We start from the raw sequence: 68,620 nt of genomic DNA on the forward strand, positions 1-68,620 counted from the left end.
TCCCGCCTGACATCAGAGATCTCACTCCTGGGCCCACCCCCGTGAAGGGACCCTCGAGGCTTCCCTCAGGATGGCCCACTCAGCATGCCTCTCCCGGTCCGTGTACTGGGGACCTCTCTTCCCCCATCCGGTCCAGGGCAGGAGGGCTATGACCCTTGATTCCTGCACCACACCCCTCCCCCAGGCTCTGCTCAGTGGCCCACTCCTTTGTGATCACCTTTTGCAGGCATGGGCCGGTGGGGTCAGGCTAGGCGTTTCCCAGCAGGGTGCTTTGGGGAGAGGGAGATGCTGTGGATGCCCGAGATGTTCACCCTGCTTGGGGAGCCGAATGCAGGGACAGGGAGGGTGTCTCAGAGGGAACCTGCTGAGGTTGCCCGACAGAGTCCAGTTTGGTCAACAGCCTGACAGCTGAGCTCAGGGCTCGGCCTGCAGTGCACACCCCCAACAGTGAGGGGCGAGGGCCGCTTTGAGGGAGCCCTGAGCAAGAAGGCGGCCCCGTGCCCGCGGCAGCAGGGACGGACCGAGGGCACCATGCTGAGTGGAGTAAGTCAGACAGAGAAAGACAGGCACCACACGCTCTCACTCACATGGGGAACCCGAAAAAGCCGAGCCCATGTAACAGAGAGCAGGAGGATGGTTACAGGGCTGGGGGCGGGGTGGGGGAGGCTGTTTCGGGGCACACACCTGGAAACAAGTCCTAGAGCTCTAAGGCACAGCAGAGACATGGTACAACAACAGCGTATTGTGAAGTTCAAAGTGGCCGACAGACCACACCTTAACTGTTCTCATCGCAAGCAAGCGGCAGCGATGTGACCTGGTGAGGTGTTAGCTAACACGCTGCGGCGGCACTGGTATCGCAACACGCAAATGTAGCAGATAAACATGCTGCACACCGTACACGTACGCAGGGGGTATGCCAACTGCATCTCAGTGAAAACTAAAACATTAAACTCAGAAGAACCTTGGCCATGAGAAACTGTCAGCTGGGGAAGGAAGGGCCGTGGGCTCGGGAGTAGCTGGTTCTGTAGTGTCAGGAAGCAGCCTGCATCGGGGGAGGAAGAGGCGAGAAAGGTGGGAGGGGGTGGTCCTTTGAATGAGGGTACCAGACCCTGAACGAGAGTCCCGGTAGACAGAGCGGGGGATGATGCTTTCCGGAGGCTGGTGGGTGGAAGGGACGTCAGACCCGAGGGACGTTGTTGTTGAAGATGGGAAGTGACCTTTGGCATCGACTCACTCGGCGTGACCGCAGCCTCCTGTACAGCCCTGGGGGAGCAGTCCTCAGCCAGGAATAAGAGAATAGGTTAAAAGTCGGAAAACAGCAAAAAACATAGCCCTGTAGGTTTCTCTCTGGTGATGCAGTGCACCGGGCGTCCGCTGTGCCCCGTCGCAGTTAAACACAGAGGAGGTGTCCGCCTGCGGCTGTGGGCAGCCAGCCTTGTGGGGTCTCCGGGTTTTGCAGAAAGATCTGTCCCAAAGGAGAAACCCGCACCGCTACCCGTGGCCCTCGGAAACTGCGGGCTGTGAAGGTCCTCTCGTTCAGAGATGCTCAGGTAGGGACACGGCGTGTGGCCGGGATCCAAGTCGAGGCTGTTTGGGAGGACATCCAGGGAGGTGCTAATTTGTCAGTTTAAATTCAGAGGTGGTCACAGTCCAGTATTTTCGAGGACAAGCGTACTCAGTGTAGACCAGTGGCCAGGACGGTTAGGGAGGGATGCAACCTGTCATTACATGTGGTCACGATGTCCCCAGAAACCCTGCTACAGAAAAAGTGAAGAAGGGCTCCTCGTGGGGGGCTCCTCCAGCAGGACACTGGGGCAGGTACGAGAGGAGACAGAGTCACCATTACTCTGAAAAAACGGTTTCTTTGGCGAAAGAGAATGGAATACATCAGGGCAGCATCGTGCCTGGCCACTTTATCAGAGGTGACATGAAGGTGAGTGGCCTCGTGGATATAATTTGTAGAGACTTTCAAGCCCAGCTTGTCTCGTCAGTGGCTGCTGTGAAATACTGACTTCCCGGGAAGCGGGTGAGGACACGAAGGCGCGAAGAGGGAACTGGTCGAGGGGCTGACCAGCACCACACACGTGCCCCGTGGAGTCGCGCCACGCGGTGGCCCAGAGACGGTGAACCCTCCAGGGTCGCTAAAATCGCTAAACCCTCTGGTACTACATCATCAGGTCAGTGGAGCGAGGTTCTAGGAATGGCATTGGGGAAGGGTCCGTAAGTAACATAGAAACACTGGTTGGTGTCCACGAGCAACAAGGACACTGTTAACATTCAGGCCTCCTTAGCATCCACCCCGCGTCGGACCCTGCTTCGGGTGTCTTGGCATCTGTCATCTGAACCGTGACAGGAGCCCTGCAGGGCCGCACAGCGATTTCCAAGCTGCAGGAAATCGGGTGCTTGGAGAGGCCTGCAGGGCCCCGTCCTTTGGACAGTATATTAAATGGCTAGGGCTCCACGCAGAAAACCTCAGACGGGGCAGCTTAAACGACATACGTGTATTTCCTCACAGCTCTGGGGGCCAGAAGTCCAAGGTCAAGGTGCCATCAGATTTGATGTCTTCTGAGGCCTCTCACCTTGGCTTGTAGATAATGGTCCCTCTTCTCGCTGGGTCCTCAGGTGGCCTTCCCTTTACATGCACACGTCCCTGGTGCCTCTGTGTGTCCACATTTCCTCTTTTTAAAATTTATAGCACATTGATTTTTACTAAATGTATTGGGGTGACATCGGTTAGTAAGGTCCTATAGGTTGCAAGCGCGCATTCTGTGCTACGAGAGCCATACATCGCACTGCGTGCCCACCTCACAGAGTCAAACCTTCTCCCGCCACCGTGTATTAAGCCCCCCCACCCCCTCACAAGGGCATGAGTGGCCTCCTTTTAACCTACTGCTTCGAGGCCCTGTCTCCAAATACAGGCACATTCTGCCGCACTACAGATTCGGGGCTTCAGCATGTGAATTTGCAGGGGGCACAGGTCGCCCAAAGCTAGCTCGGTCATTGAGTCTAGAGAGACCTCCACTTGGGGAGGGGAAAGTGCATTTTCCCTGGGGGTGGGGGTGCAGTGGCTTCCATGGGAAGCTGTGAGGAGAGAGCACCTCTCTCACTCCTTCCAACCTGCCGTTCCTTCCACCCTCAATCGAGGTCCTTGCTCTATTCACTTCCTTCACCCCCGGGGTCCACCAAGCAGAACGTTGGAGAGAGACCCGCCCAGGCCGCCCAGGCCACCCCGCCCCCGGGGCCAACTCAGGGCTACGGAGCTGGGAACCCGGCATCATTCCGCAGCACGTAGCTGAGGTGGGGAGTGCGCAGTGGGCTGAGGCTGCTTGAATTCTTTTCGAGGCTCCCATGTCTGTGAGGCTGGGCACACAAAGGACTCTCTCTGCGTCCAATCTGCAGCAAAGTAAACAATTCGCAGCAACTACACAGGGGTCATTGTGTCTGGGCTCCAGGGACTAGGCTTCAAAGAGGCCTTTTGTTCTAAAGGCTATTTTAAAATTCTTCATTAGCTATAAAAAGTTATGTTAAAAACTCCTTCCCAAACACCCAAATACCTCCCTTATAAAAAAAAAGCCCACAAAATTTATGAATAACAAGGAATGTTCATCTGTGGCTCTGACTTCTGGTCTAATCCAGCCAGCCAGGTTTACAGAACATTCTGGATTCCCAGTCCTGTGTGCGTCTCAGAGGGAGATGAGCTTCTGGCAGAGAGGGAAAAAGGGTAAGGGTGAGAGGACCCTCCGGGTCACGCCCTACTAGCTGGGGAGGATCTGAAGGAGGAGGCAGAGCCCCTGCTTCACACAAATCCAGGGGGCGCCCTTCACCCCGGCAAAGCTGAGCCATTCGTCCAAATGCAGTGGGAATGGTGGCCCTGAAGGGAGTGGAACTGAGGGACCCCTGTCTCAGGGACCTCCCGAGGGACACGGGAGAAGCCCCAGCTCGTGTACTATAAAATCACTGACATGACCCCCAAATGCCCCCCTGGGGGCCATAAAATGACAGCGATACCTTGTCTCGGGGGCCCCCGAAGACCCCACAGTCGGCCCTTCTGGTGGCTGTAGCAGGCTGTCCCACCAGTAGGCGCACTGTTGCTTGGGGTGGAAGAAGCTGGCCAGGGGTGGGATTCTGCCTCTCCATACACACCCAGGTGACAACTCGGGGCTCGTGAGAAGGACCCCTGCCCACCTGCCCATGGGCTGGTCAGGGTCAGAGGGACACGTGTGCTGCTGCCACGCTCCCTGCTCAGCCAGAGGAGGGGACTGAGACCCAGAAGAGGAGGGCGACGCCCAAGGCCCCACAAGAAGTGACAGGGAGAGGTGGGTGGGGGGATGTCCCCCCTCCTCCAAGGCGGCATTGGCCAGGCCCTGAGCCCCCTGCCTCCTGCTGCTCTGAGCCAAGTCCTCAGCCTCTGCAGTGAGAACTTGACCCCTAACCTGAAGGCACTTCCTCTCACGATAGTGTGAGCACAGACACACTGGGGCCTGTGGCCGGGGCAAGAGGCGCTGTGCCCACCCTTTCCTTGGAGCCGATTCGGCGGGAAGAAGGGAAGACCCTAAGCTGCTCCTGGCAGTGGGCAGGGGGTGGGGGCCAGCAGGAAGAGGGGCAAGAAGCAGCAGGGGGCAGAGAGGAGCCCAAGGCAAGCTTGCGCACTTCACAACAGTGCCTCCAGCTGGCCAGGCTGGGGCGCTCTGAGTGGCTTTGATATTACCCAGAAGACTTGAGACGCTGCCCAAAGACGTCTCCAGATGCTCCGGAGCTGCGCTTCCAGCACCAATCTTGGCTCTCCGAGAGCCACAAGTAATCGATGACACCCCCTGCCTTTGCACATCCTATCCTTTCCAGCTCCTGGACCGATAGGTTTTCCAGTTAGTAGGCTCATTCATTCCAGACTTTGCTGCAATCGCAGATTTGACAAGCGCAAATGCAGTGTGGCCGCCCTCGGCCATGGCCACCTGGTCCTCATCAGGGCCGTCGGAGGGGGCCAGCGCCTGGCTTGGCCATTAGTGCCCCCCCTCCTCCCCCATGGGCCTGAATGCTCTCAGCTGCCTTTCGCTGTCTGCCTGGAGGCCTCAGCCCAACATTTTCCACATGACTGATTGCATTCAAAGCTCTGCCGTCCCAGGGGGCAAATTTCGTGACTGGCTTTGTTTCCCCTTGGTTCAGGTAGAATAATAAACCTTTTTTTTTCCTGCCAGGACCCTCCGTGTGTGGCTGGGATGTTGGCATTTGTCTATACGGATGCAGGGAGGCTGATTGGTAAGTGCCTGGGTGCACCAACAGCCGGAAAGGTGGCTTCCATATTTCTTGTGCTGAGCAAGGCGGTGATGCGGCCCACGGGAGGGGGGAGCCCAGAGCAGGGGCCTGGCCGGGAGCCGCTCGCAGCAGGCCGTGGTGGGCAGCCCTGCTCCGTGTTTTCTCCGACGCCACGTGGGGTCCTGGGCTGGGCTGGGGAGGGCCGGAGGATGCTCTGGAACTCTTGCATTTCGGCAGCTGTGAGCGCCGCTTGGCCTCTGCCAAAGCCTCTTGTCCCATTTTTCTTTTGCTCCACCGGGACATTTCCAGAACCAAATTATTCAACTCCTCAGCTTCAGGAGGTAATTGAATATCCAAATGTGGGTCTTTCCATCTTCCGGCGACCAGAACCAGCTGAAACACCCGGCACTGCAAAACATCAGGCGCCAGCCATTTCCCGAGTTATCTCTTCCAATTATCGCGTCTTCATGTTCTCTTCTCCTGAGAGGTGTCTGAGTCGCATGGATTCTGAGAATGCTTAGGATAAGTCCCATTCCTCACGCATCAGTCACCTGGCAAAGTCGCCGTCTCTCAGGGTCTTTTGTCCTGCTGTACTTTGACATGGGTCCCAGCGCCGGCATCTCGCCCAGAGGGCCATTGTTGTCATTGCTGTTTTGACGTGGACACAGGGCCCTGCCCCTGGCTCTGTGCCCGAAGACAAACTTGGTGCTCAGGGGCCTGCAGTCCGCACTCGCAGCTCACTTGGTGCTTAGGGGCCTGCAGTCCGCACTCGCAGCTCACTTGGTGCTCAGGGGCCTTCAGTCCGCACTCGCAGCTCATGCAGCCTTGTAGGCCGGTGAGACCGTTGCCAGGTTAAACAGAAACCTGGCGCGCCCTCCCTGAACCAGCACTTTGGGGCTCTTGTCAACCGGGCAGGAGAGCAAATCCTGGACGACGCTGTCCATGGAAAGCCTGTTTTTTATGTCCTTTGGCTCGGACGGTGGCCAGTGTTGGCGATGGGGCCTTGAGCTGCCCTGGGGTGCCTGGATGTTCCCTCATTTGGGCCTCGGGGGTCTTAACGCCGACTCAGCTGCATTCCTCAGGGAGCAGAGAGGAGGGCGGCCCGTGGTCCTCGTTCTTGGCCTCCGGAATTGCAAAGGCGCGTCCTGGTGAGGAAGAGGCCCATGCCTCAGGCCTCGGCCAGATGAGTGGAGGGGGAATCAGAGAGGTGGGCTTCGGAAGAACAAGGAGGGAAGGGAAGATGACAGAAAAAGAGAAGAAAAAAAGGCAGAAAGTATGTGCTTATTACTCTGGGCTAAAGGTGTATATGTCACCCAGAGTCACTGAGCACCTGAGAAGTTGTACCTCCAACCAGGTGTCCCCAGCCACGCAACAGCATCCACTCTGTGGCGTACATGCTGCTGACCGGACCCCCGACTCTGTCAGCGTGGCGACGTTCCAGCTTCATCCAGGGGTGCTCACAGACCTACTGAGCTCTCCCCTGGCCCTGCAGGTCCCTGTCCTGGGTGGCGGCCCTCCACGGTTCTTCCTATAGAGGCCACCTCTTCATCCCTCCCTGCTGGCTTCCCTTAAAGCTTCCCACGTCCCTGGCTCTGCCCCCTGCTCAGAGAGACACAGAGAAGAAGGGGAAACCCACCTTCTCAGGGAGTTCCCTCTTTTGATCTCACTTTGGTTGTTTTGTTTTTGTTTTTGTTTGTTTGTTTCTTTGTTGCTACAAAAAGCTTTGTTGTTTCCATTTGGGCCTCGGTGGTGGGGAGGCCCCAGGTGGATAAAAGGCAGCCTGGTGGCTACAGGGAGGGGCTCAGGCAGGAGCCAGGCCCCAGGGGACACAGAGGGGCCCCTGGAAGGCCTCTGGGCCCCACCAGCTCCTAGTCGTGCTTGAGGGGAGCCTTTTAAGGAGACACTCATGCAGCCTGGGGGCCGCCAGCCTGCAGAGGTGAGCCAGGGGTCACCCATCTTCTCTGTGAGCTTCACCTGCTCTCCCAGGAAGCGGCTCTGCAGGAAGTCCCGGAGCTGAGGGGCTGTGCAGGCGGAACCTGGGCCTGCAGGTCCAAAGGGCCTGGGTCATGTTCTCCTCCAGGACCAGGGGGGCCTCCATGGTGTCCAGAATGTCACCCACTCATCCTGGGACTGCCTGTGTGCGCCCCAGAAGAGGGCGTGGCCAGGGCACTGGTTTTGCATCACCAAGAGCCGCTTGGAGCCCTGGTGGGGACAGAGCCCAGAGGGAGGTAGGACTGGGAGGCCCGCAGACGCTGACTGACCAGGTGGTTGGCGAGGCCTCCACCCCCGGGAGATAATTCTGACGAATCAGGGAGCTCGGGTTGGTTGGCAGTCAGGAGGAAGGTCAGAAAACGGGGTTGGCGGCTCTCGGAGGCCGAGGGTGGCTGAGGTGATTCCAAAGGTGGGGGCTGGACCAGAGGTTGGTGGGTGGTCAGAGGCTGAGAAGGGGCATCCTGGGTCTGTGCCGTGAAAACCTGCTGAAGCAGGAGACGGGTCCCGGGGACCGCCAAGGGCACTGCCCTCTCTTCCATCTTAACCTGCAGCAGCCCCTGTTCCAGCTGGCTGACACTGTTTCCAGGGGGCCCGCCTCCAGGGACTTTTCCATAGCATTGGAAAGCAAGCCCAGGGGTGACAGAGAAGGTGCTTCTGAGAATCCCCACGTCCACAGTGACTGGGACGGAATGGGGGACATACGCAAAGAGTGGGTGCAAGGAGAGGGGAAGGGAGGGGGGATAGGTAGGGGGAGCCGAGTCACCATCTTGTCTTAGGAGGACCTCAGCTGGGTCCTGGGAACCGCCATCCTGCGTTGTCATGGAAACAACAGGGCTAGCATGCAGGGCTGTTTTCCTCTGCAGGGGACCACGGCAGGCTGATGGAGAAAATGTTCACCATCTTCAGTTCCAGCTCCCTGAGAGCCAAAGAGGCTCGGCCCACAGGAGCCAGTTCAGCTCGCTCCCAACTTGTGCTCCATGCCCACTACCCACTCCTCTCTGCTTTTCAGTGTCAAGCACAGTTCCAGGCTCCAAATGAAGGCATAAGAAGTGGCCGCTGCTCTGAGGGACCTGGGTGTGAGAGGCAGAGCCAAAAAACCGGGCAACTGGGTGCTGGGTCTGGGCCGGGCATGTCTTTAGATGCTGGGCTGACAGTGCACAGACAAGGGAGAACCGTTGGAAAGGCATTCGAACATGTTTCTTTGTCAATTCTAACATAATGGTATTCCTTTTCACTAGGGAAACAGTGCAAAGATGTAGCAAAGAGAATGTCTCTCCTTTCATACCTCCTCATTCTCATCTTGGTAAGCAATTTTCTCTATTTTAGAATTCCAAGATTTCAGGGGTGTGACTTTTAAAAAACTATCTTCTCTGGGGTTTGGGCCTTTCGAACTATAGTCTTCCTTCTTGGGAGGTCATGGCCATTTTCTTCTGTTTCTTGGTTAAATATTACTTTCTCTCTCTCTCTCTCTCTCTCTCTCTCTCTCTCTCTCTCCTGGAACTTCTATTATTTAAATGTCCCGTCTCTTATTCCATTCTCTGAGTCTCTCATGTCCTCCTGGTTTCCATCCATTTGTGTTTTTGTGTTTTCTTTGTGAAACACAAAAACACAAAATATCGTGAGCTGTTTCTGTCACTTGATCTTCTAGACCTGAAATTCACCGCTCAGCAATTCTCATCCTCTTTTCACTTTATTTTCCAAGTTTTTAAAATAAGAAAATAGTTTTCTTCTAGTTCCAGGAAGTCCTTTCTTCAGACTCTAATTATGTCCTCTTGAGCATTCCCATTTCTTGTTTGTTCCAGCGTTTTCCATCAGTCCTGCTCCAGGGGGAGTCTCTCGGGCTGCAGGCTCGCTGTGTCCTTCCTCTTCAGAGAGCCCCTAGCTGCTCCCACCCTCCCTGACCTTGTGGTCTGCTGGCAGGCGGGTCAGGACGAGAACGGGGCAAAGCCAGCAGGCTGCAGAAGGCTGGCGTTTTCCTCTCTCAGGAGCCAGCAATACACCAGCTGGTCAAGCGCATCTTTGTGGCCGCGAGCAGGCATCCTCTCCGAGCTTTTGGGATCAAGGCCTGGATCTGGGGAAAGGTGGAGCAGTGGGAACTAGGAGCACTGGTGGGAGAACTAGCTTCAAGGACGAGGGGAATGTGCCTTCCTCTGAGCTGCAAGCCTGGCAGGGGGGAGCTACAAATAGAGACCCTGTGCAGTCACCAGTTTGCGGGCAGCAATAGGCAGAGTTCACGGCCAATGACAGAGATGGCCTTGGAGTGGCCCTTTGAGTGTTTCCTCTAGTTCAAAAAGCAACAACCACCGAACTGTCGCCTTCAGCCTCCCAAGGCGCTTGTCTGTCACGGTCCACTCGAGCAGCTGATGACCGGAGCACCTTGTCTTTGTCTAACGCTGCGTCGGGTGCTGTCAGACGCACAAGAGTCTCAGACGGCAGAGTTCCCACCGGAGAAGCGTCCCCTTCCGAGCACTGATTTCACCACGGCCACCTCCTGAGTCCTCCCACCTCCGAGCCACCAGGATGCTGTCGCTCCACCTGCCTCCTCGGGTCTGTGGAAGGGCACGGCCGCTGCCCAGGGTCCCCACCCAGGCAAACGTGGTGGGGGGCGGGTGGGTTGACAGGAAAGCCCCTCGACTTTGGCTTTCGGGAGCTGTCCTGGGTTTCCCTGTGGTACCACTAAGACCCAGGAGAAGCTAAAGGTCTGGCTAGGGGCAAGCTGGGGTCCTGTGAGGAAGGCCCAGGGGATGTCACAGACAGACCTCCCAGGGGAGGCCGAGTCTCCAGGAGCAGCTGGCCGCTGAGGGAACCAAGGGAGAGGACTGACCACAGGTCCACAGCCCTCGGCCACTGTTTCCGGCCTGGGGCAGCCTGACCAATAAAGAGGGACGCGGCCCAGGAGTCCAGAGGAGGCAGAAGTCACCACAGCAAGGACGCTGGGATGTGCCCTCTGCCTCGAGGTGACAAAGCCACCAGCACCCCATACTCTCGGGGGCCACGGCCACTTTGGGAAGAAGAATCTCGGAGACTTGGACTTGGGTTTTGGGGGTTTTTTTCCCTAGAAAGACTGAGAGGAACTGGGATGGCTGTTTAAACATCAGGATCTAAGTTATAAAGCAGATCAGATTAAAAAATGATTTTTCCTACTACCCAGCAGTAAAGGCCCAGAAGGAGACAAGGAAGACAAATAAGTTTTAGACAAAACAAAGGAGCTAGTTCTATTGCTGTATGTTCAGTTGTGGGGGAACTTTTCACACACACACACACACACACTCTCTCTCTCTCTCTTTCTCTCTGATGCCTTTTGATTCTTTTTCCTGACCCCTTCGGTTAGAAAATGACCTGAAATTCACAGGAGAAACCACAAAAAGACAAACAACCCAATTAAAAAATGACCAAAGGACTTGACTAGATATTTTTCCAAGAAGAGACTTAAAGGGCCAAGAAGCACAGGCAAAGATCTCAATGTCATCGGTTGTCATGGAAGCGCAACTCACACCCACCAGGCTGGCCAGAGGTAAACGGGGAGGGGGCAACAAGTGGCGATGGGGTGGGGGGTGGGGGACCTGAGAGCCTTCACACGGTGTCGAACGGGCCGCACAATGCGGGGCCGCTGGGGGAAACACTGGGGTGATTTCTCCTCCGTAAGTCAAACACAGAATTCCCCTCTGACCCAACCATCCCACTCCCAGGTGTAGGCCCCTTCCCCCAAAGTGAAAACAGGTGTTTGAACAAAAACACATTCGCGGATGTCCACGCACCTTTCCCACAGCAGCCGAAGGTCAAAGGAACCGAGATGTCCCTCCGCAGACGACCGGAACAACAGCGTGTGGCCTCTTTATACAAGGAAGGTTATTTAGCCATAAAAACAGGTTGAGATACTGGCAGATGCTGCACCATGGATGACCCTTGAACACGTTATGCCGCCGAGTGAAAAGCCGGACCGGAAGACCACATATTGCATGATTCTATTTGTAGAAAAGGTCCGGCATAGGCCAATCCATAGAGACAGAAAGCAGACTCGAGGCTGGCAGGGGCCGGTGGGGAGGGACAAGTCAGGATGCGGGGCTTCCACCTGGGGTGACCGGAAGTGCTGGGCCAGGCCGTGGTGACGGCTGTACCGTGTGAAGAAGACTGTGCACTTCAATCTTCTATGTGATGTGTAGTCCGCCGCAATTTTTAAAACCCACGGGAGGGCTGTTCTAGCTGAAATGCCCATCCCATCTCAATAACAGTGTCCCCCCACCCCAGCCCCCGTCAGCCCCAGGCACACACTCCCTGCCGGGTGTTTTGCATGGACTCTCTCCTTTGGTCCTCACAGCAACCCTAGCAGGTGGTGTCGTTATTCCTGTTTTGCTGATGAGGACGCAGACTAGGAGAGCTTAAGTGACAACCCAAATCCCAGCCAGAGTGACTCAAGAGCCCACGTAGCCAGGATGGAGGAGGGGAGGGGCTGCTGGGGTAGTCCTCCTTTTGGGATAGCAGCTCAGCACACAGCGCCCGTCTCTCCTGTCAGAGGAAGCTAACCCCCACCCCGCCGCCCTGCAGCTGAGCAGCAGCAGGTACCACTACCATTACTTCTAGCTTGTTTGGAAAAACAGGGATGGGAACGGGAATCTAGAAGGAGACCCCCTTCCCAAGCCCATTGGAAGAAGCCCAAGGTCGCAAGGACCAGCATGCGTGAAGGAATGGTTGGCGGAACTTGGAGTGTGGACAAAGGGCCTTCTTCATGGACAAGGCGGACCTGACCCCAGGAGAGGCCACCTCTCCAGTGTTTCCCAGACCCGGAGGCTGGAGCCTCCTGCACGAGCAGGACACCTCAGTTTCCTATGAGAAAGAGCCCAAGCTGAGAAGGGGCGGTGGAGGGACAGAGGGACGGCAGGGACGCACACTGTGGATGGGGCAGCTGTCTCCTGGAAAGGACCTAGTGGTGGCGGCCAGCTCTGGCCCAGCTATAGCAGACCGGTGGCAAAAACTGCAGTTGAAGGACAAGCTTCAGGGTGGGTGTGAGGAGCAGAGAGGACATGCCCTTGACATTGGCTGTCCCAGGCCTGGGCCACTGTGCCTGGGTCTCCAGCCAAGTCACATCCAGTGCTCCCCTCTCCGAGGACTGTCAGCTGAGCCTGTGACTCTCTGTCCGGGCAATGGGTGCCACCCAAGCCCCAGTCCTGCAGGAGGACATCACCAGACACCTTCGGATGAGACTGTACCTCTGGCCTGTCCCCAGTCACTACAGTAGAAATGGCAAGTACTTCAGAGCCCTTTCCCCTATTGATCTGCAGTGGCCCCCAGGGCCCGAGTGCTGAGAAGGACCTTGGCCCATGTTCTAAGGCTCCGGGAAGGGACAACCATGGTGGGAGGCGTCTGCAGTGCAGAAGGGGCCACAGACTCTGTGTGGTGCTGCCTGAGCTGTGGGTTGAGGCGAGCACACCCATGGCCACGGGTGTGCGTGTGAAGTTCTGCAAGGACACGCGTGCCCTGGAGAACGGCAGACGCGGTGACCGCTACCTTCCACCCCAGAAACAAGGGCCCACCTCGCACTCCCAGGAGGACCCCTGTCCTCGCCACCGTCCCGTGCTCCAGAGGAGAGCAGCAGTGAGGGCCATTCCCTCCTCTTCCTCTGGGGACACAGCTGGTTGCTGGCCACAGGGGCCTCTCTCCTCCAGGCTGTCCTGGAGCCCTGTCTGCGGCAGCTGCAGCCACACCGTTTGTTTCTCGTCATGGAAATCTGACGCTTCTTGGAGCCCTAGCTAAGTACTGGCTGCGGCAGAATATCCAGATATTTCTTTTCACGAGCCCCTGGAGAATCGAAACCCAGAAGCCAGCAGGCCCACCTGCCAATTATTACAGCTAATTCTGCGCGGCCCTGACTCTGGGCCCAAGACAGAGCGTTCTGTTTGCGGCTGGGGGCGCACAGGGTGGCAGGAGGGCTTGCGGCCGCGGGCCGTGAATGCCCCTGTGTGTGCCCGGGCCGTCCTGGCAGCCATGGCGCCCTCCCTGCTCCGTGGGTCTGACATCCAAGTGTGACTTCAGTGGTGCCTCCCGCTCCTGAGTCCGCCCCCGAGATCATAGGTGTTGACCATCGGGGGCTTTCTCCCTCCCACCAGGGCCGCAGCCGTCCGCTTCCCCCATAAGGACTCAGCGAAGAACCCTCGTGTTTGTTTTTTCCAAAGAAAAAGAGAAAAGAACATTCAGCTGAAAACTGGGTTTTTTCTGTTGCCTTTCCTCCTCTGACCCGTTGCTTTGTGAGATCCTGTTGATTTGGGCAGGAACAGTCACCCTTTGTTCCCCGGAGTCACCTTCTGCAGCGGGCTGGGGTCGAGTCCCTGCCCGGTCTCGCCTCACTCAAGGCTGCCTTGACTCCGGCCACCCCAGGCCCTCTCCTCGGTTCCTCCAGGCCTCCTGCGGTTGGGTGATGAGTTCCTCCACTCCTGAGTTCATTCGTTCCTATTCAGCCAGGCGACTAAACAGGGCTTGGAAGGGAGGGGGGAGAAGATGTGCTTCCCGCTCTTCGGAGTCAAGCAGGAAAGGGGACACTACGCAAGTAACCAAGGGAGGACCGCGGGCTGTCATGGCGAATGCTCAGAGCAGGTGCCCAGGAGGCCACCGCCAGAAGCCCCGGCGTGACACCCAGCTCTGCCCCTCCCTGCGGCGTGAGTTCAGAGCAGACACTACGGCAGTCCCTGGTTTATGGGGCAAACATGTGAAGGGACCTTAACCTGCACTGGGGGAGGTGCTGTCGGAGGCGTCCCTCACGTCCTTGGCATTTAACCAAGAGTGCCCTCTGCCCTTGCTCTTGCCCTTTGGCCCCTGGACATTGTCTTCCCAGGTCCCCAGCCATTCGCCAACGTGACCGTCCACACTGGACATGACGCTGGGGCTGAGGACGGAATAAAGATGACGAGACACAGAAGCTGACTCCACTAGCTCCCCTAGGGGGCAGGTGGACTTTGAGATGAGTGGCTCCTACACCCAGAGGAGGGAGCCAGGGCCTCTGCCAGGCGGAGGAGGGTTGCAGAATGTTCGGGGGGCAAGCGACACCGAGCTGAGTCTTGATGAAGGCGTCTCGTGCAGCCCGGGCTCCAGAGGCAGGAAGGGCAGCAAGTGCACGAGCACGTGTGGAGAGCGTGCTGTTGGGCGGGATGTCTCCTGGCTCTAGACCATTCAAAATCATTCCTGACCCAGGAGGGTGGCTGATTAGAACCACACGTGGGAACAAGTCTCCTGGGTGGGGTGGGCAGGGGGCACTTCACTCCAAACACTGTGCTGGGGAAGGAGCTGTCTGGGAGGGGACGGTGCCCGGCGGGCCCCCGCTTAGGGGGAAAGTCTGTCCTCTGTGACTGACAGACACAGCGGGGGCCGGGCTGTGACTTTTGTGGCTCCCCTGAGCATCTTCGATGTGCTCAATGGGGGGATTCCTGGGCCAGAAAACCAGTCTGAACCTTCACACCTGCTCAGGGTGCCAGCAGAGCCTGTGCCCTGCCCTCCCCTCCAGCCTCAGCAAAGGTCTCCTCATGGTGGCCCAGCCCGAGGTGGCCACCTTAATCACACGATGGAAGTGTCTATTTCAGTCACACAAACAGAGTTGTCTGCGTTTGGGTCCGGGGCTGGCTGCAGGAACTCACAGACAGCACGGTGAACGGTCTCACAGACGGCTGCTGGGACACCCGCTCCCATTGCCGGCTGCCCAGTTGTCCCTTTCACAGAGAGGCCGGCGGGGAAAGACACAGGATGCATTTGGGAACAGAGCGCGGTCTCTTGGGCAAATCCCTCTCTCCAGTCCTGCAGCCTCCACTTTCACCTCCGAGCCTTGGAGGTCCAGTGTGCAATTAACAGTGCTCCCAAATCATGGTCCTGTCCTAAATGCTCGCTCCTCATAAGTATCAACCTCACGGAAGACAAATTTGGGCAGATTTTATTCCCCAGCGGAGGGGCCGGCAACAAGGAGTTTTGAAGTTTAAAGCAGTTTCTGAAAACTCTCGGCCACCGCTGTCCCTATCGGAGCCAAGACTCCGTGGGATATCGTGAGGTCCCCTCTGCTGCTTTCCCTGCATAGCTTTCTTTAGCTTCCAGCAGGGGCTTGCCAGCTCCTAGACTACAGACAGGTGTAGGCTTGGGGTGGACGGAGGGTATTCACTCTCTTCTCTCACTCAATAACCATTCCCGAAGCGCCTATTTGCATTAGATGCTGGGTTCAGCACTGGGGGCTTTAAAGGATGCGTAACAAGTTGTCAGCCTCAAAACACCTCAGAGGAAGGAACACGAAGAATCACTTAGAGGGACTGGGGATGGCAGAGGGAGCGGATTTCTGTATAATATATGAATGAATGACTGAATGGATAAATGGATGGCTGGTCGGTCTGTGGTTGGGAAGGAAGCCTGCTACAGTGGTGGAAGTTGAACCGCAATCTTAAATGTATTGCAAGTTAACTTTTACTCAACTTAAAGCTAAAAGAAGTTACAAACTGTCCCGCTTGGCCTGGGATTAAGGAGGTTCCGAGGTAGCAGGATGGGAAAAATTTCCCAGGCAGACTAGTACATCAGGCACCCTAGTTGGAGTTTCAAAGAAAAGACCCTCAAAAGAACTAGGAAGAGCGAAAGTTTCTATGCAGGGATACCCAGAGTAGGGAAGTGAGAGGCCATGGGGACATGAAGCAAATGTAAAGGACTTGTCTTTCTGCTTGCACGGCCTGGCAGGGGGGAACGAAGCAGCAGAAGACCATTCCTCCTCGTGCAAGGGAACGGGAAAATTAGTAGGGTCTGAGGCACTGGGCACTGACAAGCAAAATAAGTAGGCTTTTGTTCCTGAAATAGTCTCCAACAAACTCAACAGTAAACAAAGCCACAGTCCGTTTTGACAGAGGACTGCCGAGGACGTCACGGCTTTGCATCCCCCGCAAGGCTGCGGGGGTCCCAAACAGTGACCGGTTTCTCAGGCGCATTTATAGATGGAAAAGTCAAAGTTAGAATAAGGAGCGGTTTAAAACAATTGATCTTTAGTGAAAAGGTTCTCCACTCTACCTAGATACTGTATTTCTTTACTTTTCGCTGGAAAGTGTAACTGTCTTAGAAATATAAGCAGATGTTAAAATTTGGTGATTTGATTTTTAAGAAAGCAAGGATGTCTGCTGTTTTAATAAAGAGCTCAGCGTCCCAGAAATGTTATACAGCTGAGCTGGAAGCATGCATCCAGTGTGAAAAGCCCAGCTGGTCCTGTGGAAAAGCTCAGCTTTGGCGCCACCTGGTGTCTTCTACCCAAGTTTCGGGTATAAAACCCAGAAAGAGAGGTGCCTTGCCCCTGGAAGCTCAGAAAATGACAGGAAAGGCCATTTTCATCACCAAAGACAGTAGTGTATGCATTTTGTACCATGAGCAGTTGTGCAAAAATAAAACCACCCAGAGCCGGCTCTTCTACTCTGAAACTTTTGAGTCTGAGATGACGACTTTGAGGAGTCGCAGTTTCCTCATCCGGGGGCTCGCTGTGCTGACCTTGCTGGGTGGCGTGAACACCGGAGGCATGGTGCATGAAGCGCCTCCCACATGGCCCCGCACATGGGTGGCGCCGCACCCATGGGAGTAGCTGAGCTCGTCGCTGTGCTGTTCACGTTACTGACGGGGTGGGAGCAGGGCGAGCCCAGGAAAGCTGGCTGTAACTTTGTAACTTCAGACTGTACTTGAACTATGGTGCCGTTAGTCCTTTCCCGAGAGAGACCATGCGGCGGTCAACTGGGAGCCCTGCGGGAACCCGAAAGGGCAGCTGGAGCCTGGCTTCTTCAAGGGCGGCAAAGCTCAAGGTCACACTTCCTGGGCAAGACTTTCTCCCAGGACTGAACAAGGCTCTTAGGTTCTGCCCAACCATGGACAAGTGTCCAGAGGCGTCCTGGAGAGGGCTCTGCTCTGCTGAGAGGGAAGGTAGGGTAATAACATGAACTGGAGGGCTGGAGACACAGTCCAGTCCCTCCTCGGCACCGTGGTCCCCTCCCCCTGCCCCGTGCAGACCAGTGGGCTGGGCCGCAGGTTGTTCTAATGCTCCAGAGTCCTGGGGTTCGGGACCGCGGGCACCAGACACAAAGCCGTGCCGGGGGCAGCATGGAGAAGCTGGAATGTTCACTCATGGCTGGTCGGGATGGAAGCGGGTGCGGCACTTTGGAAACGAACCTGGCAGCTTCTTAAAACACTAGACCTGCATCTTCCACGTGACCTAGCAATTGCTCACTTGAGCGTTTGTCCCGGAAAACAGAAATGTATGTTCACACCAGAACCCATGTGGGCATGTTCCTAGCAGCTCCACGCGCCATAGCAAATACCTGAGCACAGCTCCGGCGCCCTTGACCTTCAGTGTCCTTGGCAGGCAGTGCCACTGAGCAATAGAAAGAAACTAGCTGTTGACCCAGAAACCTGGGTGGACCTCACAGGCGGTGTGCCGAGTGGGAAAAAGCCAGTCCCAAAAGGTTGTATACTGTATTGTCCAGTCTATAGAACATTCCCACAGTGACAGGTGTCTAGAGAAGGTGACGGGGGCCAGGGGTAGGAGAGAGGGGTGCACTGAGAAGGGGGCTACGCGGGGCTTCCCTAGTGCTGGGCGAGGGGCAGTTCTGTGGAGTGAGAGTAATGGTGGGGGTTCCACCAACGTCTACGTCCGATGAAATTGTGTCAGACCACACACAAACACACACACACACACACACACCCAGTGCAGGTACAACAAACCTGAGTAAGTTCCCTGACCAACTTGACAGCCTGGTGTCCCAAACAGCGTCCTGGTTTGGGTGTTATACCGTCGTTCAGTAAGGTGTCACTGTGGAGGGAAGCTGGGTGAAGGGCACAAGGGACCGGACACTTTTGCAGCTTTTTTGAAATGATCTCAAAATAAAAATAATAACAAAAAAGAAATGTATAGAATAGCTGTATCCATCAATTTCTAAAATACCAACTGGAAAAGAAATAAGCCCGAAGCCTCACCCAGGCCTGGTGGCCGTGAGGGCAGCTTGTGCCCAGAGCCCTGGAGGCCCTCGTCACCCTGGACCCTCTGCCCTCGGTGGCTCTGAGAGCCACGCACATTGACAGCTCTGTGGGGACACAGGGTGGCTGGTTCTTTGAACACCACAGCCTCCGGCCTGGATTTTCTTTCTCTGGCTGTAGCGGATGGGAACCTCTTACAAACACCTGCCTGGCCAGGCTTGAAAGGCCAGGAACTCCAAAGCGGTCATCTGTTCTTCTGTTCTTCAGAGGCGGCCAGCAGGTGCCTGGCCATCCATTTTCTGGACACTCAGAAGGCTGTGCTGGCCCCTGGGGGCCACTCCAGGTGGAAGGCTCTTTTGTGTGTGCAGCATGGCATTGCCGAGCAGGGACGCGATGCCACAGGCAGATCCCTGAGGGACAGTTCATGTCCCAGGACTGGAGTCCCCGCTGATCAGAAAGGCCTGCTTCCCCTCCCCCGCTCCCAGCAGCCCCCAGGCGAGCTCCAGTTCTCTGACTTCCACACTTTTACACAACTCACGTCCCTGGGTGGCGCAGGCTCGTCTTCCTGCGACTGGCTGACTTCACTCCGCGTGGTGTCCTTGAGTTTCGTCCATGACCCCCCACGTCACAGGACGCCCCTCTCTCTAAAGGCCGCGCAGTGTTCCGTTGTAGAGTGGGGCCCAGCTTTCTTTATCCATTCCCCGCGGTGGACCCTCAGGCTCTTTCCTCCTTGGCTGCAGGGAACGGTGCTGCCGTGGCCAGGGCAGCTTGTGACTCTCCGAGACGCTGGTTCTGGTCCCCGTGGGGAAGTGCCCAGGACCCAGACGGCTGCCTGGCAGGGCCGTCCCACCTTCGTCTAGGCTTCGAGGAGCCTCCTCACTGTTGTCCACAGTGACTCCGCTCCCCGTCCCCACCTGCGGAGAGGAGAGCACATTCCCAGTCCCCCACACCCTCCCCGCAGCGGTGGGCTTTGCTCGCCCTTGATCTTTCCTTCGCTCCTTCTTTCTTTCTCTCTCCCTTTCACGTTTTATTTTTCTTTTTGAGAATAGTCATCCTGACAGGTGTGAAGCGAAGCGAATTCTTCGGGCTGCCACAACTTTGGGACCCGGGGCAGGCCTGGGGGGAGTTTTCTCCCAGACCAGGAAAGCAACCGTGGGTTGGTTCTAAATTTTCAAGAAGAGAATCCAAGACATGATTTTTTTAAGGGAGCAGGTGCTTGGGGCTGGCAGATATCCCCTGAGGGGGCCCCCGCCTGAGGGTGTCAGGGGGTAGGGAGGCGGGGAGGCTGAGGTGATGGGGTGGGGATACTTCTGCTCGGGGAGTGTGGGGGGCTCGTCCTGCCCTGGGCACTCCCCACCGCAGCTGCTGCCTGAGTCAGACACAGGAGGTGCAGGGAGAGCCCACCCAATGGTGGGCCCAGATCCAGGGCTCGGAATGAGGAGACATCTGGCCAAGGATGTTCTGGGAAGTTTTGTGGGAAGCGTGGACAGGAACCTGGGGTCTCAGCCTAGACCGCAAGGCAGGTCTCATTTTTGACGAAACTGGAAAGCAGACCAAGTTTGCTCTCGAGTCCCCCCCTCCTTTGTTCCTCTGTCAGGTGGATGTGCCTTTCCCGACAAGGGCCCCGGGCCTCCCTCCCACAGCCCCTGGGGGAACGAAGCCGGGCTGTCCCTCCAGGCCCCCCGCAACTTCCCACCCACTTGTGACCCCGCACTGCTGTGGCCAGCACACCTGTTTGATTCTATTCGCTTCCTAGGGTAGCCGGAAGGTATTACTGACTCCAGAATAACGCCCAGGGGAGAAATGCTCCTGGGGACTCTGGTTTGACATGGGACACTTGCGAACTCCTTGTGGCTTTCTTCATCTACTGACGGAAATTAAAGACAGTACCTGCCCTCGGGCCCACGGCCCCTGACGTCGTGGGCGTGGGGCCTCACGGAGGAGAACGGAACCCAGTGGAGCCCAGCTGTCCCCAGCTTTATGTGGTGGCACCTCAGACCCACTGCCTCTCAGTGAAGAGACTCTGAGCCCCAAGGCAGGAAGCCGGCCACGCTAGGAGCACGAGGAGCGAGGGCTCCTTTGAAGAGGAACAACTTCAACAAAGCCTGGTTTGCTCGGCCACTAAAGCAGCATCTCCAACGTGCCCACAGGTCGCTTCTTCAGTCGCCAAACCAAAGCAGCTCCCCCCGCCCCCGTATTGTGGCGAGTTCGTGGTGAAGCCACATGGAACGGGAAAGGTCGAGCTCGTGGCTCAGAGAAGACAATGGCATCCACTCCGAGACCCTTGTTATCTGGTCGGACACGGCACAGCTGGGTGCAGAGAAAGTATCAAGAGAACTGAACACACTTTTCTCAATTATCTCGGATGAATACCTAGAAGTGGGGTGGTTGGGGCCCTACAGTCACTTTCTGGGACACTGAGAAACGGTTTCCGAGTGGCTGCACCACTTCTATTCCCACCGGCAGCGCGGGCAATTCCCAGGCACCCCACACCCTCACCAGCACTTGGTGTGGTCGGGCTTTTAAACATATACTGATTCTTGTAGGTGTGCAGTGGTATTTCGTGGTTACAAGGTGCATTCCCCAAAGGAATAAAGACGTTGAGCCATTGAGGGGGTTTAGGAAGAGGTTCAAAGACAGCTAAGCAAACATGAAAAGAAGAAATTAGTATTAACTCCATGAAACAGCAAAACTTGAACAGGGGAGCTGTCACCAAGGAACAGTATTTCTGCCCTCACCACAGGGCGGACTCTGGGGTAGGACGCAAGCCTGAGCTGGAATGCAGTTATGCTGGGAGGCTGCGGAGGGGGAAGGAGGGTGTGGAGCGACCTCGGGGACCAGGAGGTCAGTAGACGAAGCCCATGCGGGGTGTCTCCCAGCAGGGCTGGCTGAGGCAGAGAAGCGGTAACCAACTGGGAGATGTCCAAAGACAGCCAGCCCCTGGCGGCAGCTCCCACTGCCCGCCCAGAGCAGGTGCGTCTGGCTGAAGGAGTTTTGTTGGTGAGCTGGTGCGTATCCTCAGTGGGGCCTCAGGGTTGGAGCACCAACAACCTGAAAGGCCGACTCAGGGCTCAGTGGCCTCCCCAGCTCTGCCCTGTGGGGGAACCTGGGGGGTTGCGAGTGCTGGACATCAGACCGAATAACGTCCCATCTCACCTCCAGGCGCAGACGCTGCCCCTGGGTCCTGAAAGCGTACCCGTGTGCGGGCAGAGGAGCTCTGTGAAGACGTGGGCTGCAACTTCGCTCTCAAAGAGCACACTCGCTTCTGTGGCCCTTGCTTTCTGGGCAGGAGCCATTCCACTCTCCAGCTGGGGACAATGCGGAGTGACGCTTGGAGAGCCTTCTGCAGAGGCCCAGAGCGCCGATGCCCGGAGGTAGGTGGACAGAAAACAGCACTGTCCCCTTCTGCATGCTTCCCCAGCCTGTCACTGGGACGTGGGTCCCTCGCTCCCGTGCCCGCCCCATTCCGGTCGTGTGGCGTGAGCCAGGGCAGGGGGCAGAGCTCTCTAAAGATAAGCCCTGAGTTGGGTCGTGGGCACACAATTTGATACACAGGTGACAGATCATAAAACAGTACCCCCGAAACCTATATAATCTTATTAACCAGTGTCAGCCCAATACATTTAATTTAAAAAAGGATAAAAATGGGAGTGGGGTGGAGGGATGGGGAGAAAAGGCATATAACTGCAACTGAATAACAGTAAAAATTTTTTTAAAAAAGGATAAAAATGGAAAAAATAAAAATAAGCCACGAAGGAGCTCCTCTTCCCCAGGTGCTAGAACGTTCTTTTCCTTGGGGAGGTCTAGTCCAGCTGCCCCGTCTCTCACCGCCACGTCGTCTTGCTTACTTCTCTTTAAAATGACAGCCACCGCTGATACGCAGTGGCTAACTAACTCTCTTGCTAAGTGCCAGGTCCTGTACTCAGGGCTTTATATCCATTATCTCATTTAACCTCCAGAACGACGCAGGGAGGTGGGAGCTTACATTCTCTCCCTCCGACGGAGGAAGTGTCCAAAGATCAGGAACGCTGAGTGACCGGCTCGTCTGGTTTGCCAGCCTCCAAAGCCACACTCCCTGCCTCCAGGACGTAGGGCCTTGCAGTCCTGCCTCTACTCGCCCAAGTGCACCCTGGCACGCTGTTTGGATTCTCTTCACCGTGGCGAGGGGAGAATTCTACAACCAACAGCCAGGGCGGCTTGCGGGGCGAGGCTGGGCGCTGTTCCCCGTTGCCACCAGCAGGTGGCACCACCTCCCCGGAGATTCCCGGGAGACCTGCCTCCCTTGCAGCCCCTCAGCCTCAGGCCGTTCCGCTCCCGCTGGGTGGGCCTCGCCTGCTCGGGGGAGGTCGCCTTCCAGCACCAGCAGCACCGTGAGAAGCGGGTGCAGTTACGGAGACCCTCGTGTTCGTTCGGATGGCGCGCAGTACCTGAACTACTGCAACCTGTAGACAGTTTTAAACCTTGACAGTCTTCCTCCTGCCCCGCCCCTCCCCCAGGGTCAAGGTCAAACCTAATCCTTCAAAGCCCCGTTTAAGGAGAAAATCCTGTTGTTAAACCAGGTTCCCTTCGTCCAGTTGGCGCCACAGGGCCATGCCCTCCCCCGGCCCCCGCGGGTGGTTTGGCTGTCGCGCGCGCTCAGGATTAGCTTCCAGTCCTGGCTCTTCGTCCAGTGCCCCGACCGGCCTGCGGCCCCTCTGTGCGCGGCCAGGGCGACGGGACCCGGGCGCAGCGGTGGCCTTGAGAAGACCACGCCGGGCCGGCAGGGCGCGCGCTCTCACCCAGCCCTCTCCGCCCACCACAGGGGCTCCCCCCAGGGCGCAGCAGGACCCCCTGGTAAAGGGAGTTCGCCCCGCTCTTCCGAGGCCTTCACCTGCTCCGCGGGGCTTGCTCCCATCTCCGCCACCCGCCGCCCCTCGGGCGGCCACTGCTGTTTTATAAGACGGCGCGAAGCCTTTGGAAGTTGTCTCCGGGAGGCGTATTTCTACAGCGTCTGGCTCACGGGGAGCTCGAATTGAGTCACACTGGCCCTCTCCTCGACCCACCCGGCCGCCCCCCACCACCCAGGTGGCCCGTCCAGGACGCCGCCGCAGCGCACAGGTTCCGTCGGGGCTCGGCACTGCCCTTTCAGTCTCGGGGCCAGGGCCAGGGCCAGGGACGCCCGCTGCGCCAGACACTGTCCTGGCTGGAGCTGGCGTCACGGCCGGAGAGGGAGCTCGTTGCCTTGTTCCTGGTGCCAGACTCCAAGCAGGCACACCCGCGGGGGCCCCAGGCGCGCTCCCACATCTGGGCAGTATTTAACTCTCCACGTGACAGGAGAGTAAACATCAGGCTTCATAAGAGCGGAGCGAGTGCCGCCAGGGCTGCGGCTGCAGGCGGCGGGGGCCGCGGTTTCCAGGCTGTGCGCAGGCTGGGGCTTCCGCCCCTCCTTCCGCGATTGCCCACCGGGCAGCAACGGCTGAACCTGGCCTGTAGCAGGGTTTCAGACGCTGCACAGGTGAGTCAGCTCCCACTGCAAATTCTTTATTGTTATGTCTCTGAGGACTTAAGTAACAAAGGTGTTTCCTTTGCCAGAAAATTATAAAAGGAATGATATTTAAAAATAATAATTCCTGGCTCTCTCTCTCCCCTGCCTCTCCTCCTCCTGCTCTTTTTGGTAATGTTTTCCTCATTTCTTCAGTAATTGCCCTTGGATGAACACTTTGGAAGTTTTTCCTGGGAGTTTCACCATAAATGTAGATAATTGTATCTTTTTCTATTCTTTGCATACAAATGAAAGACTTTGTTGCCTTTTGTAGACCCAGGAGATGCTAACGATCCCCCATCTTTCCAAAAAGGAGAACTTCGGGTTTGGGGAGCAAGTGGGTGTCCCTTTCCTCAAGGGGTCAGATCGCCCTGGTGCTGAATTGCGCCCACTTGTGACAGGCGCAGCTATGAACAGAAGGAGGTGTGTGTCCAGCAGACAGGGATAGCTCAGCAACACACAGGAGCACTTGCCTCGGTCTTGGACTCCGTTCTTTGGCCCGTTGGCGCTGACCAGCCCCAGGTGACGAGAACGGAGGTTGTGAGACTGTGCGGCTTCTGCTTGGACGGGGTGGGTGCCAGCCACTCGCCTGGCTGGCTGGGTGTCTTGTGCTGGCACAGTGGCCAGCGTGCAAGCCCGGTGACCTTGGACATGTAGGCTAGAGTTGTTCCACCTGCCATACGAGCAGGGCGGCCTCAACAATTCCTCAGGGCCCACCTGCTTTTAAAGCAAGAACTATTTATTTTAAAGCACCATTTATTGAAAATATCTGACCTATATAGGCCACATGTATTGATACTACTTTGAACCACGTGAAATTGCCAATATTCGGCCACTGCACCTAGGTAAACGGCAGTTTCACCTGGTTTTAACAGAACATAAACAGTGGCGGCCTTCGCATCACTAAACACCTTTGCGCGCTTCTTCTCAGACAAGGGATGAGCGAGCGTGTGTTCCAAATACAGTCAGCGCCTCCCCGGGAAGGTTCTTCTAGGTGTCAGAACCGGGCTAAGTCTATTCGAATGTGTTCGCACGTCCATCGATGGGACTGCTTTCGTGCGCTGTGGTTTGGGTATTTCCTGGGGTCATGGGCCGGACCGCCAACCGCGCAGCCACGTCTCAGGCAACAGTGTTCAAAAAGGGAATCCACCTTGGGCTTGACTTTTTCAGCCTGCCCAGGGGTCAACGCTGGGGCCCTTTTCACTCTGTGATTAAGTCTTATCAGAAAGCACCTCCTGCTCTGCTCAGCAGCGGCCTTGGTCCCTGTTAGAGAGCTGAACAAATAACAGGCAATATCAGCTCCAGCCGGCCGTCGAATGTGCCATGTCCCCACCTGAAACAAACCCCGCCGGCTCCTGAGGCATTTGGCACCAAAGGCATTTCACTGCAGAGATTCTCGGATGGGCTGGGGGGGGGGGGGGGGCGGGAGCCCCTGAAACTGATCGGAGAGCTTCATATGTGCATCCATACACTTTTCAGGAAAAAATAAATAAAATGAACTCTTAAACAAAAATTCAAGGGATCTGGAAACCCTACCCTTCCCTTCCCCTCCGTGGCCAGTAAGTTAAAAACCACTGTTCCAGTCATTGCCAGTTGAATTCCGCGGCACACGGGAGAGGAATGGTCGTTCACTCACCAAGCATGTGGTAAAGGGCCAGGATCAAAGACGAAGACAGCAAACCCTGCCCCCCAGCCGCTCAAGCTGTCCCGTCGTCACGGGCCCAGTGACGGACGCGCTCTCTACCTCGGTTTCCTTGTTTGTACGCCGGAGGTCGTAATCCCCGACACAGAGTGAGCGCGCAGTAAACAAGTCACCAAACAAACGGAGAGGTTCGCAGAAGCAGCCCTGAGAAGGGACTTCCAGCCCAGCCCAGCCTTGGAGGCTGGGAAAAGCTAGGGGACGAAGTGTCCCCAGCCAGCCACTCTGAGGTGACAGGAACAAACTGCCATCTGTTCGGTGAGTCAGGAGACACTTGGCTCCTTTATCCTGTAGCAGCTGTAGGTCTCGTCCGCAGGCAGCTCAGGGAAAGTCACTAGAAGACCAGGGCGACCTCAGGGGTCTGTCCTCTCTCCTGGGCCCTCCCTCTCCCCCCAAAGTCCACCGAAAGCGCCCCATCCCGTCCCAGCTGTGGAAAGGGAGGCTTCCCCTGCGCCCGCTGTCCTGGGGACCTCGCGCAGCAGCGTCACGGCGGCATGTCCTCTGTTCGCAGGTCTCTCAGGGCCCCGCAGGGACAGGCGCCTGACAGCTGAGCACTCACTGCCACAGGTGGCGGGAAGCAAATGGGTTGTTTTGGTGAGAACATTCACAGGATGGGGGTGGCAGTGAGGGCAGCCTGTCCTGTTGCCCTTTCCTGTGACACTGGGACCTTGACATCTGTCCTCCCCTCGAGGAACTCCTCCACTGATGGGCCCCAGCAGGAGACCTCTGGGAGGCTCAGTGCGCACAGGAGCCCCAATCACTCAGGAATTCGCAAAGCTGCCTGCTCTCTGGGGGACCAGGGACCAGACGCAAGGCGGGGCCTCGCGTGGTCCCGCACTCGCTGCCGTTGCTTCAGAGATGCGCTGTCCAATATGCAAAAATACCCGGAATGATTCCAGCCTCCACAGCCCCTCGGCAAGGACACCCAGGAGACCGAATTCTCCCCTCCTCAGTCCCTCTGGTCCCCAGTTGCTCAGTCTGGATCCCCCGCATTCACTATCACCCCCGGGGGGGTCTTCTTACTCCACCAGCAGCCCTGTGGTTTGTAAACGCAGGGCGCTTTCCCAGTGGTCTCCACCCACAGCCCATTGTTCAGCCTGGCTCCGGAAAAAGGAACGGAATTCTGTCCAGCAGGAGCAGCAGGGGACTCTGTGTGCTCCCGGAGGTCGGCTTTCTTTACTGGAGGAGCTGTGGGGAAGGGCTGGGACAGAGGGACGGAGAGACAGAGGGCAAGGACACGGGAGGGGACGGCATCCCGCCTCACCTTCAGGAGACAGGCCTGGCCTGGCGGGGGTGGGGGGGTGGGGCGGGGTCTTTGGAAGGTGAAACTGGCGCGAGTCCCCCCAGATGGGCAGATCTTGTCTCTTCGAGGGCGAAGGAGCCAGTGGAGGGTCTTGAGCTGGACGAAAGCCACCTGGCTGCAGTTTGTCACGGTGAAGTGTGCTATTTTAGGGGGACGGGCGTGTCTGTTACACGGCTCGGGGAGCAGGCTTGGCGCGTGCTCTGGGGCAAACGTATCTGTTTGTGAGGTTTCTTTTCAACCTGCCTGGCTTTGTGGGGGGCGGGGGGGAGGGCGGGGGAGGAGAGAGACCTGAGAGCTCCGTGAGTGATGGAACCTAGAACGTTGCAGTGAGGAATGAGTCGTCTTAGCTGCGGTACTTCTCCGTGAGGGAGCTGTTGGGAAGGCATGTTCATGGGAGAGTCCTGCAAGTGGTTCTGAGCCCCTTTCTGGGGTGGGCGGAGACCTGAGGCACCCCTTTCCATGGGAGGAAAGGGAAGGTACACGCTGGGAGAGGAGATGCTGCTTCCCCAGGGCCCAGGCAACCCCCCCATGCAGTCAGTCGTTGGGGCTTTTCCCGACGGGGAGGACCTGCAGGACCTGCAGGCTCCTTCGTGCCCACCCCTCCAGTTCTCTTTCCACCTGCCGGCTCTGGCTCAGTCTGTGTGCCTCACCCGGCCCGTTCTCTGAGCTCCAGGTAGCGCTGTTCCCACCTGTCACCACCGTGCGCACCCTGGGTCGTGGTGGTCTGGCGTGTGCCGCCATGCTGAGCACGCACACACAGAGCCCCCGCATCTGTCCCTACTGCCCGGCCAGTGCCCTGGCGATGGGGGCCGGGCACATTCATCCGCTCGTTGGGCATCCACTGTGGGCCTAAGGCCGGCCAGGCTCTGTGCCAGCCCCTCGCGAGACCACAGGCAATGCGAGCCCTGCCCCTTGGAGAGGACGGGCGAGTGGGGAAGACAAGACCACAGAGCGACGGTCACACATGATGACCACAAGCCGCGAAGAGTGCTTCCAGGAGAAGTAAGAAGATGCTTGGAGAAAAGACGGGGGTGAGGGGGGACTGACTGAGAGCAGGGCCGGGTGACAGCTGTGCTGGGACTGGGACTGAGCGGTGAGGTGGCAGGGCCAGAGCAGGGCCCGGGAGGTCCAGCTTGAAGGAACAGAATGCACCAACGTCACGCAGCAGGAGAACGACACTGATAGACAGGACGGGGAGCAAGGCCGGGGTGACCGGACAGACGGCTGTGAGCGTGGAGGACCCGGGGAGGAGCCCCGGGAACCCAAAGGAGCCAGGGTTTGGAGAACAACAGGAAGGTGCTGGGTTGCTTTTAAAGTCAAGGGAATGATGTGGTGTTGTTTCCCTCTTTGAAAGAGCACACGGCCTGCTGTGCAGGGCAGGGGCCAGGTGACCTGCGGAGGGGTTCTGAGGAGCCCAGTGTGGCATCGCGCGGTGTCACCCGTGAGAGACGCTGGCGGCTGGGCAGGGACCGGGAGGGCGGCGAGGAGAGCGGCTGGGAGAAACATGGTGAGGTCTCAGGTCGTTTCCCTGTGTCTCTCACCTGAAACATGTCTTCCAGACACGGGCGCACACACCTGTCTCTCAGCGTGCGTGGAAAAAGCCCGCCTCAGCATGGAGTGAACCAAGCCCCAAAGGCTGCCCATGTCCCTTTGCAAGCTTCCCCCCCACAGTTCTCTAAAACCATGGGATGTGCACAGGCTGTTGCTCTAGTCAGGGGGGCGGGCTGAACGCCTGTTGTGAACAAGGCATTCTGCTAACTACCGTGAGGTCACAGATCGCTTTGAAAACAGTCATGCCAGATTGTCAAAGAAAACTTGAAACATGGGACAGGTATAAAAAAGAAAAAAGTTCTTGAAGCATGCCACCCACCGTGAACATTCTGACCTCTACTTCCGGTCTTCTTTCCGCTTCCGCATGCCCGTGCACATCTATTTACATCCATAAACTGGGATCGCGCTGTTACGGTTTTCTGTCCTTCACCAAACTTCGGGCAGATATCATGCATGCAAAAATGCACATGGAAAGGTTTTTTTTTTCAGAGATTTTATTTATTTTTAGAGAGAGGGTAGGAGAAAGAGAGGGAGAGAAACATCAACGTGTGGTTGCCTCTTGCACGCCCCCTGCTGGGGACCTGGCCTGAAACCCAGGCAAGTGCCCTGACTGGGAAGCCAACCTGTGATCCTTTGGTTCGCAGGCTGGTGCTCAATCCACTGAGCCTCACAGCCGGGGCTGAAAATTTTAAATAACAAAGTACGCACTCCATCAATCACCAGCCAGGCTGAGAAGAAACGCTCTTACTTTCCCTCTCGCATGCCCCTCCCTCTTCCCTTAACTTAGGCACCTGTGGAAAGGACCCCTCCTTTTTTTTTAATATATTTATTGATTATGCTATTACAGTTGTCCCTTTCCCCCCTCACTCCACTCCATCCTGCCCACCCCCTCCCTCCTGCATTCCCCCCTATAGTTCATGTCCATGGGTCATACTTATAAGTTCTTTGGCTTCTACATTTCCTACACTATTCTTACCCTCCTCCTGTCTATTTTCCACCTATCATCTATGCTACTTATTCTCTGTACCTTTCCCCGCCTCTCCGCCTCCCACTCCCCTATTGACAATCCTCCATGTGAGCTCCATTTCTGTGGTTCTGTTCCTGTTCTAGTTGTTGGCTTAGTTTGCTTTTGTTTTTGTTTTAGGTGTGTAATAACTGTGAGTTTGCTGTCATTTTTACTGTTCATACTTTTTATCTTCTTTTTCTTAGGTAACTCCCTTTAACATTTCATATATAAGGGCTTGGTGATGATGAACTTCTTTAACTTGACCTTATCTGAGAAGCACTTTATCTTCCCTTCCATTCTAAATGATAGCTTTGCTGGATACAGTAATCTTGGATGTAGGTCCTTGCCTTTCATGACTTGGAATACTTCTTTCCAGCCCCTTCTTGCCTGTAAGGTCTCTTTTGAGAATCAGCGGACAGTCTTATGGGAAGTCCTTTGTAGGTAACTGTCTCCTTTTCTCTTGCTGCTTCTAAGATTCTCTCCTTCTGTGTAATCTTGGGTAATGTAATTATGATGTGCCTTGGTGTGTTCCTCCTTGGATCCAGCTTCTTTGGGACTCTCTGAGCTTCCTGGACTTCCTGGAAGTCTATTTCCTTTTCCAGATTAGGGAAGTTCTCCTTCGTCATTTGTTCAAATAAGTTTTCAATTTTTTGTTCTTCCTCTTCTCCTTCTGGCACCCCTATAATTAGGATGTTGGAACGTTTCAAGATGTCCTGGAGGTTCCTAAGCCTCTCCTCATTTTTCCGAATTCTTGTTTCTTCACTCTTTTCTGGTTGGATGTTTCTTTCTTCCTTCTGGTCCACACCGTTGATCTGAGTCCCAGTTTCCTTCACATCACTATTGGTTCCCTGTACATTTTCCTTTGTTTCTCTTAGCATAGGCTTCCTTTTTACATCTGGTTTTCGAACAAATTCAACCATTTCTGTGAGCGTCTTGATAACCAGTGTTTTGAACTGTGCATCTGATAGATTGGCTATCTCTTCCTCGCTTAGTTGTATTTTTTCTGGAGCTTTGAAGTGTTCTGTCATTTGGGCCTTTTTTTTTTTTTTTTTTTTTTGGTCTTGGCGCGTCTGTTACTTAAAGGGGCGGCGCCTTAGGTGTTCCCGGGGTTGGGGTGGGGTAACGCTGGTCGCTGGGCTGTGACGCTGTGCGTGGGGGAGGGGCGGAGAGGGAGCAATGGCGCCCGCTCCACTCTCCACCGGATTTCAATCTTTCACTCCGCTACCCACAATCAAACTGGGCCCCTTTGGTGCTGGTTCCCGAGTGGGTGGGCTTGTGGACACCCTAGGACCCCTTTTTTAAAAATCGGGTTCACCTGTCTGACTCTTTACTCTGCGGCAGGAAGGGAGCATGGCTGCCGTGTCCAACCTGACTCAGACGCTGGAAGACGCCTTCAGGAGGATCTTCATCACTTACATGGACAGCTGGCGCAAGAATGTGACCACAGAGCAAAACGGCCTTCAAGCCAAAATGGAGGCGGAGAACTTCTACTACGTCATCCTGTACCTCGTGGTGATGATCGGCATGTTCTCTTTCATCGTCGTGGCCATCCTGGTGAGCACGGTCAAGTCCAGGCGGCAGGAGCACTCCAACGACCCCTACCACCAGTACATCGTGGACGACTGGCAGGCCAAGTACAAGAGCCAGATCCTGAGCCTGGAGGAATCCAGGGCCGCCGTGCACGAGAACCTCGGAGCAGTGGGGTTCCAGATGTCTCTGTGACAGGCGGGGAAGCTGACCTCTGACACCAGACGTGAAGACACGCCTGTGCCACGGAGCCAATCCAGACGGCCACTGTTCGGCAGGCACCGAGTTCCTTGCTCTCTGCTGGAACTTTTCCTACATGTCACGTGGTTTGTCACCTAAGACAGGCGACACCTCCACGTCAGGGACTGATGCTTGCTCTTTGGAGCGGGACTGGGGGCTGAAAACTTCTTTTCTGTGCCGTGGAATTGTCGTTTTAATTGATGTCAGTGGTGGAAATACAGCCCCACTGGAAGCAAAGCACCAGGGCCGTGGGGGTGGGGGACAGGGGGAGAGCGAAAGGAGAGAGCTACAAGGCCCCGAACCTCCTGCCTCACGAAACGCCGTTTTGCATGTGACTCACCCAATTTATAAGTAGGATGTATTACCCCGACACTGATGTTCAAAATCTGCCACGTGCTCACCGGGCTGATGTGGGAGCGTTCACTGATTAACTGGTCAGTGCGGAGTCTGACGTGAAAATGAACGGCGCCGTGGGCTACATCACGCGTGGCGTTCCCCGGCACTTGCCGTATGTGCACGTCTGAAGACAGAGCAAGCGTTTGACTGGCGCGCACCAGAGGAGAGCCTTTAAGAACAACCCAGGGCAGACACACTTTTAAATGAACATTTCAAGTTTTACAGAAAACTTTTAGAAATGAGAAAACAACTCTCATTTCTACGGGTAGATAATAAAAGGTGTGACATTGCTTTATAAACCACTTTTTTCCACCAATTTCATTTTCTCCTCTTTACAAGCTCTCATCTTTACTTGTGTTTGAAGAGACAGAAGGTGCGGAAAGTGCCCGAACTGCCCGTCTGATGCCACGCTAGACGGCCCCGGCTTCCCATTGCCCTCGGGGTTCACAGCGTCATAGGCTGCGAGGTGTGGAAGGCGCCTGGGAGGTCACTGTGTTTTTGTCAGACCATTTCACTTACAGATGAGTCCAGAGATCAGGTGACTTCATTCATTCATTCAAGAAGCAACATGGAGCATCGTCTACTTGGCTCACTGGCCTAGACCCCAGCAGCACAGAGAAAGTCAGCATAACGTGACAAGGTCACCCCACAGATCAACGCAAAGCAGGCGGGGCAGGGACAGGGGGCTGGCCAAACTCGGGTCTCAGTGGACTCTCTCAGAGGAGCTCGGAGTAGGAACTCAACAGCAAGACCGACGCCTGGGGCTGAAGCCTCGGGGGCCCTCTGGCTAGCCCTGTTCCCTCCCCCTTCTCCCCATCTGCTCGGCTCCACGGTGAGGAGGCCTCAAGTCTCGGGGTCTGAAGACAAAATTCAAAAGAGGAGTCTTTCTTCAAGGCACGCTCCAGGGTTTATGTGTTTAGAGCTGGACACCTGTCCCCTCGCTGCTCCCCTCCCAAATTCCTGGGGTAAGACATAGTCGAGACAAATAAAAATCGGCCTCAGCCGGAGTTGGCAGCCATGTTGACCTATGTGGAAGTTTCAAAGCTGCTCCTCTCGGGACCACCATGCCACCGTCCAGAGAGGAGGGACTGAGATGAACTGTGCTGACAGCCACCCTGACCCAGCGCCAGGGACCACGAGCCACCCCCTACCCGCCCTGTGCCCAGACCTAATAAAATCCTCCACCCAGCCCCGCCCCCCATGCGACTCACTCAGACTCTGCCCCCACTCTGCTCCTTCTGGAGTGTGTGCTGTCGCTTTAATAACCCACTGTGCTTCTCTGAGTCTGTCTCGTCCTTGAATACTTTCTTGCACGTTTACAAGAACCCAGGCACTGTCACTGGGGTGAGGCCTCCCGTGCCTCCCCGTGAGCGCTCCCGCATCACCGCCAGAAGCACTGCATAGAGTGTTAGGAAAAGCCATTCATATTCCAAGGGCAGATGTGGCCAGAGCGGCTTCCTGCCTCAGATCGGAAACCCAGGAATGCTGTGCACATAGAACACTCATCCCAGGGTGCCCAGGGCAGCGACTCAGGCTGCACGACCCGGGCCATGGGTCTGGACCCAGACAGGGAAGCAAGGTTCCCAGCAGGTGACGGACATGCCCTCCTTGGACAAACTCTGGCCAGGCTCCTCTGGGCCCTCCGTCACTGAGAGACTTGAACGAACACTAGCCGGGCGTCTGGCTGCTCAGTGGTGCATCCCTAAGAGGGCTGCAGCCTTTAAAGTGGCTGCGGGAGGAAGGCAACCTGCCAGGTTGGTTCAGCCAAAACCTGGTGATAGGCAAATCAGCCTGCCCCCACTTCCCCTTTAAAGAAGCTTGCTCTAGAAAGCTTGCAATTATAAATCCTTTGTCTTCACCTTTGAGATGTAAATTTCTCACTGCCCAGAACTGTCTTGTCTCTTGAAATGCCAGCAACATTCAAGGAGGGGGACTCTCCCTGCTGGTGGGTCACCTCCCTCTGACTTGGCATCACGGCCTCTCCTCATCAAGATAGAAGCGGCTCTTGCCTCTTAAGTTCTCCCAACTGGGGACCCTGGCCCGCAACACGGGGTCCCCACTTGGGAGAGCGTAAGAGGCAACCACACATTGATGCTTCTCTCCTTCTTTCTCCCTCCCTTCCCCTCTCTCTAAAAATAAGTAAAGAAAATCTTAAAAAAAAAAAAAAAGGAGCGGCTCTCCTCCAGATAACTGCCTATTAACAAACCCCAATTTTTGTAAATTTCCACTTCCTTAACCCTGCTCAAGTGCCCCCACTCCCTAAAACGCCCAGCTATCCCTGCCCAGTCAGCACTCAGTTTTTCATGCTGGGCCCTCCTCCCTACGGCAAGAGGTACGGAATAAAGTTCATCCTTAACACCTTCATGAGGGTCCAGCTTCGTTTATCTTTGATGCATGAAACAAAGCGGGGGGACCTACTTTAAAACAAAAATAAGTACATTTTATCACATAGAAAGTGTATGTTACCAACACAGAATAGACGGCTATCACCCGACTTTGGGGAAATGGGGGGAATGCGGAACCGTCACACGAATGCTGGGTATCCGGTTGGGGAACCCGCCTGCCCCGCTTTGCCCCTCCAGCCTCCATCCCCACCACGCCCAGGCTTGCCACTTTCAACCCGAAACTGAAAATGCCAGTTCACGCAACTTGCTTTTCTTTTCCACCCGGTTTGCTCTTAGAGTTCCCTCTGCTTGACCTGCAGGCTCCAGAAGACCCACGTCCCACTTACTTCGGAGAGGTCAGAAGCGATTTGATACGGAAGCTGGCTGCCCTGGCAGAGCTGGACCCTTGCTGGCTTTAAATCCTGGTCAAGTTACCTTAATCTCCCTGCGTCTACATTTTCTCCTCTGAGAAATGGTGGTAATTGTCGCATGTCCTTTGTACGCTTGTTATTAGACTTCCATTATTAGACACGAGCCTCAAAGTGCTTAGAACTGAGCAATTTTGTTACTTTCTCCAGGGAAACTTGGCTGGACAGAACTAAACTACCCGCCTCCCCCCCCCCCCCCCCCCCCCCCGCCCACCGTACCCCCCAGGCTGTCCTTTCTTGGGCACTCCTAACGTTTGCACTTTGTCACCGAAGTCCTAGTGGATCTGCAGTCAGACTGCCTGGGTTTCCATCAGTGTCAAACTCATTGTCACCGGGGGCCGCGTCAGCCTGGCAGTTGCCTTCAAAGGGCGGAATGTAATCTTAGGACTGTATAAATGTAACCACTCCTTAACTAGGGGTGTTATGGGACAAATGACTCAGATGAAGTTGTGGGGGCAGCGAAGTGGAGTTTATTCACTAACACGGACCCAGAGGAGGCAGTCTCCAAATTCCGGCCCGGCAAGACAAAAGCCTGCTGATATGAACAGGGGCTGACCGTTACTACTGGCCCGGAAATGGGGGGCGGAGCACAGGGCAAGGCGGGAAGCAGGCGCTTACAGAAACAGAACGCGGAAGTCAGTGTGGGGGCGTATGGCTCGGCAGGGGTCTCCCTCAAAGTAGGGTCTAGCTCTCCTGTCACAGGGGCAAGGAGCTGGGTGCTGCTGCGGAGTAGAGACAAGGGGCCGGGCGGATAAAACGAGGCAGAGGGCCTGGTGTTTGCCCCCTGTGCTCTAGAAGCAGCCACCGTGGCTCAAGGTGTAGGTGCCCCAGTCACTCGCCCCCTGTGTCAGTGTCCAGCCACCGAAGGATGAGCGGAGTTCGGGCCTTCCCTCTATCACACGGTGTCGCGCTGGGGGGCGCGCTCGCGTGGGCCGGGACTGGGTGTGCTCCAGCTCTGCACGCGAGAATCTGAGAACCAGCATGGGGGACACCCACCGCTGTCTCAAAAGGAAATTGAGTGCATTGCTGCTAAACTTGGGAACTTCCGGGAACCCCAGGGTCCTTCGTCGCCCACTGTAGCGAGAGGCATCCAGGAAATGCGACACCGCTGGGGGCGGAAGGGAACCGCGACGTCCCACCCTCCGGCCGCTGTCCCTAGGGTCAGTTAAATTTTGAAGAACAGGCCGCAAGCCAGCACCACAGAGCCTACACAGCGAGTGTACTGCGCCGGCGCGCGTAGCGTGGCGCCCACAGGAAGTCGGCCCGGGCCCACTGCGCCTGCGCACGGAGCGGTGCACTTCGGGACATGTAGTTTCCCTGCTGCGCTGCGGAACCCCTGGTTTGCGTCTCTGCTGGGCATAGGGCTTCCGCGGCTTGGAGCTGTAAGTGGGTGACGTCTGAGTCAGCGGGTTCTGTTCCCGAATCCCGAGGGCTCTGGGGGCGCTGAGGTGTCCGGCGGCCGACCCTGCGTTTGCGCATTTTCTAGGAGGCCCTCCAGTCGGCCCCCGGCTGCGCGGCGCCGGCTCCCCGGGTAGGGACTGGAGAGTGACGGCAGCCAAGGCCCCCAGCCTCATCCCTACCGGGCAAGGCCGTCCGGCGCTGCGAAGTCCGCCCACCAGGCCTGAGGGCGTGGTCTTTAGGTTGGCGCGCTGCTGGGGAGGGGCCCGTGGTGGGTGCTGGCCAGAGGCCATTGGTCTCGGAAGGGTTTGGGGGACGGGCGAATGTTCTGGGCGTCCTGTTCCGTGGAAGGGTGGGGGAAGCTGTGGCCGCCCTGGGTCCTCATCCTCGGGTATGAGCGGGGCAGGTGTTGCTCCCCGCGTGTCGGGCATGAGAGGGCCGTGGCTGGATTATAGAGCCTGCCAAGTTGTTTCAGCCAAAACCTGGCGATGGGCTCTCTGAGACCCAGCCCCCTGGCGCAGAGAACCCCGGCCAGCCCCGGAGTGGGGCTCCAAGGTCCACCGAGGGGTACCCAAGTGATCACCTGGAACCCCCTCCTCCCCGCACCCACTTCATGCGATTGGATGAAAGGTTGGGGTGAAAAGGGTAGAGTTGGGACCAAGAACAGCTTCGGAAAGCTCAGGCTAAGGGCACAGCCTGATTAATGCCTGGCAGGAGTTTAGACCCCAAGAGGGAGAGACACCCTTGAATTTGCCAGGTGCGCCAAGAAGGGAAAGTAGATTACGGACCATACGGGGTCCGTATTGCTTTATCAGCAAATAGCTTTTCTGTTTTTTGAGAAATCTGGCAAGGAAAAAAATCAGGATTTTTTGCAGTGAAGGAAATAGAACTGTATCTATCTAAGCCACTATTTTCTAGTATTAATCTAAGAGTGAATGGTTCCAGAGGCAGTTGAAAATTTCCTGCCCTTAGATTGATTTTAAGCCTCAGAACTGCCCCCTGTTCTTGGCCTCACGGTTCCCCCTCAGACACCAGCTGCCTCCCATTTCTGATTTCGCAGGAGGTGTGTCCAGGCAGGGGGCGGACACCCCGCTGCTATTTGTAGCTCTCTGGGCTCTCACCTGCTGCAACCCTGCAGACAGCTACGGAGATGGCAGAGCCAGAGCCTGTAATTGGGGGCAGTGGTGACAGGATGCTTTGCTGATCCGCCCTGCCCGCTGTTCTCCCACCTCAGCGGGCCCCTCCACTGCCTGCAGGTTGACTTTCAATGTCTCTCTCCCAGGGAGCTTGAATGTGGCCACTCCAGGGATGCAGGCCAGGCAGCTGCTCGTATATCGTTGCAGTCCGATTCTGGGATGCCCGAAAGGATGGCGACTTCTGAACTCCAGAGCTGCAGAAGCGTTCTGTAGAGTCTGATTTTAAAAATGAGAGCACTTGGGTGCAAAGAGGTTAATGACTTGCCCCAGGTCACACATCCTGCCCTAGGTGCCACCAAGACTCGGGCCCAGATGCCCATTCTGGTCCTCTGGCTCCCTGTACCCTGCCCATTGTCCTTGGTGGCTGCGTTTTGCCCTGGGTGCCACTTGTCACTTCTTCGGTTTGGCCATTAGTGGAAGGAAGGAGAGGCACCTGTCGTAACAGCAAGGGTTGCTCTTTATTTAGTCCTTCCCACGTGCTGAGTGTGGCGCTTAGTGTGCGCTGTCCAGTGTTGGGGGAGGCTTCACAGGTGAGGGAGCTGAGGTGTAAGAGAGGCCAAGGCCTTGTCCAAGGTCACACCACCGGTCGACGTAGTAGAACAGACCCTCCAATGAGGTCATTTTGTTTGTGTTGTCTCATTATAACACTGATGAGATGTTGTGGGAACGTAACTCCTTATATCAATGAGCCTCTTGTCAAATCGGTTTCATTGTATGTTGTTTCTCGCTTAAAGTCGCAGAACCAATAGACCATGTTACGAGAGGACTCACTGTACATGTTTGCCGGAGGGCCAGACCCCTGGGTGTTCTTTCCAATTTACTTCCTCCTGTGAGTTTGTGGACTTGTTTGTTGTCCTTGACCCTGGGAATCAAAGTCTTACATCAGTTCCTTAGGAATGTAGTGAGAAACAGCCAAACTCTCCTACTCTATTTGTACACAACTCGATTAAAGGGGTTGTGAAAATAAGCTTTACACGACCGTAAGCATTTTATTTTACTGCACACCGCGGCTAATCCCTGGCACTGTCAGAGGTTGCGCGACGTGGAAATGATAGCAGCAGGTCAGAACACGTTAGGGGCGGGTTTCTTCGGTGCGGGTCAGACTCTGCTGCCGCTTAGAGACGACGGGAAGGTGAGGAGCGCCCGCGTCTCCCATTGCACACGTTTGTGGCGTGAACTCCTACCATTAGCTTATCTGACCTTTAGAAAGTCATGGGGGAAACTTGACTATCTTGTGCCAGCTGCCAGCTTGTTTTCAAGATACCGTGACCTTGAACAGATGAAGTATGAACTTTTTCTATTCAGGTGCTTTTGTAAGTGAAAGTTAAGAAACGGTGTCCCTGCCGTCCTTCTTGCTAGCGCCATTCTAAAGGCCCGCGGAACTCCCTGCTGCTGCTCCTCACTGGAGTTGTGAGCGCGCTGAAAGAAAGCTCTGGGCTGCGTCGGGACAGGACCGGGCCCACGGGCGGAGTGGCGTCCCGGTCCCTCTGCGGGGCTCTGGCCCAGTTGGGCAGGCTCCCTGGGCCCGGTCTCTAAAGCTGAGGCTGAACCGTCCCCAGGGGCCTGGCGTGAAGACCGAACAAGTCGGTGCAGTGGCGGCTGCGTGTCAGCCTGGCTGGGCACGCCGAGGTGAAGCTCTGCTTCCTGTGCAGGAGTCTCCAAGCTTCAGGAAAAGTGGGGGCCCTGAGCCCCTGTAGTTGACACCCTACGTCTTTATTCGCAGATGGACCGAGGCCCTGAGAGGGAAGCCGCTTACGAGAGCGCGTAGTGTCTTCATCCAGAGCTCCAGCCTCCTGGGTCTCGCGGTATGTGTCACAGTCTAAAAACAGTGACAAGTGCCACCTCAGAGCAAGTCCTGTGCTCCAGCTATGTCCCTGCCTTGTCCCATCCTGCCCCACTGTCCCTGGGTGTCCCCCACTTTTAGAGGGAATTCTAGATCGGATGCAGAGCTTGCTGTTGGCTCTCGTGCCCTCTCTCCACCGGACAAGGCTTCCTAAGCTGGGGTGCTCTAGAAAGTCCGAACTGACCTGTCTGCTCTCTCCCTCCAGACCAGCGCGGCCTGCCCGTCCGGCCCCCCTCCCCATGTGCTCGTCCCCGGCTCTGCGTTGACCAGGCCCCGCGTTGACCAGGCCCCGAGCTGACCAGGAGCGACCTCACAGTTGGTCCGGCATGAACTGGAAGGTGACAGTAGATTTAGACACTGACGGCTTGGGTTGGTTCTTTCTCCTGATTGTAAAAATTCAGAATAAGAGAAAGTGGACGCAAGAGGGAATCATAACAATAGCTAATATTTTACTTTAAGTTAAAACATTCAAGTGTACACTTCTTACTCGCCAGACTTCTGCAGGGGGCTGGGCCTCCTGTTTGCAGATGCTCATGACGTCAGATCTGCCTCATTTTCCTTGCAAAACCCACGCCTTTAAAGTCACTCACAATTTCACATTTTGGTTTCTTTAAAGTGCATAGAGACCCTAGGAAACAACCGACATACGAAACCTTTCCAGGTCTTTACGCTCTTTTCCCTAATCTTCTGTGTGTGTGTTGCCCACAAGTGGCGTGTTTTTCCAACTCTAACTTGAAAATGCAGCGAGAGCATCCCCCTTGGGTTTCGTGGAAACTGTCTTCTTTACGTGGTCACACTTCCCGAGTGTCACATTTAGATAAATTACCTGCTGTCACATCGAGGACAACTTAACCTGGCTGGTCAGTGGACACAGCCGAGCCCTGTAAAAATTAGACTCGGCTGCTGGGAGCAGAAGATCAAGGGCAAGTGCAGAGGAGCCTGCTGGCCAGACGTCCTTGGGAGAGGAGGCTCACGTGTCACGTTAGATCCCTGAAGCAGGTGGGGGTGAGCTGGAGGGTGGGGACAGGACAGCCACTAAAATACGTATAATCATTGATACTTTCAAAGTAGAAAAATCAAGTAAAAACTACGCATCAAACCACGTCATATCATCCAGAGAGGTACTGTGAATAATTTTGGTGTATATATATGGAAGTCTGTGCGTGTGTGTGTTCACACTTAGGGTCTTGTATGTATTTTTTCAGTATAAACATTTCCTTGTTCAGAATGTTCCCTAGGTTTCTATTGCAAGAAGATCTCTGAAAGGGTCTGGAAGCAGGGTAGGGGAGCTGGGAAAGCACCAACCCCCGACGTCCCAGCTTCTTGGGGCACGGGGCGGGGGGCTACAGGAGGACCACGGGGACTGGTCTCTGGGCCAGTTGAGGCGGCAGAGTGGGGGTACGGGGAGGAGGCAAAAATGTGGGAGCATTTGTTAAGTGTGCTGGGTCCTAGAGCTCCCGGTGGAAAGGCTGTGGGGGGAGGAAGCAGAGAGTGGTGGGCGCTGAGACCCAGGGAAGCTCTTCACCAGTGTGGTGCTAGAGGCCAGCGGGTGACTGAGTGGGTGACAGAGCGCGGTGCTGAAGGCCCTGTCGCCAAGGGTCAGAGGGTCCCCTGCCGCCCTGAGGTGAGCAGTGGTGATCACACCGGAGAGGGATCCTGCCCCCAGAGTTCCTGCTTTCTAGGTCTGGGGTCCCTTGACCCACCAGGCAGATCCTGCTTGTGCCAAAGGGGGTCCTCCCTGGATCAGGAGCAGAACCTGCCCGAACCCCCCACCGCGAGCGGGCAGCGCCGGGGATACCTTGTGTCTCAAAGGGGGCTGTCCCATAGTATCCGGGAGGAATGGCCTGTCCGAACGCCCCGACCGCTCATGCCCAGGGCGTCTGTGGCCTTTCCTCAGTGGCTCAGCGAGCTGTGGCCATCAGTGGTGGCCTCGTCAGTAAGGAGCCAGCCATTCTCATGGCTTTGGTGTTGGCTCGGTTTCCAGTAGCGGGTGTGGCTGGGCCCACCCCGCAGTGTTTGACCCCTTCACCTCCTTGAGGGTTTGCACGTTCTGAGAGTTGATAGGAGCTTGTTAGAAGGAAATCAAAGGAAGAGATGACCCCAACTGAAGCTTAGTGCCTGAGAGGCGGGACACCTTCAGTGGACCCTTGTGGCGCCCTTGACCCCTACTCTGCTCTCTGGGTCCTGGGCCGCTGCCTCCTGCTGCCTCCACTCCAGAGCCTTTGAAAGGGAAGTAAACACAGAAACCACTCCCCGGGCCCCAGAGGGCGTGGTGTGGGGAGGCCGCAGTGGGACGACACAGGCTGGACTGCAGAAATTTTGGGAGTGAGGAGAGTGGTTTGTCCCATTGCCAGTCAGCGCTCAGTGAGCTGGCAAGTCCGGCGAAGGTAAAGGTGTGTGTGTGTGTGTCGGCAAACTGCCATGAGGGGCGTGTCCTCCAAGGAGGCACAAGAAGGGACCACTGAGCATTCTGTTCTTCTGTGGCTGGTTGTACACCTGGAGTCCAGGGGAGAACCTTCCAGAATAGATGAATCAGGGGAAGACGAGGGAGGTCAGCTGTAGGCCCGAGGGAGGGAGAACCTGGAAACCAAGTTCGTGTTCTGAGCTGCTTCTATTTGTATGGATAGAAAGCTTCATTTTGTCAGTTCCTGAGTCTTACACTCCTGCCAGAGTGAGCTTTCTGAGTGTGTGTGTCCATTCCTTACTGTGGACGTGACTCCGTGGTTGTGAGCTGCTGCCCAGTCACTTGGCGTGTGCCCGTATTCTTGCTGTGTGTTAGTTTCGGACAACTTAAACACTCAGCTCTCCTCGGATTTCCACGGTGCCCCTGTGGCATTACGTCACAGCCTCCTCGAGTGTCCCCGAGTGACCAGGGAGGCGACCTCACACAAGTGTCCCTGAGTGACCAGGGAGGCGACCTCACACTAAGCGACTCCGGTTGCCTTTGGCAGATTCAGCCGGCAAGCACGTGCTGCTTTGCACCATTTCGGTGTGAGCTCGGGGAGGGTCCGGGGGAGCGTCCTGTGTGTGACAGAAGTGTGGTATTGAAGACGGCAGGCTTCCGAGCAGTCAGGGTGCTGTAGAGCCCCTGCCCTTCCTGACTGGACGTGTCCTCGGCCATAGACTTGGGGACAGCCCCTCTGCCTCTGGGGACAGTGTGAGGATGAAAGGGAATGAGGCCTGTGAGCCCGGTGGTGCCCGCTCAGCACGTGGTAGGCTCTCTGTGGGTGGTCACTGATGCTTCATTTTCTAAACACACAATCTGCTTCTAGGTCTAGGTCATAAAACACTTTGAATAAAGTCATAGGACTGAATATATGCATAGTTTGTGATTTTGTGCAAATCCAGTCTCCCCGGACTTCCCTGCAGCCGGTGCCTCTCACTTCCCTCCCTTGGGAAGTGACGGCGGATCGGTATCCGATGCAGGTTTGAGTTCTGTCGCGTTATTTTTGCATTTGTTTCACCTTTGAGCGCCAGCGCCAGTGTGCGGCTGGAACCAGGAGGAAATGGGTGTGTGTAGTAAACTGCAGAGTCTAGAAGGCAGGTCGGTCCAGCCTCCCTTCGAAGGCGAAGAGGCAGAGCTGGGACCTGTCAGGTGATGCCGCAGGCTGCGCCCTTGGTCGGCGGCAGAGCAGAGCTGTCTCCCAGGTCTCCTGGCCGCGGCTCCTTCTGCTGGACTGTGCGCCACCTGGAAGCAGAGGGCCTGGGCGATCCGCCAAGCGCACGGTCCGGTTGTGAGAGACCAGGGTTGTTAGGTTTGCCGTCCACTGGTGGGTCCTCTGTGAAGCCTGAGGCCAGGGGGACGGGAGGGCGGAGCTAAAACTAGACTGTCAGCGACGTAGGGACAGGGGCCTCCTCTGTTCCAGCCTAGGGTGGGCTGCATAATGGGTATGTGGTAAGTGCTGGGTGACGAACATCCAGAACAGCTTCTTTCTTTAAGGTTTTGGAACACGTGCCCCTGCTGATGTACATTCTGGCAGCAAAGACACTGATTCTCTGCCTGGCATTTGCCGGAGCCAAGATGTACCAAAGGAGAAGGCTGGAAGCAAAACGGCAGCAACTGGAAGCTGAAAAGAAGAAGCAGTCGGAGAAGAAAGATAACTAAAGGGAAGCTGAAGGTACCAGACTGTGCAAGTGTGAGGTGCACCAGGGTTGGGGCGGCGGGTCAGAAAATCCCGTCCCTCCGGGCTGAGGCCAGGTGTGCAGATCCTGACCCCCATGCCCTGCCTGCCCACGAGCCCATCCTGTGGGGCTCTCCCTCATCGGGGGCAGCAGTGCTGAGCAGGAGCGGGATCCGAGGCCTGAGAGAGTTTCACGGACGTTGCAGCCCTTCTCCTCGGGGAAGCGCACCGACTAGAAGCACCTGTGGTTGTACCTGACGCTGCCGGGGCACAGGGGGTGTGTGAACCCTCTGCCACCTCTGTCTAGGGTAAAGACTGACTTCTAGGTAGGGCATAGAAGCCCCCTTCAGTGTGCCCTTGTCCCCGTCATGCTGTGCCCCTACAGCAGAGGTCCACGTCCCTTGTGCCATCTTTGCTTGTTGGTCCCCTGGCCAGAGGGTCCTTCCCAAGGACCTCCTGCCAGCGCCTGTCACAGCGCACACCAGCTGTGCCCAGGGTGCATTTGTTGAGTTGGGGCCCCAGGAGGTCATCCTTCAGCCGCCTTCAATCTCAGGTTGAACAGGTGACCGTGAGCTGGCCCAGTCCCTCAGTGACCGAGTTTAGGCCTGTGCTGCCGCAGCCGTGGGAGGGTGAGCTGGGGGCAGGGCCTCCCAGGAGGGGCTTCCCCAACACCGCTGTGGGGCAGAACTGCCAGCGGCTCCTGGCCCCCAGCCCGCCAGAGGCTCTGACAGGGCGGGTGCTGGTTCTTTCAAAAACCCATGCTCCTCTGCCACAGGTGGCCATGGAAACCCGGGGCCAGGGACCTCTGAAACCTGTCCACCCCGGGGTCCGGCGTCTGTAGACGTGGAGTCTCCGGTAGTGTTTTAGACTCGCTGGGGGGAAGTATTCTTATGAGGAACAATGATGGCGCAGACGGAGCCGCTAGTAGGCGCTAGCGCTTTGCTGCACGCCTCACACCCCCAGGGCAGTTCCTCCTCCTGCCACTGCTGCGCAGAAGGCCGTCCGTCCAGGTGCAGAGCAGAACAGAGCAGAGGGAACCCATGCCTGGGCTGGCCGCTTGGCGTGCCACTCGCCCAGGCCCCAGCCCAGGCAGAGAGCCCGGCTCCCATCACCCCTCACTGCGTTCTCACAGGCAGGCTGGCAGGTGCGGGTGGAGGGCGCGTGTCCCAGTCAGAGGGCCAGGGGAGGCCGCTCACATAGAATGTCGCTGAGTGGGTCGCGTGTGACTCCAGCACTGCTCCCTCCCATGAGGCCCAGAGGCACAGGACGGTGGCAGGGGACAGCTGGGGGTCGGTCCCCTCTGAGGCTGCCAGCTCATTGGAGCCTGGTTTTGAACAAATGAGACTTTTCAGTGGAAGGAAAATTGTGATAGTGGAAGTGCAGGAAAAAATAAAACCTTTCCTGGAAGGAAAAAAGTACACTGATTAACAGATGAGCTTTGGTGGTCTGTGTGGGGTCCCAGTGGCTGGGAGTCCGTGCCCTGCTGAGCAGCAGGCCCATGCTACTTCCCCAGACCAGACGCTCCCCACTCACCACGGGGTCTTCTTCCCTAGGCTCTGCACGCGACCCGTGGGCGCCTGGACTGCAGCCGAGGAGACGGAGAAGAAACTCTTCGTGGCGTAGCGATGTATCAGAGGACAATCTTCTGGCCTTTGGCTTAACTTAAAATGATATGAACTGTTACGTGCTTTTAAAAGAACCATATTTTCTTTAGTAAAATAAAATACCTTTGTAAAAAGGGTGTCTGTGCTGTTTGGGACAGGCCACAGTGGAGTGTCTGTCACACACAGATGTGCACACCTGGCGCTTTGTGAGCATGGAGTTCTGCACGCCCACACCCAGGGGACGGGCTGCAGAGTGGGCGATGGTGTGGGAACGGGGCCGCAGCTGCTCGTCCAGGCCCACCCTCCACCCCTGCACTTTCCTTCCCCTTCCTCCCGCCTGTGTGGAGGCCCTTCTGCCTGTTTTCACTGAGGGGGGGGGGCTGTGCACTGAGGTTGTGGGGGCTCTTGCAGGGCTGGTTCCTTGGCCACTTTAATCACAGAGTGACTGAGGAGGGAGCCGAGCCTGGGACAGTGGAGTGACGCCCGGCTTGGCTGGGCTTCTGACGACCCTGGGTCTGCACGTCGGCCCTGAATGCCACTTTGTGGGGGTGGGGGTGCCTTCTACTTTGCTTGAAACTCTGTGGTGGGGTCCCCGCTCCTCACAGCCTGGTGCCACTTGTCAAATGAGTTTCGTGCCCCCTGCCCTGCCTGTGTGCCAGGGGCTTGTCTGAACTGAGTGAGGTCAAGTGTGTAAAAGTGGTTTGGGTTTGTGAAGGGAGGCAATGACCGAGAGTACGCCTGGGTGGGCACCGGCCCGGCGTGGCTGCATTGACCCCGGTGCGCGTGGACCTTCTCAGGAGGGCAAGGCCACAGCTGGCGGCCTCCAGCCCCACTGACCCACGCACCTGTGGGCAGGCCAGGGCGGTGCCTGCCACCCCTGGGGTCATGCCAGCCCCTGGGACGGGAGTGGGGATGTGGTCGATGAGGTCACTGGTGATGCGAGGGCTAGAGAGGCTGGTCTTCCCTTGGCCAATCCGGGAAGGACAGACAGAGCCACCGAGGGTATGAGGCGTGTTCCAGGGGACCTGACCCATGTGTAGGGCTGCTGTCATCGCCGCCCACCGTTTATTCCACACAGCGCACAGCACTCGGCTGCCCCCAGGGAGGCCCTGGGCTGCACCCACCGGAGAGGCCGCGTAGCATCACACACCCACTCGCCCACTGCTGGGGCCTCAAAGGCCCCAGCCAAGTGTCCTCTGGTCAGAGCACCCGCAGGCAGGCCCCTCTCATGCCCGGTGATGGAGAGAAGGGCTCCCCTCAAGGGGTGAGATGGAAGTGAGGCCAACGATGCGAGGCCTGCGTGCAGACGCGCTCGCTGACCCTGGGCTGAACGTGCAGGGGTGCGTGCCCAACGTTTTAAAGCCCTCCACCCCAGTTTACGAGCGGTTTGTTGGGCCTCAGGGAAGCAAAGCAACTTGTCCGAAGTCTCGTAGTTAGTAAGCCAGGAACCTGAGTTCCCATCTCAGTCCCTCCAGTTCCCAGAGCCCAGCGCTTCCCTCCGGAAGCTTCTGTGCTGAGTACACAGCAGCATCTCTTAGCTGTGAACGCAACACTATGTAACCAAATCACACACCAAGGGTGTTCCTCTCGACCCTGCTCATGGGGAGATGCTGTTTCCCCTGCTTGCTTTCCCCACGATCGAATGAGGCCACAAAGGAACAGAACCCCAAGCTCGGGCTGCTAGATGGTTTTGGTTTTCAAATAAAACAGCTCTTGTTGGTCTATCTCGTTCAGCGGACAACCTGAAACCCTTTTTTTCCCCTTACTGCAAAATCACGCGTCTTTCAAAGGTGCCCTGCCTCCTGCCAGGTTTCGTGCCGAGGTTCATTTCTGGTGTGGTGTCCAGCTGAGGGCAGCCGCTCTGCCGGCCCTCTGGTGTGATGTCAGCAGAGATCCGAGCTCCGTGGCCGGGCAGCAAAGGGAAAGGGCTTTGGGAACACAGCCGAGCTCAGCGGCGAGGCCTGTGGGCTTTGGCATGTGCGTCAGTGACCTCCTGGTGTGTTTCCTCGTCTGTGAAATGGGAGAGAAACACCGGGTCGTCTTGAGGATTAAACGAGCCGTTCGTCAGTAGAGGCCGCGTGAACAGGGCTGTAAACACGGACCTGGATTTGAACCGCAGCTCCTCCACCCTGGAGCAAATTCCACACTCTTCCTGGACCTCAGTTTACCCCCTCTGACAAACGAAGACGATCGTAGCTCCCACGTCACACACTGTGGGATGATTGGATGGATGAATGAATGAAGCGGGAGTGGCTGTCAGCTTCTGACTGCGGAACCCGGGCAGGTGTGCAGTGTGGTGCAGGCGGTGCTGGGCGGGGCGCACGCCCGAACCCAGCCCTCGCCACGGGGTCCTGTGCAGTGCTGTGTGCCCAAGTCACCCAGGAGGCTGGAGTCTTACCGCCGCGCTGAAGGAACTTAAGTTCTAGAACATAGGAGGGGGACCCCCCAAAACGGAATTTACTTATAAAAATTGTGTGTTTATTCTTATGTTTAAACTTCAGTCACCTTCAGAGTACTCTCCATGTGATAGAATACACCTATTGAAACGTTTTTTTTCCCCCACGGCTCAAAACAGTGTTTGAACTCGTCGATTTGTCTGCCTTTTAGAGCTTCTGCTGTTTTTTGTTTCACCTCATCCACATCGGAAAACGTTTGCCTTTCAGGACTTTTTTCATCTGGGGAAACAAACAAAGTCGCCCAGGGTGAGGTCGGGTGAGCAGGGAGGGTGGGGCATGGGGGTCATGACGTTTTTGGTCAAAAACTGCTGAACACTCAGTGTGGTGTGGGCAGGTGCACTTGTGAATCCCCTCATGAAATGGGCAAATGTGTTGAGTCTTCAAAAAAAACTCACAGAAGCCAAATGCAGCCTCTCACAACAACGCCAGCTGGCCCACTGATACAGATGGCTTCCTAGAACCTTCACCTAGCGGGGGAAGCCTGTACTACAAGGGGCCTGCCTTCCAGAAGATAATTCCAGGTTTTTTGGGGGTGCCCCTCATTCATGAAATAGGTCATGAAAAAAACACAAATACACTCCAGCAGGTCCTGTTCACCAGGGTCATTGCCAGTGGGCCGTGCAGCTGTGGTCGGCCAAATAATGGTCCCCAAGGATCCTAATCCCCGGAGCCTGTGAATGTGACCTTATATGGACAAAGAACCTTTGCAGGTGTGATTAAGGATTTTGAGGTGATTCTGGGATATCGGGGTGTGGGTGGGGCTAAATGCAATCAACAAGTGTCCTCATAGGAGAGAGGCAGAGGCGGATTTGACACAGAGGAGGAGACAGTGATGTGGCCAAGGGGCCAGAGATTGGAGAGATGCTGTCATGAGCCAAGGAATGCGGCAGCCACCGGAAGCCAGCAGAGGGGAGGACCAGTTTCTCCCGGAAGCCTCCAGAGGGATTGGGGCCCTGCTGGCACCTCGATTTTGACTCAGTGGAGCTGACTTTGGACTTCAGGCCCCCAGAGCTGGGAGAGAGTAAGTCTGTCGTTCAGGCCACCGGGATTGCGGCACTTTGTTCCAGCGGCCGCAGGAAACTAACAGTGCTGCTGGCTGTCGGGTGGGATGGGCAGCCATGGGAAGCACCTGGCTCCCTGGTCTGAGGGGCTGGCTTTGCAGGTGCACTCCCGCCCCAGGTAAAATGCACAACGAAATGCTCTAGAAGTTCACCACTTCGTTGCCTAATGGCACTGAATATGCGTCTTCACCGGACACAGTGTTTCTTGATAATGCGGGGAGGATCCACAGGGAAGCAGGGCGGGAAGGCAGGCAAAGAAGCCGAGGCCCCTGTGCTTGGCTGGCAGGGGCTGGCCTCCTGATCTCGTGTGTGAGGAAGTCTGTTAGGGCTGGGGAGACGCTTTGGTAAGTCATGTTTGACACCCTGGTACAACGACTTCCATGGTAAAATTACTGCCCGGACATGTATAAATAAGAGTGAACTTTGTGTTTAATCGGAGGCAGGGCTTTCTCCGTAAAGGTGAAAAATACCACCACAATCCTCTCAACCTGCATGAGCAGCCGCCCCAAACTGGAACTGGGTGCTTTTGTCCCAGCTGCGGGGGCCCAGGTATCAGAACCCAGGGTGCCAGTCGGTTGGGGGACTTGGAGTTGGGGCAGGAGATGGGCCAGGTAACTGGGTTCTGCAACCCCCACCCATGCCACCTCTTCCCCCACCTAGTCCCACTTGCACCAGTCACTGCCTGGACGGGGTGTCACCTCCCTGGAGGCCTCTGGCACCCCCTCCGCCACCTTGCCTTTGGGCAGTGGGAAGGGAAGGGCCTGTTCAGCCGCCGTATGGGCCAGGTCTGCGCAGGTGGCATGCTGGCTCCATGTGGATGATTTTGGGGGGCTGACCCTGGTTGGAACACTACTGAATGTTGACTTTCGGGGGGACTGCACATGTGATACTCTTTTTGTCTGAGACCTGAATTTGGACCACACAATCTTAGTTTCGCTCACCCTTGCTCACCACCAAGCCGCTGGGTGGGCCGAACCCTCCCCCTGATGTTGCCCTTGGCATTGCCTTAACAAGACAGAGGTCAAGACCCCTGCTGGTCCAAGAAGTTTTAATGAACGGCAGCGCCCGTCCTTGCGGCGTGCCTGGGGGTCGCGGTCATGTGCTTGGCCACAGCGGTCTGGTCCGCATCGAGCCCGAGGGAGTCAGGTGGTGAAGACCACACCCTAGCACATCTGACTGCTTGTCGGGGGGCCTCCCCCTTAAGAAAACTTCCCAAGGTAGTAGTTTTCCCACCTCCGCACTTTGTTAACCAGGGCCCTCCACTTGCTCGGGGTTATCCTTTCGATTCCTCTGCTGACCAGCTCGCCGAGGAGTATGTACTGGTAAGAATAGATGCCACCGATGGACTGCAAGCAAAACTCCCTTCTGCTGTTGATGATGAACCACTTCAGAGAGGACCAGGCCGAGTCCAGAGGGGTCAGGTAGGTGGAAGGGGGGGGTAGGGAGAGGAGTTCGTGGCCGCAGGACCTGGCCACCTCTGGGTGGCACGTGATGCTCGTTAGGTGGATGACCGCTGGGACGTGGGCCCGGGCCTCAGGCCCTCTGTCTTCCTTTGGCCTCGTCACGTCCTGCCGCCTCCTGTCCTTGACCACAACGGCGCACTTCCCGTAGGCCTTCCTCAGCACGTCGCAGAACTCCAGGAACAGGCCGTCATCTCGTCTGACACACAGCTCGTCCCGCAGGAACATCCGATGGCGCCACGGCACCCACCCTTGGCTGCCGCCCGCATGCACGATGCACCAGGCGGGGCCTGGCCGGACATGCCCCTCGCTGAGCTCTTCCCCAGTTACGAGACTTTCGGAGATCTCCGTTTCCCCCAAGTACACAGTCGTAAACCCATCGTACTGCAGGGTCCGCAGGGTTTTCAAATACTGCAAGCACTGCTTCCTCCTGTAGCTGTCAAAGGGACTTCTGGTAACAATGTTTCTTAGAAGCGGGCTGGCCAAGTGAGGCATGGCGGCCCCTAGGGCAGGTCGGAGAGCCTGCCCGGCTCCCTGTGCGGAGTTCTGGCCAGAGCGGCGACGTCACAAAGGGCTTTCTGACAGTTGGGCCCGCCCCACAGACACAGTCCCCTGGGATTGGGAAGCATGGTGGAACAGGTATCAGGATGATTGCCCTCTAGCTTCTACGATGGGACAGATGTGAATGAGAAGTCCACCCGTGTGAACGGTCTTTGACGTTGCTCCTGCCAGCGGCCTGGGACGGAGATGGGCAGTTGTACTAGTCTGCTGGGGCTGCCGTAACAAAGCACCAGAGGCTGCTTCACTAAAACAACAAGTTCATTGTCTCCCAGTTCTGGAGGCTGGAAGTCCAAGAGCAGGGTGTGGGTGGGTCTGGTTTCTCCCGAGGCCTCTCTCCTTGGCTTGCAGGTGGCACCTTGTCCCTGTGGCCTTACACAGTCTTCTGTTGTGGGCGCACGTTTCTGTCCCAATGTCCTCTCTTTATGAGGGCACCTGCCAGGCCCTGGAGGCGACTGGGGTGGAGTCCAGGAGCCTAAGAGGGACCCACAGAGAGGACTCAGGGCTGAGCCAGCAGCCACCCCTGCAGATGCCATCTGCACCCCAACCTCACCGTCCAGAGGGAGGCCCAGCCGGCACGGGGGTGGGACCCGGAGGTGGCGGAGCCTGGACAGAAACAAACCATTGCACTGCGGTGGCCAGATGCCCAGAGACCTCCCTGCCTGCGCCCGGGACGTGGCCCCTTGGAGGCTTTTTCTTCATGGATGCACGGTCCACCGGGGGCGTGGAGGGTCTGGGGAGATCAGGAGCTTCCCCAGTCACCTGCCACCTGGGGAGTTTCAGCAGGGGCAGGAGGGACACGTCTCCATGATGACTTACAAGGCAACACCTTGACCCCTTCCCAGGGCACAGATAGGATGTCGCCAGCCAGGAAGTCGCCGCCACAGCCCCCCTTCCCAAGGACAGCCTTCTCTCTCAGACCCCCCGCTTTCTAGAAAACACTTCTGGGCTTCCTTCTCCTCCACTGCGGGGTAGCTGATGTTCTACAGCGGTACACTGGCCAGTTTAAGTCAACACGGGAAGTGCTGCCGCAGCTCCGCCCACCGCTCTTCTACCCGGCACCCAGCCTGCTCGCTGTAAGAAAAGGGAATGTTCGTGAGCTGGTTAACCGCCCCCCCGCCCCCCCAATAAAACTAGAACAGCTGCCACAGGTATCAATGGCTGTGTGCCTGTGCTTATCCCACGAATCCAGTGGTGCGGGAGACGTCACGGCCATCTGTTTAAGTCACACCCCACTGGACTTGGCCTTGTGGGGGCTCCTCACCCCACTCCCCAGGCTGCAGCAGTGTCGGGGCCCCGAGGCCGCCCCTCCACTCTGGGCGTCATGGGTGCCAGGTCCAAGCCGGGGGGGCCCCGACCCCTGGAGTCCTGCTGGCGCTGAGGCCATCCAGACCAAGGTTCAGCCCCTAGCAAACCCTAAAAGCATCTGCGTGTAAAACTCGAATGTCGTGGGCCTGAGCCAGAGGACAGGGCACCAGGGGCTACGCAGACGGGTTTTCCCGTAGCATGCGGCAGTGCAGCCCTCATTGAGAGAGGAGTCGCCGTGGACGGGTTCCTTCCTGTTTCACAAAGGCATCAGCACCACCGCACCACCAGTACCAGCCGTCACCACCATCACCCCCAATACCCACCCCAACCTCTGCGTCCACCCCCACCACCACCACCAGTACCAGCCGTCACCACCATCACCCCCAATACCCACCCCAACCTCAGCGTCCACCCCCACCCCCACCACCAGTACCAGCTGTCACCGCCATCACCCCCAATACCCACCCCAACCTCTGCGTCCACCACCACCCCCACCACCAGTACCAGCCGTCACCGCCATCACCCCCAATACCCACCCCAACCTCAGCATCCACCACCACCACCCCCACCAGGCTTATTTTATGCATTTATTTTTCTTTTCAAAATGCACTCATGTGTATGACCTCATTCGCTCACATCTGTTTTGTAAGGTCCACAGAACTGGCATTACTGTCCTCGATTTATCTGCATGGAAACTCAGATTCACACCCAAGTGGCAGGTAATGAAACGCAGACTAGAGTTCGGTTCTTCTGACTCCAAAACTAATGTTTTTCTCCAGTGGATCCTACTCTTTAGATGAAAATGAAGAACTAACTTCTGATAGTAATGACTTTGGTTCCATTCCAGAGAGCGAACTGCCCTGTGCGACCCTACGTCCCAGTCCCCACTTGTCCCAGGTGAGCCTCTAGCCACTCAAAGTTCACGCAACCCCTTGGAGTTGACGTTCTGTCCAGGGCCCTGGGCTCCCAATTCAACCTTCTTTCTGTGATGAGAGGCCACCTTCATGGACACCCCAGGTGTCTCCCGGATTCCTCTGAGAACAGTGGATGCCCCTGCCCTCCCCCGGAAAACAAGCTTTTCCAGGGCAGGGAGAGTCTGGCTGGAAGCCACTGCCCCTGCTGTCCCGTCTCAAAGCACCAGAAAGCCCGAGAAGGACAGAGGATACTGGCTTCATTCACACACCACCCGCCAGGAGAGCCCAGGGCCCAGCGATGATCTTCCGGCCCCACTCAGGGGCTTGACCCCTGTCTCGAGGTTCCCCTGTTCTCGAGAGCCCAAAGCTGCCCTCCGCTGACACCGCAGGAAGGCTGGGCCTGTTGTGTGGGGACCTGCTTGCCTCACTTGTTAAGGGATCCCCTGGATGTCGGTTTGGGTCCCACTGGTCGCACGTCCTGGCTCTGGGCTGGCCAGGCTGGGTGACAGGGCGGCTCTGCTGCCAATGGTCAGCGCGGGGCATTTGACTGCCTTGCTCTGGAGGCCCTTCTTTTTGAGTTCGGAGGTCAAATTGGAGTAATAAATGTCTTCCAAGGACTTGTCGCTCTTTCTGAGGATGTTGCTGGCCAGCCGGAAGAGGAAGACCACCGCGTAGATGCCAATGATGGTGAGGATGTACCAGGCAGCGCCGGTCCCGTCTGGGAGCCTCAGGGCCCTGGTGGCGTTGGTGCCGTCCCTGCCCTCCAGCTGGTCCCTCAGCAGGTGCCCCAGGGCGGGGCCGGCCCGGGTCTCGTTGGGGGCTCCCAGAGGAGTGCACTTGACCCCTGAGGAACAGAAAGAACCAGATGAGACCCAGTGTCCTGGGCTGGGGGCTGCCTGGCCAGGCCAGTGACGGCGAGGTTGTCACATCAGTGGCAGAGGCGGGAGCGCTGGAAGAGGCCTCCTTTGTGGAGAGGGCAGGAGCCCAGCACATACGTGTCAATACACTTTGAAGAATCAAAAGGGTTCAAAATGCCACATTTTAGAACAGGGGACGAAGCATCAGAAAGATGTCAGTTTTCCCTGAAATAATCTGCAATAAAAGTGTCAGTAGAATTTCTTTGTGAACTAGACAGACTGCACATGTTGAAAAATGAACTGTCAAGACTAATTAGAAAGTACGTGGGAAAGAGGGTGATGGACGGAAATTAGCCTAGCCAGAAATGTAAAACTAGCCAGTCAGGGGAATAATTTACATTTTTTGGAAGAAAGGACTATTTCCCTTGCCCACAGCCCAGCTGTGGCTTCCTGGGCTTTGCAACGGGTGTGGAGGGCTGTAAAGAATGAGGCACGCTCTCCCTGAAAAGTCTCCCCACAAAGATACGGCAGCTACGACAGTGTGGTGTGGGGCACAGGACTGAGCAGACGGAGCAAAACGCCATCAGAAGGTTAGAGAGTGGAATTTGGGACGTCTGTGAGAGAAGGATGAATTATGCAGTGAGCTTCGGAGCGATACAGCGTTGGGTCCCCACCCCTCACCTCACGTCCAGAAACAGTGCCGAGAAATCAAAGATTTCAACATAAAGAAGAAACAATGTAAAGTATGGGGGAAAAGCACAGTAGGTTTTTTCCCTTTATCATCGCAGAGTAGGAGAGCCCTCTCTAAGCACAACGCAAAAATTCAGAGGGGGAGAAAAGGAGGAAAAAGAAAATGAATGTTAAATTCAACTACATGAAAACTCTGAAGTTATTGCGTACAATAAAACCAAGAAAAGTGACAAGCGAGAAAAACTACAATTCAGACCTTTGAATTTCTCTTCATAACTTCAGTTCTAGAAGACAAAGACCAAAACTCTGGTAGAAAAAAATACGCTGAGGATATGAGCGATTGAGTTATAGAAAAAGAAATGGACCTTGAGCGTGAAAAAACTTCTCCGTGTCACTCAGAATAAGAAAAACGCAAAGTAAGACAACAACACGATTCCATTCTGATAGCTGTCGGGTGTGCAAATTCACGTTCCAGGTACACCGTGTGGGCGAGCCAGCCGCGGCTCCACAGCCACCGAGGGTGTGAATCCACAGGACCAGTCCGGAGGGCGCTTTGGCGTGACGAACGCACTTGCCTTCGATCCAGCCGTTCCCGCCGTAGGAAGCCACCCTAAAGGGGCGGCGGAACAGGCCTGGGACGAAGTGTGGTTGAGGTGAGTCACTGCGGTGTGACAGCCAATGCTCAAGGGCGGCCTGAACAGCATCGATGTCAGGGATGGCGAATACATTTCGGGACCTCCATGCAGCGGAACTATGCAGCCATAAAAATTCACGAAGTAAAAAGTAACCCAGCTGCGATACAATGTGACACGAATGAGACGTGTAAATGAAGGGGGCCCTGTGTTTGCTTGAAGCTGGTACGTGCAGAGATAAAAATACCTCCGGGAGAACACACAGGAAATCGCACCCCTGCTTGCCCACCGGAGAGAGGAGGTGGAGGCTCTGTGCTCGTCCCGGGTCCCGTTGGTACAGTTTATGCCTTGTGCACCGTTTTTGGAAGGAAAGCCATTTCAGACGCCAGAGTCCAAGTGGGCACTCTCCCGGCCTCCACGGAGAAGTGCCCTTGGGTAAAGATGCCGGGCACACTTCCAGGACCAGGAGATTACGATCTTAACCGCCGTTTAACTGAAAACTGTTTCTCTCTAGCGGAGCCCGCGGGACCAGAGTGATGAAAGCTAGAGAAGGCGCGGACAGGCCATGAGGCGTTCCCCCCCCCCCCCCCCCCCCCCCCCCCCCCCCCCCCCCGCCCCCGAGTTCTCCCGGTTCCACCCCCTGCTGCTTGCTGTAAGCGAACGCAGGTGAGCTGACGGCGTTTCTGCGCCAACCCCGCAGCCCGCTGGGCGGACCGCAGGAACTCCACAAACGCCTGCTCGCTGATGCCGGTTTGTTGCTGATTCATTTCACTAATGCCGGATTCAGAGCAGCTGGTATTTTTTATGGCCGTGAATTGTCAGAATGCGTGAATAACCTCGCTACGTTTAGATGAGGGGAGAAACCAGTTAAAAATAACCGTACAAATCACATCTGACAAAGCCCAGATTAACAGGTTTGATTATGCAGGACTGGTCACTCATAAGAAACACCAGAACCCTCGGGAATTCAACACCACCGCCGGCAGGGTGTTTGTGAACTTTAGGTAAAGAAGGAGGGCGTTTCCCATAATCCCTAACAAACAAATCACCCCAACAAGAACCCCATAAGCTTAATTAGGGCAAGAGAACGTGTTTAAACTTGGAACACACATGTACACAGAACTCTCTGTGAATCGTTATAGAATGATGGGATTGTCAAGCACATAAAAACACCCAATAAAACTAGAACACTGAATTATTTTAAAACCAGTCCATTTCCCGCAGGAAAGAAGCTCACTCTCTTAACCAGTGAAGCACACTGTTCTCTGCCTCTCTGTTCTGAAAGCAGTAAGAGTAAGCGAGGGGCAGCGTGGTGGAAAACCGCTTCCAGCTCGCCCTGCCGTGAAGAGGACGGTGCTGCCAGAGCTGCCCGTCCTCGCGTCGCGGCAGGACACTCACCTGCCATGAGGAGGCGCCTTTCCTCGACTCCTGGGAAGCCGATGAAGGGGGACCCTGCTTGGCAAATGGTCACAACACCACTGGAGTCCAGCCGCACTGAGAGACTCCTGCGTGGGGGGGAGTAACAGGACACCCCAGCAAGGGCGGGGCAGCACTGAACAGAAACTCCGCAGAGGCGAACTGGGAGAACTGTCTCAGTCAGTCGATCAGAGGATTGAAGTCCAATGGTCTCCTGTTGCCTCAGGATGAACAGCGCCTCCCGGTTTCAGCTTGTCTGGGAAGGTCTGACGCAGAAGAACTGTTGAAAACGGCCGGCACCGAGCCTTCGCCAGCTCCCCCAGGGCCCACTGGCCCTGCAGTGGCGGGGCGCTGTCCCTGAGGCTGGCTCACCGGCTTACAGCCTGGACAGTTCCTGATCTGCCCTGTTTTGCACCTGTTGCAGGCGTGGCACAGGGTCAGGTGTGGCGGAGGCCCCTTGTCATAGGGCCAGGAAACTCCACAGGCAAGGGTCACCAGCTTCCTCTCAGACTGTCTCCTGGAGGTGGGAACCAGACAGGAAGGAACAGAAGGATCAGCTGGGGGGCCCACAGCACCCCCCCGCAGGGCTCAGTGAGCCATGGGCCCACAGGCCAGGCCGTGAGGAGTGAGTCACAGGCACACTGGAATCTAAGCAGATTCATCCTGGCTCTTGAGAGATCTGGTCCTGCAGCCCTCGTTCCCGGCCCCATTTCTCCCGAATCCTCGCTGCCACGACCATGCCCTGCAAACCGGCGAGGGCTGTGGCTTTTCAAGTGCCATTCGATGCAGTTGTCATCAATGGGGGACTAGCTCAGTCAGTGATAAAATCGGCCATGTGATCAGCAGTTCCACTCCCAGGTCCACCCCCAGAAGGACTGAAAACACACCCAGACAAAACCTGCACACAACCGTTCACAGCAGCATCGCCCATAATAGCTACACAGTGGAAACTGCCCGAATGCCACCCAGCCAGTGAATGGAGAACTAAAATGCGGTGTATTCCTGCAAGGGAATATTATTTGGCAATGAAAAATAATGCCTGTTACAAATTAGATAAACCTTAGAAACACTAGCTAAGTGAAAGAAGTCAGTTACGAAGGTCAACATAGCGTCTGTTTCCATTTATGTGAGATGCCAAAAATCGACAAGTCTGTACAGACGGAAGGGGTTCCGCTGTGGCCGAGGGCTGAGGGGGAGCTTGGGGGCTGGGCGGGTGGTAAACCGATCCTGGGGCTGGTCTCGCGGCTCTGGGAACACGCTCAAGCCTCTGAACTGCACACTCTACCTGAGCGACGTGCGTGGGGTGTGGGTTACATTTTAACAAGGTAACGTAGATCTGCAATGGAATACCGTGCAGCTGTGAAAAAGAGTGGGGAAGTTATTTGTGTGCTGATGTGAAAGGTCTCTGAGATGTGCTGTTCAACAGACCAGCAAAGAAGAGAGTGTGTTACATCCATGGAAACAGGCAGGGGGAAAATTGTAGGGCTCTGACTTCGCTCGGGTGGGCACTGAAGGCCGCTTTAGGGGTGCCCAGCAGAGGAAGGGCGGGTCCGTGGTGGGGAGACCTGGGCAGGGGTGGGTGGCCGGGAGGCAGAATTCTCACTGTATATTCTTCATACCTTAAAGGATTTGAACTCAGTGCTGTGTGTCCTGTTCAGTGATCAGCCCAGCCGCTGATGTGACTCTTTGGCCAAGTTCTCTGCAGGCTCCTGCTGTCTCCTGCCCTGCAGGGGCCGGACCACAGCTCTGCCCACACTGCCACTGGGGTGGCGATCCCTACACAGACCCCTGCGCTGTATGGGGTGACTGGCCGGGAGTCGGGGTCCCAGCCGTGCCCTCGCTGTGTGACCCCAGGCAAGTCCCTGCCCTCTGAGAGCTGCAGTTTCCTCCCCTGCAAGGTAGGTGCGCCTGGATTCCACACCCACAGGTCCCAGGAAGGCAGGAGGGAAGCAACCCCGGGTGGGGCTGCTCCTGTGGAGGTGTCTGATGGGGAGCGCTGCCCACACAGGCGCCGAGGGGCAGGGAGGGGCCTGACAGCTGGTGCCCAAGAGGCGGAGGCTGCAGAGGGAGCCATCTGTGAAGGCACAGGGCCTTGGCCTTCAGCCCAGCGGGGAGGCAGCAGGAAAGGCGGCCTGTTGTCTTGTCGCGCTGCCACCAAGGGCGTGGAGGTGGGGGGCCAGCTCTGGGTCAGGACCGTGGGGGGTCTCTGCCTCTAGGTCCCTGTGGGGCAGGAGGACAGTTCCCACTTCAGGGCAGGGGCTGGCTTTCAGGCTCAGTGAAATGAGATGCCCAATGCCACACAACCTGTAGGGGACCGAGCTGGGATACCTGGCACCAAAGGCGCTCTCCCTCCACCACCTGGGCGTCCCCTGCACGCTGGACCCAGGGTCCATGAGTTCTCCTGAGCGCTTGCCCTTGGAGTTGAATTATGTAGACACTCACTGCTCAGGCGTATCCATGACCTTGAACCCTCCTTGTTGGCTCAAATCAAACTATGATGTTCAAAGTCAGGGTAAAGGACAGGGGACTGCAGGGACCATGAAGGGGACTGTGGGGGCCGGTTGTGTTCTGCCTTATGGTTCGGTCCTCAGTGTGGGGCCCTTGCTGAGCCCAGTGCTTTCTCACGGCATCCTACCTGTCCACCCACACCTTGCCCCACTGTGACGCGCAGTCGGAGGGGAGGGGGGAGCTTGAGGGTTACATAGAAAAGTACAAACACTCTTTCCAGCAGGGGCTTGCTACTCTGTCATGGCCATGGCCACGTGGTGCCATCGAATGAAAAGTGCGCGGTCACTGGGACGGGGGTGGCCAAGCCCACTGTCACAGGGCCGGGCAGCCACCGCCTCCGCGGGCCGTGTGCTGGGCACTGTTGGTCATTCTGAATGCTTACACAACAGTGACAAGGAACAACTCATACCGACGCGAGGGTCAAGAATTTCCTTCCTCCTGGTGTGCGTCTCCTTAGGCCTCCGGTTCGGTCTGGACAAATACTGGCCCGAATGCTGTCCCGCAAAGCTACTCCGGTAAATATTTGGCTGAGCCACAGTTCTGGGAGCGAGCACCTCCTCCCCTTACCCCCACTCCACCCCACCCCACCCTGCTCCCCCTAACTCCTCTGACGTTAGAGACTCACCCCTTTTGTTTTTCTTTTTAAATTTTTGGTTCACCGAATTGCCAGGGAGCTTTGAAGATGTCTGAATTGTCAGCCAGGGTAACAAGGATGTGGATTTGTCCAAAAAAAGGAGGGGCGGTGCCGAGAAACAAGTGGTTTTGAATTTAAAGCTGTCAGAGCTGGCATTTTGAAAAAATGTCAGTGAATAAATGCTTGAATCCACAGACAGTCTTCTTTCTAAGGTGGGTTTTCTGGGGGGCAGACCTCACCGCCAGTCCTGACCCGTGCAGGGCAAAAGGACACTGAAAGGGTCCCATCAGGAGCCCCAGGGGGCCATCCAGACAAAGGGCTCTTGTGGTGTGTCCTGCTCCAACAGGAGATTCTGAACAGGTCCGCCTCTGCCCAGGGAGGGGGGGCAGCGTGGGGGTGGGGCAGCCTTCAGGAGGGCATTTAAGAGGTGTTCAGTGCATTTTGAAAATCTTTAATTTAAATGTCATTCTTGCCTTTTCTTTTAATCTTATTGTGTTTTCCAGCATTTAGAGACAGTGAACGTCACTGCCTGTCTGCAGGGAGGGGCAGAGAGGGGCTTCTGGAACTGGAGGACCAGAGAAAGACGAAAGCCAATGGATCAAGAGACATTTAGAAAGAAGAATGGGCAGAACTTGATTAGTCCGAACTGAGGCGGGGCCGAGTGACGCTTGCTCAGAACTGAAAGATGTCCCTCTCAAATTCACATGTCAAAGCCCTAAGCCCCAATGTGACAGTATTTGGAGGCGGAGCCTCCTGGGGAGGGGATTAGGATTAGATGAGGTCACAAGGGTGGGGCCTCACGATGGGATTAGTGAAGCAAAATCAAAAGGAGAAAGTGTGCTTCTTCCTCAGCAGCTGCAAAGCAGAGCAGGCAGGGTGCACAGCACAGGTGTTATTCCAACAAAGCACCCGGCAAATCCCCTGGGCGGGCCAGGCGGCTGCTGCACCCTGAGGAAAGCAGCCCTAACTTCCCCAAAGGCTGAGTGGACTGGGGTTCTTACCGCATCATGCTGGCCCTGCAGACGTGTATTAATGGATACCTGTCTCCTCCAAGGAATAAACCTCCACGGGTCCTCTTTGGCTTCCCTCCTCTCTTCCAGGGATGAGGGAAAGAAATCTGTTAGATTTCTTATTTAAACAAGGACTTTGAGAGCCTTGCCCCTTTCCAATTAACATGAGCAAGTTGAGTCTAAAATTCAAATGGAAAAGTCAACACACAAGAGCAGCCAAGAAAATTCCAGGGAGGGGAAATTATGAAATAGTCTTGCAAGATGTTAAAACATAAAGCAAACGCAGAAATCAAAAGCGTGTAGTCCGAGCACAGAAACAGGCAGACAGATCAACAGAACAGAAACAGACTTGAAAACGCTCAGGAAAATAGTATGAAAGAGAAGGGTGTTTCAAATCAGTGGACAAAAGACGAGTATTTCATAAATGCGTGGGAGAACACAGACCTCTGGGCGAGAGGGAGAGCGGGTCTCCAGTTTGATGCTCGTAGCAAAAATAAGTTCCAGATGGAGCTAAGTTATAACTTTTAAAATAAAGCTACAAAGGAGCTAGGACAAACATGGGAGATTTATTTTTATTCTCCCAGGTTCTGACGGTCTTTCCAAGCTCGCCACAGACGTCAGAAATCACAAAAGACAAGACTGAAGAATTAAAAATGTCTTGGCAGCAAAAACAAAAGGCTTTTAACAGACTCAAGAAATAAATAAATGATAAACTGGGAGAAATCACTCGCAACACATGTGCTCAAGTGGCAAATTCCTTAATATTCCAAAGGCTTTTAACATTAAGAAACAGGTCAGCATCTCAACAGAAAGATGGCCAAAACACGGGAAGACTAGTCACGATGAAGGAAATGCGAATGTTTCTAAGGCAGAACAAACCATGCTCGTTCTCATGCATAATGATGTACATGCAAGTTAAAATTACGCAGAGAACTCCTTCAGGACTTGCTGAGGAGTCAAGGTCGCCTGTGAAATGGGTCTGTCCACAGGGCTCAGGAAGCAGTGGGAATGGTCTCAGGCACACAGGGGCAGCTGCCGGCATCACTATCGAGGAGAACCAACATGTTCGAATTTTATAGCCTAAGTATCTTCCGACTGCTCAGTCCTCTAGGAATTTGGGGGACGTAGGTGTGTGACAGCTGTTTCCAGGACAGATGTGCAGGGGAAACCACCTATAAATGCCCCATGGTATGGAAATTGACACCATGGGATCCTATTCACACACAAAGGAATGAGGCGGATGTCTGCGCTCCGATGGGGAGCCGTGGTCAGTGTACCACTAAGGAGGAGGCAAATAGGCTGGAAGCAGACTGGTGCATGCTGGGTACCCTTCGCAGGGAAGAGCTGGGCACCCTGCTCAGACTGTCTCAGAGAGGAGGCCCAGGGATCCTTTCATTGCCTCTGAGCGGCAGCCCCTTAAAGGATTTGTTTATTCTCTTTACATGTGTCTACTATCTATTGAAAGGCAAATCTAAGTTTTTGAGTTTGCAAGGAACATTATTAACTGACTCTTTGGGGGAATCAGCTGCTTCTATGCTGGTACGTTTGAAATTCTAGCTTTCAGACATTTTAAATCCGGTTCCCTGGACTTCGTCTCTGCCCCTGGTTTGCAACTTCTATGAACGTTCCCCTGTGTTAGAGAAATAGCTGCCTGAGGAATGAGGTGGAAGACTGCACCTGCGGTTGCCCAGACTCTTAACCAAAAAAAAAAAAAAAAAAAGAGCCCTTTGAAATTCAGGAATTCATGCTCCATGCTCGCTTTGATTGAGCGGACTGATGCTAACACCAGCCACATGGTCTCTCCCAGTGCACACTCTACGCGCTACCTGGAGGCAGAGACTCGGCGGTAACCGTGGATGCTCTGCCCCCTGGTGGCAAGATGTTGCTATAACGACCAGGCCACCGCCGCGGAGCTGCGGAGTCGGATTCCCAGGGGCGTCCAGCCCCAGGGCTCTCAATAGAGGGCGCTGGTGAGACAGCCACGTTTGCACGGTGGAGCCGCGCGTTCTTTCTAGCACAACAGTGATATGTGGATTTTACACAAACACACACAAAAGCACTAGAAAAATTGTAAAGTGCATAATTATGGGCCTAATGAGAGTTATTGATACTTTAAATTCCAAATTCTAACATTCTGTATTTAACCGACAAACTCCTGCCCAAGACCACGGGGTATGTTTATCAGCTGCCTGCCTCAGCCTGACGCAGGAGAGTGCCCAGGTGCTTCTGCTCTGTGCCTGCTGTGTCACGTGCTCCAGAAGGTCCCCCACAGTTACCAAGTTTGGCCACATATGCGAACACTTAGGATGGTTCTAGAGCACAGGTGGCAAACGCAAGGCCCAAGGGCGGAATCCGGCCCTCCACCTTGTTTTATACGGTAGCAGCGCTAGCTCCTTGCCCCCAGTTAAGGAGAAGTTACATTTATACAGTCCTAAAATTACATTCGGCCCTTTGAGGGACCTCGAGGCTGCTGCGGCCCCCAGCGAAAATGAGTTGACACCCCTGCTCTAGAGCAAGGGTCAGCACACTTTTCTTTCCTGTAAAGGGCCAGCTGGTTAATCCTTTTGGATTTGTGATTCACACGACCTCTGTCACAAGACTCCAACTCTGCCTTTGTCATGGGAATGCAGTGCCAGACAGTATGTAAATAAATGTGTGATTGTTCCAATAAAACTTTATTATAAAAACAGATGGAAGGCTGGATTTGGCCTGTGCACCGTAGCTGGCCAAACTCGTTGAGAATATTTGTCCCTGTCTCTGAAATCCAGGGACACTGCCCCTTGCCAGCAGCGTGGTCTGTGGTGTGCCGCCCCACGGGTTCTGCGCTGCCCAGCGGTGAGGCAAGCACAGCTGATGGCTGCTGTTTGCTCAGTTAGCGTGTCCAGTGAGAGTCTGTTCCAGATTCAGTGTGTCCAGACCTCTTGGGCCCCAAGAAAACATCTAACCTTGGGGAGCTGGGGGGAGGGACGTACCGAACACCTCCGTGCTGTGTAAGGCCCCAAAGTCTTTGACCCAAGAAATCAGCTCAAACAACTCAGCCCTTCCCCCCAAGCTCTCATCCTTGCCAGCTGCGTCAGAGCACCCAGGCCCTCCACACCTGCTAGCGTCTCCTGAAGAGCCTGTGAGCACAGAGCGGGGGGAAAATGCACCTATGCCTCAGTCCTCCATGGCCCCGAGCGGGCCTCCCCTCCTTCCCTCGGACTTGAGAGCACGATGGTGTCTTTCTGTCTCCTTTCCTCCTTTTTTTTTAAAAAGATTTTGTTTATTTTATTTTTAGAGAGAGGGGAAGGGAAGGAGAAAGAGAGGGAGAGAAACATCAATGCGTGGCTGCCTCTTGCGCACCCCCTGCTGGGAACCTGGCCTGCAACCCAGGCATGTGCCCTGACTGGGAATCAAACCAGCAACCCTTTTGGTTTGCAGACCGGCACTCAGTCCACTGAGCCACACTGTCCAGGGCCTCCTTTTTCTCTTTTAATGTAGGGTCAGCCCTTGAGTGCATACCCTCCGCCTCTCCCCGGATTCCCACATTCCTGACGGGGAGGGGGTCAGGCCTGCCTACTCTTGGGGACTTGCTTAAAATAGCTGATGCTGTGGGGGTTTTCTTTACATTTATTTGCCATAAGTATCAAAAGGCTGCCCGTGAAAGTGAAGCAGCAGGAGGCTCCCAGTGCGCGCCCCACAGAAGGGCCATGGAAGGGCTGCCGAGTGCTGGGAGCAGCTGCCCTGCGCTCCTTCGCTCTCAGCCTTAAAGGGACAACCTCGTGTCCGATGTCCTGCCTCGGGCAGCCTATGCGAGGACTTATCATTGCTTTATTTTCCATTTGATACAGTTAGTATGCAACAGTATATTCGTTATGTTAGTTTAGGTGTACGATACAGTGACTCGGCACTTGTATACCTTACAGTGTGATCGCCCCACTAATCCTAGTAACTGTCTGTCACCGTGCAGATTGCTGCGATGCTATTGACCACACTCCCCTTCGCCTTTGTCATCCAGCCCCCACCCCGTCCCCTCTGGCAACCACCGCTCTGAGCTCTGTTTCTATGAGTCTGTTTTTGTTTCATTTGCTCCTTTTGTTTGTTTTTAGATTCCACACGTAAGTGAAGTCATATGGTGCTTGTCTTTCTCTTGTCTCACTGAGCATACTACCCTCCAGGTCCATGCACGTTGCTGCACGTGGCGAGAGCTCACTCTCTTGTGGGTGATATTCCATCGTGTGTACACACGGCGTCTTCTTCATCCGGCCCTCCGTCGATGGACACCCAGGTGCTTCCCCAGCTCGGCTCTCGTAAAGAAAGCTGCAACGAACATAGGGGTGCATATATCTTTTCGAAGTAGTGTTTTCGTTTTCTTTGGATAAACACCCAAAACGATCTGTCGAGTAGTGTGGTTACAGGGAAGCCAGCTCCACACAAGTGACAAGTGACCTTTTCTTTTGTCCGGTGGGCCGGCGGCTCCCTGAGCGAGCGTCTCCGTGCTGCTTAGCCGCTGTTCCCTCTGCCACGTCTTCGGCTCTCTAACGCCTGTTTAACCGATTCTTCGTATCGACGTCTCTGCCGGCATAAACAGTGAGGTCGCTGCCTTCCTTGAGCCTGAACGATCCGCTATCGTGACAAGGCGTATTTGCTGAGGGATGAGAATATGCAGTGAAAACCTCTCCTGGCAGAAACCGCAGTCGGGTTTACAGCAGCAGCTTCCATTTGGTGAGATCAGGTAACGTGACCATGTGCCGAGGGCTTGTCTGTGTCTGAATTGTTCTGAACTCTTGGCCCAAAATTCCTGTAGTGGGCTGAATGCCCACCCAAGATCTCAAAGTGCGGCCTTATTTGGAGATACAGCCATTGCTGATGGAATTACGGTAGGGGTCTACAAATGAGATCATGGAATTACGGTAGGGGTCTACAAATGTGGGAGGGGGGCCCTAGATCTGATGGCTGGTGTTCTCGTAAGGAGAGGGAAAGACCCAACTGGAGGAGCGGCCACGTGAGGACTGAAGCAGAGACTGGAGCGATGCAGCCATAAGCCAAAGACTCTTGGAGCCACCAGAAACTGGAAGAGGCAGGAAGGACCCTCCCCGGAAGCCCCAGAGAGAGTAGGGCCCCGCGGACACCTAGATGCTGGACTTCCGGCTTCTAGAACTGCAAAGGAATAAGTCTGTGCTGTTTCCAGTCACTGATTTTATGGTAAATGGTTATAGCAGACACAGAAACTCACGGAAGTCTCACCCAAAACCTGGGTTTAAAGAGCCATCTGGAAACCTGGGTTCTTCTCTGTGGGTCTCCTGGGCATCCCCAGAGCAGGCACTTTCTCCAGTCTCCTTGTGACCTTCAGGCCTTGCCCTGGACGAGCCCACCCCAGCTCGCCTCCTGCCCTGTATCTTTGAAATGGAGACAGGAGCCCATCTCTGGGGATCGTCGGTGTGAGAGACGGAGGGGTGGGTGTGCAGGCTGGGTGGTGGGGGGACGGGGACCCAGCCCTCGTTCATGGTGGGTGGGCCCTGGACCAGCATCAACGTCCCCACTGCCTGCCTGTGACGGGGTCCGAGGGGGACACTGAGCGTCTTTTTACCCAAACCAGCTGAGCCTCTTCAGGGACTCAGTTTAGAGTTTTCTTCTTGCACGAGGGGCAAGCCCCCTGCTGACTTGTCTCCCCGCCACGATTCTGCAAGGTTGTCGGCAGGTATGAGATTACTCCAGGGAGTCCGCTGATGTGTCCCTCTGTCCCCACTCCTGGGAGCCCCTGTGGTGACTGTGCTTGACGATGGGCCTGTCTGTGGGCTGGGCCACCGAGGACGTTTGCACTCGGGGCGGGCATGGAAGGGGCACGCAGAATGAGGGTCCAAGGTGGTTAAGGGTCCTTGTGGTGTCCTTTGAGCAGACTGGACAAAGGAAGCCCTCCTGCCAGCAGCCGCACTCCAGGGCTAATGGGACTAATCAGCCGCGTGGACCTCATCTTCCCAGTGCTGGGCCATCCTGAAGCCTAGACCAGGACTCCACCCTCCCCAGTGGAGGGTATTCGGGCCGCCGAGGTCACCTGGGGTGGAGTCCTTCCTCCCTCTGCACACAGCGTGGGTGCCCGCAGACCTGGGACTGAAGGGGGCACCGGTCTAGCTGAGAGACTGGTTTCCAAGGGCTGGAAAGGATGGTGGAGTTGCTCCTGGAGAGGGTGTCCCAGCACCTTCCCAAGAATTCTGAGCCAGGTGAGGGCAGACTGATGCAGCATCTCCCGGGGGGGCTGGGACCTGTGGGTCCCCTAGCCAGGACTACACTGGGGACAGGGCTGCCAGAGATTCCTCCAGCTTCTGCCACCAAGGCCGGGCAGCCCTGCAGATGCGGGTCCCCCCTCTGACTGCTTTCTGTCAACTGGGGCCCGGGGCTGGCTGGGGGCTGGGCTTTCCCTCTGAAGTACAGTGCGGACATCCGTGGTCTTGGGGCAGAGTCCCGCTCAAGGTCATATTTCGTTTGGCCCACACAATTTCTAAAACATGAGTGAGTTGCCAACATTTAAACATCAGGAGATTTCAAACAGACATCCAGATTTCCAGTTTATTTTTTAAAATAACCCACGTGTTCATCTAGACGGCACACATTTCCAGCTGGCAGAAAACACACGCAGTTGCATTGGCGGGGGGCAGGGGTGGGTGGGGGCCTCCACAGTCTGCCCCCGGCTCTGCCTGGGCCTGGCTGCCCAGTTTCTATCGTTGGGCACTAGCGGGTCACTGCGGAGGTTAACTGCCCTCTGGCAACCTGACATCCTCGTTCCCGCGCCCCCAGGGCGGTCCCCTCAGAGCCCCTGAGAGCCCACAACCACTTTCTAAGGGGGCCATACTGATGGAAGAGCACACACACCACAGAGCGTGATAAAAGACTTTAATTTTTTAAAAAGATCTTATTAATTCCTCAAAAGGCACGTCACCCCATCCACTGAAGACCTAAAGACATAAAACGTCACATATGAAACAGTAACTGAGATTCTATTTTTAAAGAGCTCAGCACAGTCTCTGGACATAGCAAATAGTCTACGTCTGTTAAACCAGATTTTAAAATACGGTAACAAGGATTTGAAAATTTGCGGCTTGTGAGGCGTCTAGGGGCCGCGGGGAGCTTGCCCAATAGCTAGCTGGTCCCTCAAGGACAGGGAGGAGTCTCAGGGTGGTGGGGGGGTGGGCGGGAACTGGTGGTAAGGAGCCAGTTCTGTGCCTGGAATGTTGAGGGCAGTGTGACACTGTGCCTCGGCGCTGGTCACTCTGGGTCCCCCTCCACCCGGGTTCACAGCCTGCCTTTCCTTCAACACAACGAGACGTACCTGTGTGAAGCAGGGAACCCCACGGGACCTATGAGATGCAAGGAGCCAAGTGTGCTTTCGGGGACCCATGAACCCCCAAGATGGTGGGCAGCATGTTGTACATATGAGTGTTTTGGGGGACTGTGGGGAGAACATTAGCTTTGATTAGATTTTCAAAGGGCTCTGTGACCCCAAGAGCCACCTGTCTCAAGGACTCAGTCATCCAGGCTCTGCCCCAGAGACGTCCCGGCCAAGGGCCGCCAGGCTCACCCAGCGGTGTCCCTGTCTGTGCAGGACACCAGGCCTGGGGGCGGACGGGGACGTGCCTGTGCCCTTGAGGACAGCCACCGATGCTAGGGGAAGCTGTGAGTGGCCATGGTCGATTGAAACGTCCACCCTCTGCGGGAGAGCGTGCGGGTGTTGCCGGGCACTCGTGCTGCCCACGGCAGCTGGAGGAGGGGGCTGAACCCACGGCGCACCTGCTCTGCGACTCTCTCGGGTTGGGCCACGCAAATGAGGCTTATCCTGCCGTCGTGAGCCCGCCTCCTGGTCCCATCTACCTCCACCCCTGACCCTTTCCCACCCTCATCCGCAAAGGCATCTTCTGTTTTGTGTGGAAAAGGACCGCAGAGAGGAAAGTGGCCGTGGGTGTGGGCGTGGGGCTAGGGGCACTGTGTGAGTTCCCGTGGCTGCCGTAACTGAGAATCCTGAACTACGTGGACTCGAACCAGAGAAACTCATTGTTGCACAGTTTGGGGGCCAGGAGTCTGAAGTCAAGGGTCACAGGCTGTGCTTCCTCTGTCACCTGCAGGGGAGACTCCCTCCTCACCTCTTCCAGCTTCAGTGCTGGCTGTCACCTTGGCGTTCCTTGGCTTGTGGTATTCCTGCACCACTCCAGTCTCTGCCTCTGTCGTCACATGGGGCTGTCCCCACGTATCCGCGTCTGAATCTCTCCCTTCTTTAAAGGACAGCCATCGTTCTGGGTTAGAGCCAACCCCAAGGACCTCACCTTACCTTGATGGCATCTGCGAAGACCCTGTTTCCATATGAGGTCACATTTGCAGGAACCTGGGGCTTGAACAAGTATTTTGCGAGGACACAGTGCCACCGCAGTGGGCACAGAAGCTCAAAAGGCCCGGCCACCTCAGTGCTGCGTGGCACCACGTGCCCACGCCCACGCCCACCCCTTCCCCTGGGCTCCTGGGCTGGGGGGCACCCTTCCCTCCTGCCGTGATAACTGAGCACCTTCTGCTTGGTGTCCATTCTGAAGTGGGCATTTTTTTCTCCTGCATCTCAGTCCCGTAAGGCAGGTGTGTTGGTTACAGTGTGGATTCTGCTGCTTTAACATAAGCCAAAATAACCGTGGCTGCAGGGAGATTGGAGTTAGTTTCTTTTTCCTATAAAGCCTGA

At 56.0% G+C, this 68,620-nt stretch overlaps 5 protein-coding genes across 9 annotated transcripts in view; 2 read left to right on the top strand and 3 right to left on the bottom strand.

Moving 5' to 3' along the window:
- Window positions 1-23,315: 23,315 nt before the first annotated feature.
- On the top strand, window positions 23,316-33,798 carry KCNE2 (potassium voltage-gated channel subfamily E regulatory subunit 2). The gene is made up of 2 exons (XM_045195497.2): window positions 23,316-23,698; window positions 30,626-33,798. The coding sequence occupies exon 2, from the start codon at window positions 30,635-30,637 to the stop codon at window positions 31,004-31,006; it is 372 nt and encodes a 123-aa protein (XP_045051432.2). The 5' UTR covers window positions 23,316-23,698; window positions 30,626-30,634; the 3' UTR covers window positions 31,007-33,798.
- A 1,721-nt stretch (window positions 33,799-35,519) lies between these two features.
- On the top strand, window positions 35,520-44,555 carry SMIM11 (small integral membrane protein 11). 4 transcript variants are annotated; one of them, XM_024559673.3, is made up of 5 exons: window positions 35,520-35,641; window positions 38,577-38,658; window positions 38,902-39,034; window positions 42,637-42,814; window positions 44,371-44,555. In XM_024559673.3, the coding sequence occupies exons 3-4, from the start codon at window positions 39,023-39,025 to the stop codon at window positions 42,799-42,801; spliced, it is 177 nt and encodes a 58-aa protein (XP_024415441.1). In that variant the 5' UTR covers window positions 35,520-35,641; window positions 38,577-38,658; window positions 38,902-39,022; the 3' UTR covers window positions 42,802-42,814; window positions 44,371-44,555. The 4 variants fall into 4 exon arrangements, with proteins under 4 accessions (XP_024415441.1, XP_053772841.1, XP_045051447.1 ...); XM_053916866.1 differs by lacking the exon at window positions 35,520-35,641 and adding an exon at window positions 35,772-35,790; XM_045195512.2 differs by lacking the exon at window positions 35,520-35,641 and adding an exon at window positions 35,881-35,899.
- Window positions 44,556-48,371: 3,816 nt separating this feature from the next.
- Window positions 48,372-51,551, bottom strand: C2H21orf140 (chromosome 2 C21orf140 homolog). The gene has a single exon (XM_024561040.3). The coding sequence runs from the start codon at window positions 49,891-49,893 to the stop codon at window positions 49,138-49,140; it is 756 nt and encodes a 251-aa protein (XP_024416808.2). The 5' UTR covers window positions 49,894-51,551; the 3' UTR covers window positions 48,372-49,137.
- A 304-nt stretch (window positions 51,552-51,855) lies between these two features.
- On the bottom strand, window positions 51,856-56,230 carry SMIM34 (small integral membrane protein 34). Its single transcript, XM_045194747.2, has 2 exons — window positions 55,756-56,230; window positions 51,856-53,022 (listed from the first exon to the last, which is right to left on the bottom strand). The coding sequence occupies exons 1-2, from the start codon at window positions 55,760-55,762 to the stop codon at window positions 52,610-52,612; spliced, it is 420 nt and encodes a 139-aa protein (XP_045050682.1). The 5' UTR covers window positions 55,763-56,230; the 3' UTR covers window positions 51,856-52,609.
- A 10,564-nt stretch (window positions 56,231-66,794) lies between these two features.
- KCNE1 (potassium voltage-gated channel subfamily E regulatory subunit 1) overlaps window positions 66,795-68,620 on the bottom strand; it is a 10,948-nt gene continuing 9,122 nt past the window's right edge. For both annotated transcript variants that reach the window (XM_045194763.3, XM_045194758.3), the window contains exon 2: window positions 66,795-68,620. This exon is cut by the window's right edge and continues 933 nt beyond it. The gene's annotated coding sequence lies outside the window, so the exon portion shown is untranslated.

The sequence above is a fragment of the Desmodus rotundus genome, chromosome 2 (assembly GCF_022682495.2).
Source record: "Desmodus rotundus isolate HL8 chromosome 2, HLdesRot8A.1, whole genome shotgun sequence".
Lineage (NCBI taxonomy): Eukaryota > Metazoa > Chordata > Mammalia > Chiroptera > Phyllostomidae > Desmodus > Desmodus rotundus.

Coding starts and splice junctions, on each gene's coding strand:
- C2H21orf140 (XM_024561040.3), bottom strand. CDS start 49,893: ATGCCTCACTTGGCCAGCCCGCTTCTAAGAAACATTGTTACCAGAAGT.
- KCNE2 (XM_045195497.2), top strand. CDS start 30,635: ATGGCTGCCGTGTCCAACCTGACTCAGACGCTGGAAGACGCCTTCAGG.